Source organism: Hordeum vulgare, chromosome 3H (assembly GCF_904849725.1).
Source record: "Hordeum vulgare subsp. vulgare chromosome 3H, MorexV3_pseudomolecules_assembly, whole genome shotgun sequence".
In the NCBI taxonomy this organism is placed as follows: Eukaryota; Viridiplantae; Streptophyta; class Magnoliopsida; order Poales; family Poaceae; genus Hordeum; species Hordeum vulgare.
In genome coordinates, this window is record NC_058520.1 from 207160077 (window position 1) to 207232165 (window position 72089).

Sequence of the window (72089 nt, forward strand, 5' to 3'; positions counted from 1 at the left end):
TGAAACCTTCCAGCCGTACTTATGGCAAGACTGACATATGGTCTTGTGCACAAGATCACATACATTACAGAGCCTATGGTTGAAGCACAGGGGATGACACTCATCTTATCTCTATGCCCTGTAGTCGATAGGAATTGAGTCTTACTTAACTTCACACCTTGTAGGATATGCAAGAACCCCTTCTTGGACTGGTCCATTTTGAACATCTTCAAAACCTTATCAAGGTATGTGCTTTGTGAAAGTCCTATTAAGCGTCTCGATCTATCTATATAGATCTTGATGCCTAATATGTAAGAAGCTTCTCCAAGGTCCTTCATTGAAAAACCCTTATTCAAATATATCTTCACGCTTCCCAAAAATTCTATATTGTTTCCAGCCAACAATATGTCATCCACAAATCATATTAGAAATGCTATAGAGCTCCCACTCACTTTCTTATAAATACAAGCTTCTCCACAAACTAGTATAAACCCAAATGCTTTGATCACCTCATCAAAGCGGAGATTCCAACTCTGAGATGCTTGCCCGAGTCCATAAATGGATCGCTCGAGCTTGCATACTTCGTCAATATTTTCTGGATCAACAAAACCTTTCGGTTGCATCATATACAACTCTTCCTTAAGGAAACCGTTAAGAAATGATGTTTTGACATCCATCAGCCAGATTTCATAATTGAAAAAATGCAGCTATTGCTAACATGATCCTGACGGACATAAGCATCGCTATGAGTGAGAAAGTCTCATTGTAGAAAAATCCTGGAACTTGTGAAAATCCCTTTGGCACAAGTCTAGATTTATAGACGGTGACATTACAATTTGTTTCTTAAAGATCCATTTGTTCTGAATAGCCTTTGGACCTTCTGGTAATACTTCCAAAGTCCACACTTTGTTTTCATACATGGATCCCATCTCGGGATTCATGGCCTCTAACCATTTGTCGGAATCCTGACCAACCATCGCTTCTCTATAGCTCTTAGGTTCATCATTGTCCAACAATATGACCTCTAAGACAAGATTACCATACTACTCAGGAACAGTACGTGTTCTTGTCAACCTACGAGGTTCGATAGTAACTTGATCCTAAGTTTCATGGTCACCATCATTAGCTTCCTCTTCAACTGATGTAGGCTCCACAGAAACATCTTCCTATGTCGTACTACTTTTGGTTGAAATGACGGTTCAATAACCTCATCAAGTTCTATTTTCCTCGCACTCAATTATTTTGAGAGAAACCCTTTCTCGAGAAATGATCCGTTCTTAGCAACAAACACTTTGCCCTCATATATGAGATAGAAGGTGAACCCAACTGTTTCCTTTGGGTATCCTATGAAGACACGTATGTCCGCTTTGGGTTCGAGCTTATCAGGCTAAAGCCTTTTGACATAAGCGTCGCAACCCTAAACATTAAGAAACGACAACTTAGGTTTCTTGCCAAACCATAATTCAAATGGTGTTGTCTCAATGGATTTAGATGGCGAACTATTTGAACTAAATGCAACTGTCTCTAATGCACAACCCTAAAATGATAGTGGCAAATCGATAAGAGACATCATAGAACACACTGATACGTCTCCATTGTATCTATCTTCCCTAACGCTTTTTCTCTTATTTTGGACTCCAAATTGCATCATTTGAATGAAACTAACCCGGACTAATGATGTTTTCATCAGAACTACCATGGTGTTGTTTTTGTGCAGAAATAAAATTTCTCGAAATTGGACCAAACTTTCTGGGGATTTATTGAATAAAAGAAAAATAGTGGAACCAAGACTCATTGGAGGGGGCCCAAGCGCCCACTAGGCACCATGGCGCGCCAGCCCCCATGGCATGCCTTGGTGGGTAGTGGGGCTCTTGGGGCTCCGCTCACCCTAACTCCAGCACTACAAGTACCTATTTTGAAGAAAAAAATAGGAGAGGAAGTTTAATCGCGTATCACGATATGGAGCTGCCGCTGCCTCCTGTTCTTCATCAGGAGGCCAGATCTAGAGTGTGGAACCTTCGGTCTTCCTCATCACTAACCCACCTTCATCGCCAATTCCCAGATGCTCTCCGCCGGGAGTGAGTAACTCCTTCATAGGCTTGCTGGTTGGTGAGGATTTTGATGAGATTCATCATGTAATCGAGTTAGTTTTGTTAGGGCTTGATCCCTAGTATCCACTATGTTTAGAGATTGATGTTGTCATGACTTTGCCATGTTTAATTCATGTCACTAGGTCTAGAGTGCCATGATTGCCAGGATGAACCGTTAATGTTTTCACCATTTTATATATGTTCTTGGTCCTATGTTGCAAGTTCTATGCACCTACAACGTGTTAGGATCTGCATCCCCAAAGTGACATTAATTGGGATTCTTTCAGGTGATTACCGTAGTATGAGGAGTTCATGTATTCACTATGTGTTAATGCTTTGATCCGGTTCTCTATTAAAAGAAGGCCTTAATTTCCCTTAGTTTCCTTATGGACACCGCTGCCACGGGAGGGTAGGACAAAAGATGTCATGCAAGTTCTTTTCCATAAGCAATATGACTATTTACGAAATGCATGCCTACAGTATATCGATGAACATGAGCTAGTTCTGTGCCGTCCTAGGTTATGACTGATACATGATGAATATAATCCAACAATATCACTGATCCAATGCCTACAAATTTTCCACATATTGTTTTTGCTAAGTTACTACTATTGCTACCACTGTTACAACTGCTAAAAAATTGTTATCGCTATAACCGTTACTATTGCTACTGTTACTAGTGCTATCGACACAATCTTATTACTATGCTACTAATCAGTGTGCTGCAGATACTAAATATCGAAGTGTGGTTTAATTGACAACTAAGCTGCTAATTCCCGTAAATATTCTTTGGCTCCCCTTGTGTCGAATCTATAAATTTGGGTTGAATACTCTACCCTCGAAAACTATTGTGATCCCATATACTTGTGGGTTATCAAGAACGTTTTCTAGCGTCGTTGCCAGGGAGCATAGCCATATTTGTTGATTCACTTCGGATATCTTTTTATTTATCACTATGAAGAATATCAAACATACAAAAACCAAGATTATTCCCTTTAACATGAGGGGAGGAAAGGAAGTGCCATCTAGTTCTGCACTTGATACACCTTTTGTTTTGAATTGACTTGCAACACCACCACCACATGCTATTAATCCTGATATGTCGCAAGTTATTGATGATTCTACCTCTGGTATGAATGATACTAATGATGATTCTAGTACCTTTCTTGATGATACAGTGCCACTAGGTGAATTTCTTTATGAGCAACTTGCTAGAGCTAAACAAATTGAGCATGCTGAAACTGATGATATTATCGACACTAATGAAGTATTTGAAATTGAAAATATTGAAACACCTTTTAGACATGACTATCCTAAAATTGAAATGCCTAAAGTACCTACATGTTATATTATGGATGAAAAAATAACTAGAGACTTTCTTGCTTGTGAGGATAGAGAAGTTCTTAATAAACTACTATGCAAGTTGAAACAAAAATCCTTGAATGATAGAATGAAATATGACCCTCACTTTGCTACTTCACCTATCATTATTACTAGTAAGGATTATGAATTCTTTGTCGACCTAGAGTTAATTACTTTGGTTGAATATATAACTTTTCATGGCTATGAAAATGAAACTCTTGTGGTACGTATCACTAAGTTAAATGATATAACCATCCTATTTGCTCAGGATGAGAAAATTCGCTACTACTATATTCTCAAATTATTTCCATTCTCATTAAAGGGTCATGCTAAGATTCGGTACAATATTGTTTCTCCTGGTTGTGTGCGTAGTCCCTAGTATATGATTTAGTACTTCTTTGAACATATTTTCCTACTCATAAGAAACAAGTTGCCTTGCAGGAAGTATTTAACTTTCTGCGAATTATCAAAGAGAGTCTCCCACAATCTTGGGGGAGGCTTCTCCAATTACTTAATGCTTTTCCTAATCATCCTCTTAAGAAGAATGAAATACTTGATATATTTTATAATGGACTAATCAGTGCTTCTAGGGACCACCTAGATAGTTGTGCTCGTTGTGTTTTTAGGGAACGAAGTGTCAAACAAGCTGAGGAATTATTGACTAATATATTGAATAATCATGATGAATGAACACTTCCCAAATCACCGCCTAAACCTACTCCAAAGAAGAGGGGTATCTTATTACTTAGTCTTGAAACTATGCAAGAGGCACAGAAAGGTATGAAGGAAAAAGGCATTAAAGCTGAAGATATTAAGAGTTTACCACCTATTGAAGAAATACATGGTCTCAACACACCACTACAGGTGGTGGACGTAAATTCTCTTTTAATGTTTGATGAAGGTGACATCCCTTAAAATAAACATCCTAGTCAATTCTTATATGAGTGTGGTAATTATATTAGAAAGCAATATCATTTCAACTCCTATGTTATGAAACAATCGAAACCAAACTATGATATGATTGCTCGCTTAAAGGACTTGTTTTTTAGAATCACAAATGATGTAAGAGGTGTAGGAAAATATGCTTCTATGGTTCAAACCCAACTAGAACAAGTTACTAAATTCCTAAATCTCAAAGTGAGCTACTTCATGAAATGAATAATAATTTGAATGATCATGTTGTTAGAGTAATGACTAGAGGAGGAACAATGACTCAAGATCCACAATATCGAGAAGGTCATCCTAAAAGGACTGAATAAGATTCACAAAGAATTAATATTGATACACCTAGTCCTTCTAGGAAGAAAAAGAAAAAGAAAAATGACAGGACCTTGCATACTTCTAGTGAACCTGAACTAGAAAAACCTTATGATAATGCTAATGTTATCTCTATCTCTCATGCTAAAACTCAATGTGGTAGTGATCATTCACGAAGTGATAATGAAAATGATAATGATGATGCTCATGTAGATGCTCAATCTGACAATGATAAAAAACTAGATAATGGTGTTGAGATAGAACGTGTTGTTGATCTTGATAACCCAAAACCTAAGAATAAACGCTATGATAAAAGAGATTTTGTTGCTAGAAAGCATGTCAAAGAAATAGAACCATGGGTTCAAAAAACCATGCCTTATCCACCCAAACCAACTAAGAAAAAAGATGATGAAGAATTTGAACGCTTTGCTGAAATGCTTAGGTCGGTATTTTTTGCGTACTCTTTTATCTCATATTTTAGAGATGGCTCCGTATGCTAAGAATATGAAAGATATCATCACTAATAAAATAAAATTAGCCAAAGCGGAAATATCCACCAAGCTTGTTAATTACTATGTTAGGATGGAGTACCGAAAAAACTAGGACATGCAGGAATACCAACTATACCATGTTCCATCTAAAGAAACTATGTGAAAACTGCTTTATGTGATCTAGGAGATGATGGTAGTGTTATGCGTTTCTATTTATACAAAAGACTTGACTTGAATAAACTCACACCTACTGAAATTTCATTGCAAATGGCTAACAAATCAACTGCCATACCTATCGGTATTTGTGAGGATGTACCCGCTGTTGTTGCAAATGTTACTATCTTGACAGACCTTGTTATACTTGATATCCCTAAGGACGACAACATGTCGATTATCCTGGGTAAGCCTTTATTAAATGCTGCAGGGGCTGTTATAGATTGTAATATAAGCAAAGTTACTTTTCATATCAATGGTAAAGAACGTACGGTGCATTTTCCGAGGAATCTATTCCAAGTGAATGGTGTAAATGTTATTGACAAATCTCCTAATATCACTAATGGAAGTTTTCAACTACCTCTACCTACTAACAAAAATTAATATGAAATACTTATTGTTAGGGATATGCACATCGCTCTTGAGGTAACTTAGTGTTTTACGAAAATTCTTTGGGTTCATGCTAATTGTAAGTGGTTGTTAATAAGACTTGATCAACCTTGTTAATGGATCATTTTCGAGAGGCACGAGGTCGATGAATTTAGTAGGCACAAACTTATGTACCCACTTTATTTTTCATGTTACTTTCAGTTAAATACAATAAATGCCATGATGATTCTGTTTTCTCAATTTTTCGTGCAATAAGAAGTGCCCAAAAATAAAAGTTCTCCAAATGACCTAAAACTTTCACAGGATTTGTTTTTGGATATTTGAGAATATATGGCACTGAAAACATCACAGGTGGGGTGTCCCGGGTGTCCACTAGACACTAGGGTGCACCCCCCCCCCCACCAGGTGCACTCTGGTGGGTAGTGGGCCCCTCGGGGGACCCCTCACTTATCCCTTCAGCTCACTTCTTCTCCCACCTCTAGGAAAAATCAATGTATCTCTCTCTCTCTCGTGTTCTTGCTCTCAAACCTGTGGATTTCGATCGCTTTGCTCTAAACCCCGTGTCTAAAACTATTTTGGGGGATTGCTCCTTTGTATGTAACCCCCCACTCCTCAAATTTGTTTTTTGCTTTATTGGTTTATCTTAGAAGTAATTAACTACTCTAAGTGCTGATGTGTATGAGCTTGCATGTTCAATTCTTGAAGTTCCAAATAGTTTGAATGCTTGTTTTGGGGTCTAGGTATCCTTATGAGTAGTTGCTATCACTCTTGTGAAGTTTTGTTAACTCTATGTTGTGACCCCAAAAAATGAGAAATTAGTTCTTGGAAAAATGAATATCTTCAGGAGGAGTTCATCCAAGAAGAATGCCAAGGGGGTTGTTGCTGAATCATCTGCTACTAGAGTCACCACCCCGTGATGGACGAAGGTGTGGCCATGCAAATGGCCACACATTCCCTTCATGGAACAAGCCAGATTTCACCATGAATTCGCACAATACATTGCAAATGCAGGGTTAACAGACTTCATCATAGATCAATGTGACCAATACCATATCCTCGCTAATCCTTTGTGCAAAATTTCTATTTTCTGAATAAGGATGATCCACCTTTACTGCAGTTTAATTTATATGTGGAAACCCGCCAAATGTCGCTTACTAAATTCCCTAAGATATGCTTAATTCCCTGTGACTGGGAGTTAAGAGAGCCCAAGCCCGCCGAGTTTGAGGATTTCCTTCTCACTTTAACGGTGGGTGAGGGAAGAGGCGTGTCGAAAGCCACTGCCACTAGCATGTAGGTTCCTTCGGTGCATTATCTTGCTTTATTTGCCATGAAGTGTTCAACTGCTAGGGAGAAGGGTAGTATACGTATCACTCCTGACCTTGCCACTAGACACCAAGCACTCCATAACGAACACACCTTTAATTTGGTAGCTATTGTTGCTCGTCGTTTACACATTAACAGATCTAAGGGCAAAATTCACGATGTTATTTATGCCACTCGCTTAGCAAAAAGCTTTAGCATCCCTTTTCGCCGTGATGGTTTTATTTTTCCACGAGTTTGTTTAGACCATCATGCTATGGCAGATAACCACTTTATTGACCATGATGATTCCGTCGATAACATTCATTATAACTTTTTGTTTAGTGAGGATACCCGTGATGTTATTTTGTTGCCCGCACCTGCCTTGTATGTTTCTATTGCAAGGAACAGATGCAAGATCATGCATGAAAACATTGTTTCCTACAGAAACGCCCAGGCATCGGCTGAACAGGAACACGAGGAGTGGGACTCTTGGGTGCCGCCGCCCAAACACTTCTACATGATGCCAGACGGCCACTACACGCGAAGATTATCAAGCTAGGCAAAATGCCTAAGCTTGGGGGAGTACATGTTTCCACAAATTTTACATTGATGCTGACATATTCTAGTTGTCCGTGTTAACACTCTTGCATTGTATTATCCATGTTATATTTTTTTTCTTTCCTTGTTTTTGTGTGTTCCAAAAACTTGCAGAAAACCGAAAAATATTTCTCTTTTGTTCCATTCCTTGTTGGGAGATTTCCCGTGTAAAAAGTGTTTTTCCTTTTAGTTTTCCCCTCTTTAGTTCTCTTTCTTCTAGAAAAACTAAAAACTCCAAAAATATTTTAGTGTGCTTCTCTAAATTTCCTTTCCTTTTATTGAGTTGTACCCAAGGGGAAGACCACAATGAAAATATTGAGTGGCTCTCATATGAATTGCAACTCATCTAATAAAGAGCCCATATTATTTTGTCTCCTCCACTTGAATAAAATGTTGCAGATTGCAACTTAGTCCACGACACTCTTGCACTATTATTATTTTCATATCGTTCGGTCACGCAAGTGAAAGGCAATAATGATGATGTGTGATGAAGTGACTGTGATACAGAGAAGCGGGTATGAACTCAACTTGCTTTTAGTTTTGTAAATGTGTTTAGACCAATATCCATGATTTAGCATATTATGACCAAACATGTTTGCAACGACAATTAGAGATTATAGTTGTTCATGCCATGCTTAAGTAGTTAGCAGTGGATAATGATTTACCTTGGATGTCAACATGCATTGAAATGGTTGTGATGTAGTATGATGATATGGTATCCTCCTCTGAATGTTCGAGTGGCTCGACTTGGCACATGTTCACGCATGTAGTTGAATTAAAACCAACATAGTCTCCACGATATTTATGTTCATGGTGTTCATATCCTACTCATGCTAGTATGCAAAGATAATTATTCAGAAGCATGTTCATGACCATCTTCGCTCTCTCGCTAGTCGCTTCCCAACCTATTTGCTATCCTTTGGCTGTACTAAGTGGGAATACTGATTGTGCATCCAAATCCTTGAAACAAAGTTATTCGAGACGAGTCGACTATATCTACCTATATGCGGTATTACCCTGTGGTTCCAAGTAAATTTGCATGTGCCACCTCTAATATTTCAATGAGCTTTTGTTTTGTGTTCGTGGTCCGCTCATGGAGCGATAGGGAGCAGTCTTTATGTTCCATGCTAAGCGGGTTATTCTCTTGATGAGTGTTTATTCACTCCTCCTTGCACTAGAGGAGCTGGTAAAAAGGGATTCCTAGTCCCAAAATCATAAATCTCAAATAATTAAACAAAACTCGCTCTGGATTGTTGTTGGTATGGACGGCACCCGTGAATTCAGCTAGTCGTCGAGTGTGTTTGTTGGTGGAGGGTAGTAAACCTTTACTTTTACCGCTTGGGAACCGCCACTAATTTGTTTAGCATGAAAGATATCGATAACTCTTGGTCGTAACATTGACAGGAAGGGTGTACCTCCCAAAATAATTTATCTCTAATTTTCCCTGTGATCTCTGGCATTGGTGCAAATCCCTGATTCCCTGTGCAAAAGGACTTTATATTTACTTTTATGTTATTTTATTTTTACTTTGGTGTATCACCTTCTGAAATAAGTACCAGACCTCAGAGCACTGCTACCATGCTCAAGCTTTGTGTCTATTTAAATGTTGTATGCAGCATGATTGGATCTCCTCTACCATGAATTACAATGTCTAGTCGCAACTTGAACTTTGGAGGTGCTCTGCATTTATGTTTTGCAGTCTCATAAAGGGCTAGCGAGATACCACTTTTGTCATATTATATCATGATTGGTTTTACAAGGTGTTGGCATTTGAGTTATCTTATTATTGCTCCCTAGTTGATCATGCCTTTCATATGAGCTAATATAGTTTTTAAGGGTTATTGTTGATATGATTAGTCATGATTTATGTTGAAAACATAGGTGATCTCTAAGCGTGTATATGTAAACAAGAACAAAAGAGTTCGCAAAAGTTTTTTATCACTTTCAGTTTTTCAATTGAATTGCTTGGGGACAAGCAATGGGTTAAGCTTGGGGAGTTGATACGTCTCCATCGTATCTACTTTTCTAACACTTTTGCTATTGTTTTGGACTCTAATTTGCATGATTTGAATGAAACTAACCCAGACTGACGTTGTTTTCAGGAGAACTACCATGGTGTTGTTTTTGTGTAGAAATAAAAGTTCTCTGAAATGCACGTAACTTTCTGGGGATTTTTTATAAAATAAAAGAAAAATACTAAAACCAAGACCCAGTGGAGGGGACTCCTTAGGCGCACACTAGGCACTAGGGCGCACTACCCCCTAGTGCGCCCAAGTGGGTAGTGGGGCCCTCGGGGCTACTATGACCCTAACTCCAGCACTATGAATTCCTATTTTTTGAGAAAAAATAGTACATGAAGTTTCATCGCATTTGAAGATATGGAGCCACCGCCGCCTCGTGTTCTTCCTCGGAGGCCATATCTTACTACAAGAAATATGGTCGACAATGACCCTCCTTTTTGTCATTGAATCGTCATTATTTTCAATTTATGACCTTCTTATGACCAAAATGAGGAGGTCAACAGTTGGCCGTCAAGAACGAACGAACTTGACCTTTCTAAAGTTTTGGTCACTGTTTTCATGACCAAAACAATTAGGTCATGGCCAAAATTTTGGTCATTACCCATATGCCTCATCCATGTAGGATCTGACATGGCTAAGCTCATGTGGCATCATCTACGTGGGAAAGATATGACATGACAGAAATAGTGACATGTACCACACATCAGATATGACATGGCATGGGTTGGGATGCAATAAAGTCAATATAAATTTAAACAAGCCCATAAAGTGTGGCCTATAAAAAATTGCATTTTGTTGGGCCACAAGTTATATGCAATACATTATTTCCACAATATTATTGTGATCCATATACTATATCAACATTATGTGATGTGCACAACACATTCAGCTACTGTACCAACTTTCATTCCCCAATGTAAAATTACACAAATAAATTTTCCAAACTAAAATGGCACATCCCAAACAAATGGTATTGCACAAAACATAGCATATTCAGCACTAAAAGATGAAGTACGGTGTGGCTCCATTGTCTTCCTCTTCTAGAATATTGAGACATCCTCACACTGAAAGGGTCAACACATGAGAGGCAAATTAAACATAACATGAAATATGAAAAATGCAACAAGCGGAGCAGACTCCAAACAACATATAAGCAAGTCATGGATGCAATAAGTGATCATTTTAGGGGCATTAATGTGCACGCACCAAAGTAGGTTTCTTCCATAAATCAGGATTCGAGTATTAAATACTAGTAAGTTCAAATTCATATCAGTCAAGTTCGTAGTGTAAACTCTCCACCTCCTGATGCAGACCAAAGTCAAAAGATCATACTACTCACAAGCTCAAGATTAAACTACAATAGATATAGCTTAATTAAATGCAAATATATACATCATGAACCGTCCATCAGATGCTTTGCACTACTGCTGTCACACATGCATTTAACTGAAGTATATAATTTCTATAATATTAAAGAAAGTACTCCCTCTTTAAAGAAATATAAGAGAGTTTAGTAGTGATATATAAATGCTCTTATATTTCTTCATGGAGAGCATTTAGTACTACTGTCTACGAGAGAAAGAAAATCGACCCAAGGAGGTATTAGCAATACTGATTGCAAAAAATCCAAATAGGTAGTGCACAATATCCTGATCATCAATTGCTTTTAATAGGGAAATAACAAGCTGATGTGCTATGTGTGTTGATTCCATTTGCCGCATCCAGCTAACTATTGCATCAGAAGAAAAAGAAGAACGTGTTGGCATCATGACTATAGTTCAATCCCAGTATAACAAACTAGGGCAAGAGTTGCATACAGCTAATGAAGGGCTTGTTAGATTACTTAAACTAGTCAATAACCCGTGCAGTTGCACGATCTAGCTATTTATCTTTTACAACCCGCATAAAACTTAAATGAATGACAGTATTCTTTATATTTTGTTCAAATATTGTAATGTATTATTTATCTTACATCGGAAGCTTGAGCGTTTACTTTTGAAATATAAGTAAAAAGAATTGAAAAGTCTTTCGAACTTTTAGCCTTTGTAAGAATAAAAAAGTCTGCATGAGACGTCAAAGAGCAGCATACCCATGAAGTGCTTAAGAATATGTGTGCATTCTAAGTTGGTAGTTCCATCATCCAAAGAACCAATAAAATCATTGGCAAAACAAATAGCAAGTTAATCATACACCATGAGATGCGATAGATATATTATGTCTGAATATATGTTGTGTCATGAATTCGTGACCTTTAGTTTATATATGAACTCACAATGGGATAAAGCTAACCTGGTATATTTAATTCATAGTAATAAATTAGATATACTTAACATAAATTATAATGACCGCTTGCAGCAGCCCTGACCATGAACCGACTACATCACTGTCCCAGCACAGCTCTTCGTCTTGGTCAAGCGCCATGGAAATCTGGAACAATAGGAAGGACCGAAGGAGAGAGTGTTGGGCCTTCAGAACTTGCTTGTTTGCCAAGTTATAAAACATGACTTTGTTAGCACTTCAGCCCCATCAGATTTAGTTGTAAATACTGGTATTGTTATCGAAAAACTACCGGATGAATACGGATTTCATAGTTAGAATTGCAAAAAAATCTTATATGAATGTGCCATATATTAAAAAGATTGCTAGCCCAGAACCTTTTACCACAGAACAAAGGAACCACGTACATACAAATCTGTACAATACTCGTACTACAGGCCGCTAGTTTAATTTATGTATGTACAACAGTTTCAAAGTATGGCTACAGATCTTCAAGAAAGGATTATAAATGCTAGGCATGATATTTAGAAATCTGGAAAGGTTGTATAACTTGAATGTCAATTATACTATATAGGACATATAGTTGAAGTCTAGGCACCATACCTCTTCTTTACGCTGGAAGGCGGAAAGATTAAAATAACCCTGCAGATAATCAGATATTTAGTGTGCATTCGGTAGAAACAGTAGAAAATATCCAAATCCTATATCCATACAAAATATCGACTAATTCTGTTGGCTAACACGGGGTATGTACCATAGAAAAACATATGAAAACCTCTTGTAACCTCCAAACCAAGTTGGCCAAGTGTATCGCTTGCTTTGAAGGTACCGTGTTTCATTGTGTTCATGTAGCAACCCTGAAATACATGGTGTCGTTCTAGGATGCATAGTAAACGTTCTTGCCCTCTTCCGCTCACTATAGTGCACACCCATATATGCATCTATAAATATCAACTTCTATTTTGTTCATAAGTTAGTGAGCAGTCTAAGTTGTTGAGGATTACATGATAAATTCAAGGAGCAGCTTAACAGAGCATGGATTCAATCCAGACATGGTTTACTTCCCTCCATCATGATTTTGTAACACTGTTTCATAGTTTGCACAAACAACCACAAGTCAACAAAGGTGCACCCCATGGAAGCATATGAGCAGACCTTACAGAACGACTTTATATCTAATAGAAACACGATGAGTTTATTTCAACCAGGTTTTAAGAAAAGATACTAATCCAATAGAAACACGACGAGCTTATTTATCACTAAAGTGAACACAGACCTTACACAACGACTTTATATCTTGTTTAACCTTGAATCATGGAGTATATGATCAATGTACAAGCCAAATTCATTATCAAGAGTCACCATATATTTGTGATTAAAGTCATCAGAATAGAATTTAGCTAATTTCAGCAACTTCTCCTTATTAAAACGACGGAATAAAACACTAGGGATCAAAGCAGATATGCATGGACGCTACTCGAAATTTACCTCATTAGCATCATAATCATACCAAACTTGGAGTTTTTTCTTCAGGTTAGTCTATGCCTTATCCTCTCATCTGCTCCACACCTCTCAATTCTATCTCCTGCAGCCGACACCACCCTGTCGGTCATCAATCACCAACAGCCTGACCACTACACGGCATCTATAGTCAGCTCAAACAACAAATATTCTCGCCACTCTATTTGCACAAGAATTCAGTCAAAAATTCAGTATGCATGCATATAATGACAAAAAAAAGAATGAGAATGCATGAGCATACTGCAAAAAAATCGAAATGCACCATCGCATAAGCATACTGTTGAAAAATTCAGAATGCATAACCATGCTGACAAAAATTCAGAAACAAACATCATCCATACTAAGCTGGTATCAATTTGAAATACACTCAAGAGGAGTTTCATTTTTATTCAGAAACATGTCAGTAACACCATCCAACAGCACTCCAATACAAAAAAGAATCAGAATGCATGAGCATACTGTAAACAAATATCAGAATGCACCATCGCTTAAGCATACTTTCGAAAAATTCAGAATGCGTAACCATCACGTCAGTCCTACATCGGACAAATCTAGGAGCATGACACATATCCCTTGCAAATACATGAACCTAAACTACGCAGTAAGGATTGGTGGGGTTACCTCCTAATGGGTACATGAACTCCATCCCATCAAGCACCGACCTGTCTTTCTCCCCCGCCGATCTCCTCTGCTCAGGAAGCCGCAGTGGTCAATGGAGCTCCAAGAAACGTAGCAAGAGCTAGGAGACAACCCCCTTGTTCCTTTCCTTGTTTACTAGCCTACCACCGCCCCTACTGGAAACCCAATTTCGTGAGCTATGGATCAGGCCGAGGTCACAGTCCTGAGCCACGGCTCCGCTATTCTCCCGTTATGGCGCCATCTGCATGCCCCGTAGCAGCATGCATGACCAGATCGAGCCACTCGATGCCGTCCGGGCAGGGGAGGAAGCAACCCTGTTGTCCATCGCGTTCCGGTGCTTGGGCAACAAGATTTAAGAGGGGATGTGGTGAGGAGGAGAAGGAAGGAGGGATGTGACGAGGGAAGAGAGGGGATCTGGCTCACCAGAGCAACGCCGGAGACGCGCTGACCCAAAACCTAGTGGATGCGAGAGTCACGCATGGTCACATGAGGACACTCCCACTGGATCCGGTCGAAGGAGATGGAGGAGCGGATTGAGGGGATCGTGTTGGGGTGCTCGGTGCTGCCTCCGACCACAGAAATCGATCGGGATCGACCGCAGCAGGTGGCGGCGGCGGTGGGTGGGGTGGATAGGTGGATAGGTGGGGTGCGGTGGTGGTGAGGAGGGTCTTTAGAATAGGTGGATGGATGGATGGATGTGTGATGGTTGAGCATGGATGGTAGGATGTTTGCCATGTCATCTATCCGTGTCCCAAATGAATAATCAATGAGAATTAAGTTTATATAATTCTATTGGAAATAGGTATTTCTGTAAAGAACGTACCAAGTATTTTTTGCAAAATTAAGCTTCATGTCATTGATGTAGTTGCACTTATCATGTCATCGAAAGTTTTCATTTTTTTTGAACAAAAATTTCGTTTTCCATTTTTCGAGTGGTCAAAATGAGTTTTTGTGTGAAGGACCTACCATATATTTGTTGTAAAATTGGACAAAATAAATTTTGTAATATATTAGGACATATTTAATGTACAATTGAAGTTGGGCTCACATAGTTGATTGGATTGATGTGCCATTTTGATGAGGATGATAAATTGGGCAGATGAAAGCACTATACAAATTTCATAGCCTTTGGGTAAATAAAAATGATACTTCACTCACAATGCTCTCCATTGAACTAAAAATTGGGAAAAAATTGAGGAAAATAGGATACATTAAAATTAGATACAATTTGGTGGAGGGAGATTTTATGGGCAGTGTCATGCGCTAGTAAGTTGCGAGAAATTACGAAGAATTACACAATATAGTTACTTCACAAACTGAAAATATTACGAGAAACAAAGATTGGATTATGAGCTTAGATGGATTGTTAGATGGGGACCTAATTTTGTGGTAAAAATATTACGAGAAACAAAGATGGATTGTGAGCTATGATTTGGGCATATAGAAAATGTGGTAAAAATTCAACTCATTAGGAGATACCTAGCTAGTACTTCCTTCACAAAGCTTCTAGCTGAACAAAAAACTTTGGAAATTTGCTGAGGATGATTTAATAGGTAAATAGAGCTAAAGCTTTTCAGGAGGCAATGATTTGGGTAGGAAAGAGTGCCCAAAAATATTGAGGGCAATCAAGAAAATGTAAATTCCGACCTGTCAACGTACTTATACTTTGTGGCCTTGTCGACACCTATACAAGACAAGTAAGCGAAATTGTCGAGTTGTCTGTCCAGTCAACTCTATTTAAGCCTATGACCTTCTTAATTTTGTCATGGAGGACCTACAACGCGGGCATAAATAGAGTGACCTTTTTGTGTAATGGGATTATGACTTCTTGATAGAGATGGTCAAAAAATTTAAGGTTTGAACCCTCTTAGACACCTCATGACCTTTTTGTATATTTTAGTCATGGATCTATGACCAATAAAACCGCCGTCATTATTTTTTGTCATAAACGAGCTTATTTGTTGTAGTGTCTGGAGTCCATTTGGGGCTCCGAAGAGGGGAACCTTCGGTCTTCGTCACCACCAACCCTCCTTCCTTGCCAATACCATCATGCTCCCCATGGGGAGTGTGTCATTCCTTTTAGGCTCACTGGTCGGTGAGGAGTTGGATGATATTCATAATGAAATCGGGTTAGTTTTGTTAGGGCTTGATACCTAATATCCACTATGTTCATAGATTGATGTTGCTATGACTTTGCCATGATTTCAGATCTAAAACATTTGTGTTTTCACCATTATATCTATGTTCTTGATCCGATCTTGCATGTTATATGCACCTACTACATGTTAGGATCCGCATACCCCAAATGACAATAATTGGGATTCTTTCGGGTGATTACCGTAGTATGAGGAGTGCATCTGTTCACTATGTGTTAATGCTTTGATCCGGTTCTCAATTAAAAGGAGGCCTTAATATCCGTTAGTTTCCTTATGGAACCCGCTGCCATGGGAGGGTAGGACAAAAGATGTTATGCAACTTCTTTTCCATAAGCATGTATGACTATTTACGGAATACATGCTTACGGTATATCGATGAACGGGAGCTAGATCTGTGTCGCCCTAGGTTATGACTAATACATGATGAATATCATTGAGCAATATCACCGATCCTATGCCTATGAGTTTTCCACATATTGTTCTTGCTAACTTACTACAATTTCTACAGCTCTTACAACTACTAATAATATGCTATCATTGTTACCATTACTATTGCTACTGTTACCACTGCTATCAAAACTATCATATTATTGTGCTGCAGATACTAAATGTCCAATTGTGGCTGAATTGACAACTCAGGTGCTAATACTTGCAACTATTATTTGGCTCCCGTTGTTTCAAATGTATAAATTTGGGTTGAATACTCTACCCTCGAAAACTATTGCAATCCCATATACTTGTGCGTTATCACGCACCATATCTAGTAAAGTACAATTATGATGTTCGGACCCACCATTATGCTATGGTGTTCCAGGCGTCGTCACCTGTGAAACAATTCCACAAGATATTAATTGCATGCCAAACTCAGAACTCAGATATTCTCCTCCTCGATCATATTGCAAGAATTTAATCTTCTTGTTACGATGATTCTCAACTTCACTCCAAAATTACTTGAACTTTTCAAATGTTTCAAACTTGTGCGTCATCAAGTAAATATACCCATATCTACTCAAATCACCAGTGAAGGTGAGAAAGTAGCCTCAACACTCATTGGACCGCACATATCAGTATGTATGATTTCCAACAAGTCACTTGCCCGTTCCATTGTACCAGAAAACGGTGTTTTAGTCATCTTGCCCATAAGGCATGGTTCACATGTGTCAAGTTATTCAAAATCTAGTGACTCCGAACGTCTATCAGCATGGAGCTTGTTCATGCGTTTTACACCAATATGACCTAAGCGATAGTTCCAAAGTGGTACTATCATTATTAACACTACATATTTTGGCATCAATGTTATAAATATGTGTATCATCACTATCGAGATTCAACAATAATAAACCATTCACATTGGGTGCATGACCATAAAAGATAGCACTCATATAAATAGAACAACCATTATTCTCTGATTTAAATGAGTAACTATCTTTCATTAAACAAGATCTAGATATAATGTTCCTGCTCAACGCAGGCACCAAATAACAATTGTTTAGGTTCATCACTAATCCCGATTGTAACCGAAGAGAGAGTGTGTCGACGGCGATCACATCAACCTTGGAACCATTTCCCGTATGCATCGTCACTTCGTCCTTTGCCAGCCTCCATTTATTTCGTAGTTCCTGTTTGGAGTTACAAATACGAGCAACCGAACCGGTATAAAATATCCCTGGCAGTACTACGAGAGCTAGTAAGGTACACATAAATAACATGTATATGATATAGAGCTTTGTTGACATTGCCAGCATTCTTATCGTGTAGATACTTGGGGCCATTCCGCTTCCAGTGATGAGTTCCCTTGCAACAGAAGCACTGAGTCTTAGGCTTGGGTTTCTTCACAGGAGCGACAACTGCTTTTCCCTTCTTCCTGATCTACCTTTTTTCCCTTACCCTTCTTGAAACTAGTGGTTTTATTCACCATCAGCACTTCATGCTCCTTGATTTCTACTTCCGCGACTTTCAGAATTGGGAATACCTCAGAGATGGACTTGTTCATCACGAAGCTCATGTAGCTAGGTGGTTGTGAATGAAGAGCTCTGTCAGTGACCGTTTCAAGCGGAATCACAACTCCTAGCGGAGTCAAACGATTGTAGTACCCAGACATCGTGAGTATGTGCTCACTAACAGAACTGTTCTCCTGCATATTGGAGGCAAAAAAATTATTGGAGGTCTCATACCTCCCGATCTAGGCATTTTCTTGAAAAAGAAAGTTCAACTCGTGGAACATCTCATATGCTCGATGATTTTCAAAACGCCTTTCAAGTACTCATTCTAAGCCATAAAACATGGCGCACTGAACTATCGAGTAGTCATGAGCACACGCCTATCACATGTTCAAAACGTCCACAAATGACACTAAAGGGGGTGGTGCACCAATCATCGCATCAAGTACATAAACCTTTTATGAAGCCGTGAGATAATCCTCAGATTACGGACCCAGTCCATAAAGTTACTTCCATCATCTTTCATCTATGCTTTCTCTAGGAAGGCAATAAAATTTCAAGAGAGATATTGCGCAAGACATTGATCTACAACATAATTTACAAAGACAAGTTAGACTATTGTTCATGATAATGAGTTCAATTAATGAGATTACTTAAGAAGTCCCGCTCAAATCAACATCCCTCACGTTTTTCGAGTATAACCTGATCCAAATTCACCAACCCTAGTACAATCATCACGTGAGATAAGGTGGTATCAATGTTGAACATCTTCATGTTGATCATATCTACTATATAACTCATGTTCGACCTTTCGGTCTCGTGTTCCGAGGCCATGTCTGTACATGCTAGGCTCGTGAACTTTAACCCAGGTGTTCTGCATGTGCCAAACGGGATTACACCCATTGTATTCGAACATGGAGTCTATCGCACCCAATCATCACGTGGTGCCTCGAAATGATGAACCTTCGCAATGGTGCACACTTGGGGAGAACACAATTTTATCTTGAAATTTTAGTGAGGCGTCATCCAATAATGCTACCGTCGTCCTAAGGAAAATAAGGTGCATAAAAAGGATTAACATCACATGGAAATCATACAAGTGACATGATATGCCCATAATCATCTTGTGCTTTTGATCTCCATCTCCAAAGCACCGACATGATCTCCATCATCACTGTCATGATCCCATGATCTCCCTCATCGTGTCGCCATTGGGTTGCTGCGCCAACTATGTTAAAGAAAAAAGGCACAAATTAATTAAAGATAACCCTATGGCTCGTGCCGGTTGCCATGCTCATCGACATGCAACTCATGATGAACTATATAAAACATGATCATCTCATACATCACATATATATCATCATGTCTTTCGCCATATCATATCACAACATACCTTACAAAAACAAGTTAGACGTCCCCTACTTCGTTATTGCATGTTTTACGTGGCTACTAAGGGTGACAGCAAGAACCATTCTTACCTACGCAAAGCCACAACGGTGATATTCAAGTTGTTATTTAACCTTCTACAAGGACCGCCTCTGTCTAATCCTATTCAACTAAAGTGGGAGAGATAGACACCCGCCAGCCATCTTTATGCAACCTGTTTCATGTGAGTCGATGGAACAGGTCTCTCGTACATGGACGAGTAAGGTTGGTACGGGCCACTTCATCCCACAATATCGCCGAATCAAAATAAGACTAAGGAAGTAAGTAATTGGAACATGAATGCCCACAAATCTTTTTGTTTTACTCGTGCATGTTATCATGCCACTATTGGGGAACGTAGCATGGGAAACAAAATAATTCCTACGCTCACCAAGAACAATCTATGGAGATCAACAATTTCCTACGCTCACAAAAAACTTCCTACGCTCACAAAAAATTTCCAACGCTCACCAAGAACAATCTATGTAGATAGCTAAGTGGAAGCATTGAGAAACATGATTGATGTAGTTGAACATCTTCATGTTCCAATCACGAACCATCCCGCGATCCAATCACGAACGTCCTGATCAAGTTTCGAACGGATGACAGCTCCGCATTCAGCACACGTATGGCTCGATGACGCCTTCACCACCTCGATCCAGCGAGCGATGGCGACGAAGTAGCTTGAGTTCTCTGGCAGCATGACAGTGTGGTGCTGGTGGTGGTGGAGTTGTCCCGGCACGGCTTGGCCAAGTGGTGCCGCGAGATAATGATAGAGAGGAACTATGAGAGAGAGGAGGGCAGCGCCATGGCTGTTTTCAGGTGCGGCTGCGTGATACTTCTCCAACGTATCTAAAATACTTTTAGGGTACTTATTTACCAATTTATATTATTTTTAGGAACTAACCTATTGACCTAGTTCCTAGTGCTAGCTGTTTTTTTATGTGTGTTTTTCACTTTTCAGGTTTTCCTTACCATACAAAGTCCAATTGCCGTGAAACTTTTTGGTCTTTTTTGTGGGCCAAAATAAGACCAACGGGCATCATAAGATGGCTCGAGGCCTCATGAGGGCCCCACAAGCCAACAGGGCGTGACCTAGGGGCCTGATGTCTTGTGCCTCCCTCGTGTCCTCCCAACTCTGTTCTTTTGCTTATAAATTCACATCTACCCTAAAATCACTAGAGGGAGTCCCGAAACACTTTTTACGCTACTAAAAATCTATGTTCCAATGGGAGGCCATCTCGAGCTCCGTTAGAGCACCCTGCAAGAGGGGGATCAATTACGGAGGGCCTCTTCATCAACCTTGCTGCCCTCACAATAATGTGTGAGTACTTCACCAAAAACCTATGGGTCCATAGCCAGTAACTAGATGGCAATCTCTCTCTCTTTAATCTTCAATACAATGATCATCACATCTTTGCTTTGATCCATATGATGTAATTCCTTTTGTGCGGTGCGTTTGTTGGGATCCGATGAATTGTGGATACAAGATGCGTCTTTGTGTTGCTGGTACCAAGGATAAAACGATGGGGTTTATTCATATTGCTTGATTTTACTTTATCTACATCTTGTCATTATTCTCCATGCATTACTCTATTTCACTTAATACTCTAGAAGCATGCTGGATAGCGGTCGATGAGTGGAGTAATAGTAATAGGTGCATGCATGAGTTGTCCTATTACCTTTTGGATGTGATATGTATATACACATGATCATTGTCGTGAATATCATATAACTATCCGCTTTTCTGTCAATTGCCCAACAGTAATTTGTTTACTCGCTGTATGCTATTTTTCATGAGAGATGCCATTAGTGAAAGCTATGGCCCCCGTGTCTATTCACAACATATTGATATAACCTACATTACCTTGATGTCATTTACTTGTTTTTATTTTATCTTGCTATCTACAATTACCTACACACCTCACTTGCTTGCAAATAACAAGACAAGAGGATTGACAACCCTCTTGGCTGCGTTGGGTGCAAGTTATTTGTTTGTTTGTGTACATCCACTGAAGAAGGTTGTGGTTGATATTCCTATTCGTTTTATAAACCTTGGTTTCATAACCGAGGGAAATACTTACCAAAATTGTGTTGTGATAACCCATTCCACTTCACGGAAAACCCAACGTAGATCACACGTATCAGGAAGGATTTCTCGCACCATTGCCGGGGAATATCATCACCAACTACCAAGTAACTCCACACAAAATTACATTCACTTGTTCCTCTTTTTATTTGCTGGCGTATTTAGTTTTCTCATAAAAAATAAAAGTACAAAAATATTTATCTTTGCTGTTTTTTCTTGTCACTAGATTGCGTCTTCGCTCTCTAGTTTTCTTTTCTTGCTTGTTACTTTTCTTGCTTAGTTACCATGTCTCAAGATATATTCCACACTATCTCTTACTACCAAAGGAAGTGAGAAATAGAAGGTTCCATGAAGTCCTTCATGACTTCACAGTATGAGCACAATAAATTATTTGCTTCTAAAGTAAAGGAACATTCAACTTTGTTAGATGCTATAAGTAAAAAAAATGGATGAAATTATTAAAAAAGTATCTAGCCTCCAATCACAAGTTGCTCACACTGAAGAATTATTAGTAAAAATCTCCGATAAGCAAACGACTCTAGTAAATAGGATGGTTGCTAAACCAGAATCTTTCCCCATTACAAATCCGGATGAAGATCTTCAAATGATTGGTACTTATCCTATCCTATCTTTGCTTACTTCTCTTAATGTTAATTATAAAGGAGCGTCCCATTTGCTGGGAGGGTCGGGATTTTAATGCTAAAACTAAAACAGTGGGTTTAGAGAGGTCAAAACTTTAACTAGTGATGTTCCCACTATGTTGGATTACAAGGACTTTAATTATGATAATTTGTCTTTAGTAGAATGTATTTCCTTGCTTCTATCTATTATTATCTCACCCAAGGCTTACGAACAAAACGAATCTTTTACTCCACATATAGTGGAAGCTATGGTGAAAGCTTATGATGAGAAGCTTGAGCTTCAAGTTCTTGTTCATAGAAAGTTGCATGATGAGTGGGAATCTACTCTCAAGATTGAAATAAATAAATATGAATGCAATGCTTTGTGTGACCTTGGTGTTAGTGTTTCAACTATACCTATAACTTTATGTGATGTGCTTGGTCTCACTAATATTGAAGAATGTTCCCCAAACTTGCATCTTGCGGATTCTACCATCAAGAAACACTTGGGTAGAATAAATGGTGTGCTGATAATTGCAAATAAAAATTATGTGCATGTAGATTACTTTGTGGTTTACATACCTAGAGCAAAGATGACAATAGTTGAAACTATGGAATATACTTAGCTAGGGGCGTAAAACAATAGCGCTTGTTGCGACGCAACTTAATAGTTATATTTATTTTTGATTTTTTACTTTCTGTTAGATTGCAATAACATTATTATTTCCTCTGTAATGATTGTATTTTTATGTTTTTGTTAGTGTGTGTGTGCCAAGTAAAGCCTTTGGGATGATTCGCATGATGAGTAGAATTGATACGATGAAAAAATAGTAACTTTGACGTCAAGTACATAATTTCTTTGGTTTTACTGGAACGTATTTTTAAGCTGAAAGATTTAAAAAATAATTACACATAAATTCCTCAGGTCCTCGTATCTTTTCCGAATTTTTGGAGTTACAGAAGTATAGGTTCATTACAGATTACTACAGACTGTTCTGTTTTTGCATGTGTAGTTTGCTTGTTTTGATGATGCTATGGATTGTATCGGGGGTATAAGCCATGGAGGAGTTAATATGCAGTACCCTATGCGAAAGTAAAATAATAATAATCTTTGATCAGCACAAGAAAGTACTTTATATGTTGTTTATACTAACGGATCTCATGAAGTTTTGTTGAGTTCTATGTGATTGAAGTTTTCAGGTTTTGGTTATTGTCCCGATGGACAAAGGATTGATGATCAGAAAAATCCGAAGCTTGAGGATGCCCAAGGCACGCCAAGGTGATATTCTAACAAGACTCAAGCATTTAAATTCAAGGATGCCCCGGAAGGCATCCCCTCTTTTTTGTCTGAATCCATCGGCATGTTACTTGGAACTATATTTTTGCTCATCACATGATATGAGTTTTCCTTGGAGCGTCATTTGCTTTCGTTTGCTTTTACGTTTTGTTTACCACAATCATTGTTTGCTCGACACACCTATTTGAGAGAAACACCACATCAGCAAAAAAATTAGAATAATCTATGTGCTTCACTTATATCTTTTGAGCTTAGAAGTTGCTCTAGTAGTTGACTTATATATTTTTTAGCACGATGGCGTGTAGATTATATAGAAATATTATGCTCATGTTTTCCACTTATATTTGTTTGTGAGATGGACAAATATTGACTATAATTTGCATGGGTCATAAGGCTATATCAAAGATAATGAGTATTCAATATGTGACAATGAAAACCATCATTTAGCACATATAGAGAAATTGCGGGTTAATGATATTGATGTGGTGATAAGAAAAAGGTGTGAATGCATTATTATTAATTTAGATAGGTAGATATTAAGAGATGTTATACTTCTAGTTAATATAAAAGTTAATAAGTCACGGTGATGATGGGTGAGCATTTCTATTCCTCGTATAAATGCTAGAATTGTTTTGAGTCGGAGTCACGCGGTGGTTAATTCCTACCAACCCTCTCCCTCACGGCATGCGAGTAGTACTTTGATTTGTTATAAAAATAATAAAACCTTGCAATAAGTTTATGGTTACTTGATTAATAATGTGACACCATGCCCAAACGCACTCTCACCTCCATATATTTGCTAGCTTATTCAGTATCGTGCATCACCCATTCTCACCTCGAGGATCGGTTCCACTTTCACCGGTACATCCAAACCCCGTAACATGACACGCTTTGTTGTTGCCACAGCCCTAGAATATTGCTTGTAGTTAGTTGCATTATAATCATTCATGCATGCATTTAAATTCATTTGAATTGAATTGAGGGTTTAGCAAGCCTCAAAGAATCATTTTTTTCTTCAAAACTGACCAAGATCAAAATTCTTTAAATATCTCCAAGAAAATGTTCGTGCTATTCTGTGAAAATATTGGCAAGAGGAAAAACCTAGACCACTATTTTTGGAATCATAGAAGAATTTATTTTGGGGCTTTGAAATAAAACAATAAATACTTTAGTTGTATATAGTTGTGCTACAACAGAACTACAATTCCAATAAAGATAAAAATTTGTGAGTGGCAATGAATGTATGTTATACAACCACATAAACATTATCACGAGCTATAAAAATGATTTTCTATTAAATTAAATGAAAAGAGAGTTTAAAGAAATAGAAAATAAAAAAGAGGGAAGAACCTTACCTGGCGCTCACCGGCCCAGCCCAGCCCACCATGGGCACACGTGTCTTCTACCTCTTGTCGGATGGTAGGGGCGAAGAAGAGGACGGCGCCCATGTCCTCACTCCATGCTCGCAGCATCTTGGCTGCTCCCCTGGCCAGCGTGACGATGGGGATGAGTACCCCATGCCGTCAGGGTCCGTCTCTCCTCCCCGTTCATCTTCCTCCTCTCTCCCTCTTCTTCTCTCTCTCTCACCCAATTCTCCCCAGTCAAAGCCAAGATCATCGACGAGAACCACCATGGGCATCTCCCTCCTTTTCCACCCTAAAGCAGCCCAAGAGCTCTGCCGCAACGCCTTAGTCCTCTCCGCTGAAATAATCGATCTCGAGGACCCCTCCGTCGTCTCCATTGAGCTCCCTGAAACGTCCATTTTGCATCATGCTTTCATGTTGATATTTATTGCTTTTTGGGATATTATATTACTTGTGCTACCATATTTATGCATTTTCTCTCTTATTTTGCAAGGTTTATTTGAAGAGGGAGAATTAAGGCAGCTGGAATTCTGGACTGGAAAAGGAGCAAATCCTAGTCCACTATTCTGCACATCTCCAAATGCCCTAAAAAGTTACGTGGATTTTTTTGGGATTATATAAAAAATACTGGGTGAAAGAACTACCGGAGGGGGACTGCCAGGGCGCCACCAGGCCTGACACCGCCACCCCCCTGGTGGTGGAGTGGGGGCTTGTGGGCTCCCTGACGGCCCACTAGCCCCCCTCTTTTGCTATATGAAGCGTCTTGGTCTAGAAAAAATCAGAAGGGAGCTTTTTCGTGGTTTTGCCGCCGCCACGAGGCGGAACTTGAGCAGATCCAATCTAGAGCTCCGGCAGGACGATCATGCCGGGGAAACTTCCCTCTCGGAGGGGGAGATCGTCGCCATCGTCATCACCAACACTCCTCTCGTCAGAGGGGAGGCATCTTCATCAGCACCATCTCCTCTCTAATCCCTAGTTCATCTCTTGTAACCAATCTTCGTCTTGCAACTCTGATTGGTACTTGTAAGGTTGCTAGTAGTGTTGATTACTCTTTGTAGTTGATGCTAGTTGGATTACTTGGTGGAAGATTTTATGTTCAGATCCTTGATGATATTCATTACACCTCTGATCATGATCATGATTATGTTTTGTGAGTAGTTACATTTGTTCCTGAGGACATGGGTCAAGTCATGTTAATAATAGTCATGTGAATTTGATATTCGTTCGGTATTTTGGTATGTTGTATGTTGACTTTTCCTCTAGTGGTCTTATGTGAACGTCGACTACATAACACTTCACCATATTTGGGCCTAGAGGAAGGCATTAGGGAGTAGTATGTAGATGATGGGTTGCTGGAGTGACAGAAGCTTAAACCGCAGTCTATGGGTTGCTTCGCGAGGGGCTGATTTGGATCCACTAGGTTAATGCTATGGTTAGACTTTGTCTTAATTCTTCTTTTGTAGTTGCGGATGCTTGCGGGAGAGGTTAATCATAAGTGGGATGCTTGTCCAAGTAAGGTAAGTACCCAAGCGCCGGTCCACCCACATATCAAACTATCAAAGTAACGAACGCGAATCATATGAAATTGATGAAACTAGCATGACAGAAATTCCCGTGTGTCCTCGGGAGCATTTTTCCTCCTATAAGACTTTTTTCAAGCTTGTCCCTTGCTCCAAAAGGGATTGGGCCACTTGCTGCACTGTTGCTACTACTTGTTACTTGTTACTTTTTGCTTGCTACATTTCACCTTACTACACCATCACTTGTTACCGCTACTTTCAGTGCTTGCAATTATTACCTTGCTGAAATCCGTTTATCAGAGCCTTCTGCTCCTCGTTGGGTTCGACACTCTTACTTATCGAATGGACTACGATCGATCCCCTGTTCTTGTGGGTCATCAAGACTATTTTCTGGCGCCGTTGCCGGGGAGTGAAGCGCCTTTGGTAAGTGGAAATTGGTAAGGAAACATATATATATTGTGCTGAAATCTATTGTCACTTGTCAATATGGAAACTGTTCCTTTGAGGAGTTTGTTCGGGGTATCTTCACCATGAACGGAAGCACGAGGAGTTGTTCCTCAACCTGAGGTACCTACTGAAAATATCTTTATGAAATTCCTTCAGGTATGCTTGAGAAACTGCTGGCTAATCCTTTCACAGGAGATGGATCTTCACATCCACACTTGCATCTGATCTAGGTAGATGAAGTTTGTGGTTTATTTAAGCTTGCAGGTTTGCCCGAGGATGAGTTAAATAAGAAATTATTTCCTTTATCTTTGAAGGATAAGGCGTTGACATGGTATGGGGCTACAATCGATTGAAATTGGAATTTCATCAAAAGTTCTATCCTATGCATTTAGTACATCGTGATCGGAACTTTATTTATAACATTTGGCCTCGTGATAGAGAAACCATAGCTCAAGCTTGGTGGAGGATTAAATCAATTCTATATTCATGCCCCAATCATGATCTCTTGAGAGAAATCATTACTGAAAACTTTTATGCTCGGCTTTCTCATGAAGATCGTACCATGCTTGACACTTCTTGTACCGGTTCTTTTATGAAGAAGGATATTGATCACAACTCGAATTTATTGGAGAGAATCAAACGAAACTCTGAAGATTGGGAGATGGAGGAAGGTAAGGAGTCAGGTATGAATTTCCAGTTTGATTGCGTTAAATCTTTTGTTGACTCTGAGATAGTAGCTTCTCTATGTGAATCTTTTGCTTCTCATGTTGATCTTCCCAAAGAGAAGTGGTTTAAATATCTTCCTCCTCTAGAAAGCAACATAGGCAAAACCAATCTAGTTGAGGAGAAAGTCATTGCTTTTAGTGATCCTGATGTTCCTTGTGCTTACACTAAGAAACCACCATACCCTGCTAGGATAAAGGATTATTCTAAAGCCCCAACTGTGATACGTAGGGGTTACATTAGACCACTTGCACCCCCTGAAGAGATTAGAGTTGAACCTAGTGTTGCTATTATCAAAGATCTCTTAGGCGAAGACATAGGTGTGCATGTCATGAAATTCTGCGAGGACTCCGCTAGAATTGCTAAACCTCACGCGAAAGACAAACACGGACCTGTAGTTGGCCTGCCCATTGTTTTTGTTAAGATAGGAGATCACTGTTACCATGGTTTATGTGATATGGGAGCTAGTGTTACTGCAATACCCCGTTCTCTATCTGATGAAATCAAATATGAGATTGCACCTACTGAGTTAGAACCCATTGATGTCACTATTACGCTAGCTAATAGAGACACTATCTGCCCTCTGGGAATTGTGAGAGACGTAGAAGTCCTGTGTGGTAAGACGAAGTATCCTACTGATTTCCTCGTCCTTGGTACTGCACAAGATAGCTTGGAAGACAACCCCATGAAAGAGAGTCGTCTGGTAGAGATGAAATCATTGCTCTTGCCTCTATTGCCGTACCTCCTACAGATCCTTTAGAGCAATATCTTCTTGAGCATGAAAATGATATGCATATGGAGGAGAGAGGTGAGATAGATAAAATTGACTTAGAAAAATATCCTATTCTGAAGAATAATCTGCCTGTTGAACTGCTTGGGGATCCCCCCCCACCAAAGGGTGATCATGTGTTCGAGCTTGAACAGTTGCCTGATACTCTTAAGTAAGCCTATCTTGATGAGAAGGAGATATATCCTGTCATTATTAGTGCTCTCCTCTCGAATCACGAAGAGAAGAAGTTATTAAAAACTCTGCGGAAGCACCGAGCTGCTATTGGATATACTCTTCATGATCTTAAGGGTATTAGTCCTACTCTATGTCAGCACAAGATTAAAACCGATCCTGACTTTAAACCAGTTGCTGATCATCAAAGGAGATTAAATCCTAACATGAAAGAGGTTGTTAGAAAAGAAATATTAAAGATTCTGGAAGCAGGAATCATTTATCATGTTGCTCATAGTGATTGGGTAAGTCCAGTACATTGCGTACCTAAGAAGGGAGGTATCACCGTCGTTCCTAATGATAAGGATGAACTAATCCCACAAAGGATTATTACCGGCTATAGAATGGTGATAGACTTCCGGAAATTGAACAAGGCAAGCAGGAAAGACCATTATCCTTTGTCGTTTATCGACCAAATGCTAGAAAGGCTATCAAAACACACACACTTCTGCTTTCTAGACGGTTACTCGGGTTTCTCACAAATACCTGTTGCACAATCTGATCAAGAGAAAACCACTTTCACTTGCCCTTTCGGTACCTTTGCCTATAGACGTATGCCTTTTGGCCTATGCAATGCACCTGCCGCCTTTCAAAGATGTATGATGGCTATATTCTCTAACTTTTGTGAAAATATTGTCGAGGTTTTCATGGATGACTTCTCCGTTTATGGGTCTTCCTTTGATGATTGCCTCCGCAACCTTGATCGAGTCTTACAGAGATGCGAAGAAACCAACCTCGCCTTGAATTGGGAGAAGTGCCACTTTATGGTTAATGAAGGCATTGTGTTAGGACACAAGATCTCTGAAAGAGGCATTGAAGTTGATAAGGCTAAGGTTGATGCAATTGAGAAAATGCCTTGCCCCACAGATATCAGAGGTATACGAAGTTTCCTAGGTCATTATGGTTTCTATAGAAGGTTCATTAAAGAATTCTCTAAGATTTCTAGGCCTCTTACCAACCTCTTGCAGAAGGATGTTCCTTTTGTTTTCGATGAGGATTCTGAGGAAGCCTTCGAAATACTTAAGAAGGCTTTGATAACCGCACCTATTGTTCAACCACCTAACTGGAACTCGCCCTTTGAAATCATTTGCGACACTAGTGATTACGCTGTTGGTGTTGTTCTAGGACAAAGAGTTGACAAGAAGTTGAATGTCATTCACTACGCTAGTAAAACTGTAGACAGTGCCCAAAGAAACTATGCCACTACGGAGAAGGAATTTTTAGCAGTCGTGTTTGCATGTGAAAATTTCAGATCTTACATAGTTGACTCCAAAGTCACTATTCAATCTGATCATGCTGCTATTAAGTACCTCATGGAGCATAAGGACGCTAAGCCTAGGCTGATTAGATGGATTCTCCTGCTACAGGAATTTGATTTGCACGTCGTTGACCGAAAGGGTGCTGATAACCCTGTAGCAGATAACTTGTCTAGGCTAGAGAATGTCCTTGATGACCCACTACCTATTGATGATAGCTTTCCTGATGAGCAATTAAATCTCATCCGCACTTCACATAGTGCACCGTGGTATGCTGATTATGCAAACTATATTGTAGCCAAATACATACCACCCAGTTTCACCTATCAGCAAAAGAAGAAATTCTTCTTTGATTTGAGACACTACTTTTGGGATGATCCTCACCTTTATAAGGAAGGAGTCGATGGTGTTATTAGACGTTGTGTGCCTGAACATGAACAGGGACAGACCTTGCAGAAGTGTCATTCCGAAGCCTACGGAGGACACCATGCTGGAGATAGAACTGCCCATAAGGTATTGCAATCAGGTTTCTATTGGCCCACTCTCTTCAAGGATGCCCGTAAGTTTGTCTTGTCTTGTGACGAATGCCAAAGAATAGGGAACATCAGTAAGCATCAAGAGATGCCTATGAACTATTCACTTATCATTGAACCATTTGATGTCTGGGGCTTTGATTATATGGGACCCTTCCCAAGTTCCAATGGGTACACTCACATCTTAGTTGCTGTGGATTACGTTACTAAGTGGGTAGAAGCTATCCCCATTAAAAATGTTGATCACCACACCTCTATTAAGATGCTTAAAGCAGTCATATTCCCAAGATTTGGAGTCCCTAGAAACTTGATGACTGATGGCGGTTCACACTTCATTCATGGTGTTTTCCGCAAGATGCTAGCTAAGTATGATGTCAACCATAGAGTTGCATCTCCTTATCATCCTCAGTCTAGTGGTCAAGTTGAGTTGAGTAATAGGGAGATCAAGTTGATCCTACAAAAGACCATCAATAGATCTCGAAAGAAGTGGTCTAGAAAACTTGACGATGCACTATGGGCTTATAGGACTGCCTATAAGAATCCCATGGGCATGTCAGCGTATAAAACGGTTTACGGTAAAGCCTGTCATTTACCTCTTGAGCTGGAACACAAAGCTTATTGGGAAATCAAAGAGCTCAACTTTGATTTCAAACTGGCCGGTGAGAAGCGATTGTTTGATATCAGCTCGTTAGATGAATGGAGAACCCAGGCATATGAGAATGCCAGGTTGTTCAAGGAAAAGGTTAAGAGATGGCATGACAAACGAATACAGAAACGAGAGTTCAATGAAGGTGATTATGTGTTGCTATACAATTCTCGTTTGAGATTCTTTGCAGGCAAGCTTCTCTCTAAATGGGAAGGTCCCTATGTTATGGAGGAAGTATATTGTTCCGGTGCCATCAAAATCAATAACACGAAAGGAAATTTTCCTAGAGTGGTTAATGGGAAAAGAATCAAGCATTACATCTTTGGAACTCCTATAAATGTGGAGACCAATATCATCAATGTCATAAGTCCAGCGGAGTACATACGGGATGTTTATCTGCATGTTTCGGACACTGAAAACGAAGATGTATTTGTTTCGGTAAGAAATTGGACTCCGATGCTTTTCCAATAGGAAATTTCTTCCGTTTTGGATTTTATGGAAAATTAGAAAAATAAAAAGCAGTCCGGAGAGCGAACGAGGCGGCCACAAGCCCTGCCACCGCCCCCTACCCCCCTGGTGGCGGAGGGCAAGCTTGTGGGCACCTCGTGTGCCTCCCGGACTCCGTTTTCTTGCGGAGGACTGTTTCTGGCCCAGAAAAAAACAATATATAGTCGCCCGAAGGTTTTGATCTCCGTATTGAGCAGTTTTCCTCTGTTTTCGTTTCGAGCTTGTTGTCTGCCGCAGATTCAGAGCAAAGATGTCTCAGGAATTTGTTGGGGAGAATGATCTTCGCCAAGTTCATGAGGAAGTAGATGCCAATCTGAAAAGAGTAGAAGTCACGGAAGCTAGGGACCATGCTAAGGAGAAAACCCAAGCTAGGGAGGAAGTTCAACCTATGTTCAACATTGAAGACGTTGAAGGAGTAGATTTTCTCCAACCCTTCCTCCACGTGTTGTCTCCATCCTTGATTGAACTCTTGAGGTTTTGTGAAACAACTCGTGCTCGCAATATTTCCCTTTCTCGTGAAGTTGTTTTGCTGGAAAACCATGTCACGGATCTCAAAGGTATAAATCAGAGATTGATATCTCTCTTGGAATCAAAGGCGACAACAACACCACCATCACCACCGAAGGAAGACAACTAAACATTGGTATGGGAAATCCCCTTGGCTTTTTTCAAGCTTGGGGGAGTTGCCCCCGTATCGTATCACCTTTATATCTTTTGCTTTTACCTTCGTTTTTGTTCTTTCCTTTTCAGTTTTTATTTCTTCTTTTAGAGGAATAAGTCTTTAGTTTTTAGTTTGAGTCTTTTGCTTTTGTCTCTCCCCCGATGTATTCGAGCTTACGAGCTATATAATAAAGAGTTTCTTAGTCAAGGGCTTTGCTTTGTGCCATGATCAAAAGTGTGAAAAGAACGATAGCATGAAAGATCATGAGATGATCTTATGGAAAGTGATAACTTCACTTATGACACGTATGATGATTGAAACTTGTTGAGAATAAATCAACATAGACATTAGTCATTGTTGCAATTCATAAGAAGTAATAAGGAAAGAGAGTTTCACCTATAAATATATCATCTTAGACACTTTTTACAATTGTGAGCACTCACCAAACTATTACATGCCTACGAGTAGAAGTTGGACAAGGAAGACAACATAATGAGTTGTGTTTGCTTGGTTCCAAACAATGTTATATGATTAGAGATCCCTTAGCATGTGACGATTGCTTCCACCTCATATTAGCCAAAACTCCCGCACCAAGTAGAGATACTACTTGTGCATCCATAAACCTCCAACCCAGTTTTGCCATGAGAATCCACCATACCTACCTATGGATTGAATAAGATCCTTCAAGTAAGTTGTCATCGGTGCAAGCAATAAAAATTGCTCCCTAATATGTATGATCTATTAGTGTGTGGAAAATAAGCTTTGTACGAACCTGTGATGAGGAAGACATAAAAGCGACAGACTGCATAATAAGGTTCTTTATCACAGGAGGCAATATAAAGTGACGTTCCTCCGCACTAAGAGGGCACACATTCAAACCTCAAAAGCGCATAACAACCTCTACTTCCCTCTGCGAAGGGCCTATCTTGTATCTTTACTTTTTGTCCTTGTAAGAGTCATGGTGATCTTCACCAATTCCCTATTTTTGCCTTTGTCTTGGCTACTGTCACATGCTTGGGAAAGATCTATATTCATATATAAACTTGGAGTTGAGTACTCATGCTTTATTTTTGTTGACTTTACCATTGAGGTAAATGGATGGGAGGCAAAACTATAAGCACCTGTCTTCCTTTGTGTCCAGCTCAAACTTTGACACCATGAGTACCACGTGAGTTGTAACAATTGTGGAAAACAAACAAGATGATTGAGTATGTGGGTTTGCCTTACAAGCTCTTATTTGACTCTTTCTGATGTTGTGATAAATTGCAATTGCTTCATTGACAATGGTCTATTGTTGGTTACTTGTCAGTAAGGTTTTTGGTTCATGCTTTTCTTTGTGAAGGAATTGTTACTTCCCATAAGAATCTTTATGATGTATTGCTATCCGATGTGTGATCATGATGCCCTCATGTCCGTATTATGTTTTATCGACACCTTCGTCCCTCAACATGTGGACATGTTTATGGAACTTGGTTTTCGCTTGAGGACAAGCGAGGTCTAAGCTTGGGGGAGTTGATACGTCCATTTTGCATCATGCTTTCATGTTGATATTTATTGCTTTTTGGGCTGTTATATTACTTGTGGTACCATATTTATGCCTTTTCCCTCTTATTTTGCAAGGTTTATTTGAAGAGGGAGAATTCAGGCAGCTGGAATTCTGGACTGGAAAAGGAGCAAATCCTAGTCCACTATTCGACACATCTCCAAATGCCCTCAAAAGTTATGTGGATTTTTTGGAATTATATAAAAAATATTGGGCGAAAGAACTACCGGAGGGGGCTACCAGGGCACCACAAGCCCTGACACCGCCACCCCCCTGGTAGCGGAGTGGGGGCTTGTGGGCTCCCTGACGGCCCACTAGCCCCCCTCTTTTGCTATATGAAGCATCTTGGTCCAGAAAAAAATCAGAAGGGAGCTTTTTCGTGGTTTCGCCGCCGCCACGAGGCGGAACTTGAGCAGATCCAATCTTGAGCTCCGGCAGGATGATCCTGCCGGGGAAACTTCCCTCCTAGAGGGGGAGATCGTTGCCATCGTCATCACCAACACTCCTCTCATCGGAGGGGAGGCATCTTCATCAACATCTTCATCAGCACCATCTCCTCTCCAATCCCTAGTTCATCTCTTGTAACCAATCTTCGTCTCGCAACTCTGATTGGTACCTGTAAGGTTGCTAGTAGTGTTGATTACTCTTTGTAGTTGATTCTAGTTGGATTACTTGGTGGAAGAGTTTATTTTCAGATCCTTTATGCTATTCATTAAACCTCTGATCATGATCATGATTATGTTTTGTGAGTAGTTACTTTTGTTCCTGAGAACATGGGACAAGTCATGTGAATTTGATATTCGTTCGGTATTTTGATATTTTGTATGTTGTCTTTTCTTCTAGGGGTGTTATGTGAACGTCGACTACAAAACACTTCAGCATATTTGGGCCTAGAGGAAGGCATTGGGGAGTAGTAAGTAGATGATGGGTGCTGGAGTGACAGAAGCTTAAACCCTAGTCTATGCATTGCTTCGTGAGGTGATGATTTGGATCCACTAGTTTCATGCTATGGTTAGACTTTGTCTTAATTCTTATTTTGTAGTTGCGGATGCTTGTGAGAGAGGTTAATCATAAGTGGGATGCTTGTCCAAGTAAGGGCAGTACCCAAGCGTCGGTCCACCCACATATCAAACTATCAAAATAACGAATGCGAATCATATGAACTTGATGAAACTAGCATGACAGAAATTCCCGTGTGTCCTCGGGAGCGTTTTTCCTCCTATAAGACTTTTTTGAGGCTTGTACCTTGCTACAAAAGGGATTGGGCCACTTGCTACACCGTTGCTACTAATTGTTACTTGTTACTTTTTGCTTGCGACGTTTCACCTCACTACACCATCACTTGTTACCGCTACTTTCAGTGCTTGCAGTTATTACCATGCTGAAATCCATTTATCAGAGCCTTCTGCTCCTCGTTGGGTTTGACACTCTTACTTATCGAAAGGACGATGATTGATCCCCTATACTTGTGGGTCATCACTCCCCCTCGTCGCCGATGATCGAGCATCACCTTCGTCGATCCGCCTCCGAGTGAGCTCTGCTCCTCCCCCTGTGCTTTCCGCTCCATTTCCTTGCTATAGTCGTTGCCCCACAAGCACCCGGAGCCGCCATCCATCATGGCCATCGGGAACGTAGTTGTTATGCCGTTCTACCTAAACCAACAAGACCCGTGAGCTCCTTGAGCCCTCTCACTGATACTGGGCTTATAGCTGGTAGAAACTAGGTCAACATGGGATTATCCCTGGTTGGCCTCTGTGTTATTAACGTGTGGAGCCCACATCTGAGGTTTGACCTAGTCCGCCCCTGTTGACCTGCTAACTCCAGCGTGATGCACTAATGACGCAGTAATCCATTTCTGGATTTGTTTAGTTCTAGAAAATAACCTATACTTCTAAAATTCATAGAAAATAATCTATAACTCCGACGAAAATAATTTATATATGAAAAATCATCAAAAAAATGCAGGGAATATGTTTATCCCATCTTGATGCATGTTTGAATAAGTTAACACCACTTTTTAGTACAAATTATGGTTAGGAAAATTTACAAAATAACATTTGGAGTTGTAATTTAGTATGTATTTGAATTCCACTTCACTTAATATGGCTATCTGTTGCATTAGGTCAATTAAATGTTTTAACATATCATATCATACATAATGTTGTTGTATCACATTGATTGTCTTCCTTATTCTTATTTCTCGATGTTGTTCCTTCTCGGTAGACGATGGTTTTGACGTAATGATTGTTGACACTGATGAAGGAAAATGCTATCTTCAGACGTGCCACACAAACAATCTGTCGTGGGTATAAGTCTGGCAGTAGATGTGTAGGGTACGAAAGGATGGGCAGAGCCTTAGCTACGGCGAGGTTGTATGAGTTCAGGCCCCTCTACGGTGGAGGTAATAGCCCTACGTCTCAGTGCTCTGGGAGCTTGTTGTCTAGTGGAATATGGATTACACTGAATTGCTCACCCTTGCACCAGTGGGGAAGGGCGGCTTATATAGAGTGCGCTGCCCTCCACAACGGTTCGGTGCATAGGGGTGGAGTAGTGGCGAATAAATGGCTACGTTACAGGTAACGTATGTCTTAAATGCTAATAAAGGCACATGGAAACATACGACCGTTTCCCTCCAGGGGGGTTACGATGCACAGAGTGGAATCGAGTCGGTTAGTTCGATACATTCCGAATGCTCATCTCCGACTGGATGGTGGAGGATTCGTTACCGACTGGATGATGGGAAGTCCTTAATTCAGTCGGAACTGACAAAGGGCCTTATCCCTTATGAAGGGTAGTCCTTGGGTAGGACTTATAGGGCAGACCTATGACCCTACCCTAGGACTATAACCCCATCATTTGTCCCCGAATGAATTGGGGTTGGAACGACGAAGCGATGCTTGGAGTACGGATCCGACTGGTACGGATGCGACTTTGGCGTTGCTTGCCTTGATCCATTTTATCTTCTTTGACCAACGATCCGAGTGGAAGTATTTGTGAAACGAACTGTCGGGACCGAGTGCTTCGGTGGTATCTTCTGACGTGACCAGTCAACTGACAGCGGCCGATTTTCCGGGATCCTCAAATTTCGGTTGCCGCGCGCTCAGCGGGGATGACGACATCGCGCTCGAGTAGTACCTGACGCCTCGATTCTTGCGCCTTCATCTTCTCCACTGATATCTCCGCGACCGGTCGGGGGATAAGATTTCGGGGCCACTTGCCAGTGACCCAGTCGGAACCTTATTTAACCCTCTGCGACGAGGGTTTTTGCGTTACACTCACCGGATAACTTGCATTTGCTCCGCTCCTCTCGCCATCCCCTGCGCATCCTAAGCTCCTTCCCTCTCCTTCTCCCACGCGAATCCGCAGCCTCCGCCATGACAAAGGGGCAGACTAGCAAGCTAGAAGCGAAGAAGAAGAAGGGGAAGGCGGCGGCTCCTGCTCAGCAGCGGCAGCGAGCGCTACCTGCGGGTTGGATCCAGGGGGATTTCCTCCCCTCCACGGTGACGTAGGAGAACCTGCTGGAGTTGGTGGAGCATGGGATGATTGCCCACAAGTCATGGAGGTTGCCGGCGGAAGGCGAGACCGAGCCGACGCCCCGGGAGGGGGAGCGCGTCTTGCTGCTGAGCCACGTGCACCGAGGTTTCTCTCTGCCTCTTCACCCCTTCTTCAAAGTTATCATGAACCACTTTGGGGCGCAGCTCCACCATTTTCCTCCCAATGCCATAGCTCATCTCTCTGCCTTCGTCGTGCTGTGCGAGTGTTTCATCGGCTGTCCTCCCCATTGGGCGCTTTTCAAACACATCTTCTCTGCTAGATCCCAGACCATCAAACGACTTAGCTAGTCGGATGACAAAACCCACCTTCTCTAGATCTGCGGAGGCTTAGGCTTCCAAAAGAAAAGTAAAAGTAGCTATCCTGCTCTTCAGCTGAGTGAATCTATTAGGAACTAGCAGTCGACATGGTTCTACTGCCAGGACATTGCCTGCCCGAATGCCAAAACAGGATTGCCTCCTTTTAGCTTAGACCGACCGGCTCCGCCTAAGCAGCCCGCGCTCACGAAGGCGGAGAAGATCCATATCCAGCGTCTGGTCGGTGCACTTGTAGATGTCGTCCGAAGGGGAGTCACCGGCATAGATTTGCTGGAGGTTTTCCTGGGCCGGCGCATCCAGCCTCTGCAAGCTCGACACCACGCCATGTGGCACTACACGGGGCCTGAGGACTCCACTCGGACCAACGTCGAGTGCGTGACCGGGGAGAAGGTGGCGTCGTGGGTCCTCAACATCACAGGCACCTGCGAAAACCCCAGAGGGGCGCGGCGAGTGAAGGCCTTCCGCGCGGACAACTCTCCTCCGAATGAGGTGAGTACAACTTGTCGAGTGCACACGACTGTCTTAGATTTATCGCTTTCTTGAACCACTGTCTGACGTCTGATGTTGTCGACTGTGTCTTGTGCAGCCGTGGACTAACTGGTTTTCTCCTGTCTCGAACGGGAATCCGGCCGAGGAGGAGGAAGGCAGCCAGGAGGGTAGCATGGAGAGCGTCGAGTACGTCTCCGACAGTGGGGAGACGGATGAGGAGGAGTCCGCAGAAGAAGAAGAAGCAGACGAGGAGCAGATCTCGCCACCTGCACCGCGAGAGCTTCGGACTAAGCGCCGTCACGAACCTGCGGCTCCTTCGGCCCCTCCAGCATCCTCGAGTGCGCCGCCAACTGCTCCTGTGGTACCGAGTGCCTCGCCAGCCGTTCCCGTGGCTCCGAGTGCTCGGAGCACAAAGAGGACTAGGGACTCTGCTGTTGAGCCTGCGGGTCAGCCCTCTAAGGTGGCCAAACCGAGTGGATCTAAGCCTCGGAAGGCTTTACCGCGGATGAGGGTTGCAGTTCCCATCACCTCCACGTAAGTGCATTGTTCTTCTATCTTCTTTCAGTATTTGATTGAACTCCTGCTTATCGGTCAAATGAATTTTACTCGACAGAGTTGCCACCTCTGCTACCTCTCCGATACGCCAGGGGGACGATCCCATGGACATGGACAATGTTGCCACATCTCAGCCAGGTGTGTCGTAGCGATTCCGAGAGTCTACGTTATTGCGTCACGAATTCTATCTCTGGTCTTGCCTTTTTCCTGTGGTCTCATGCCGTTCGGTCGGGTTTCCCTCAGGGGTGATTTATGTGGAGGAGGACGACCAGGGGAGGTCTGAGCAAGCTGTGGTGCCTGTACTTGAGGCTGTTCCGCCGGTTACTACTCTCGCCATGGACGCGCCGCCGACTGAGGCGATGCCGATGACTGAAACGACGCTGATCGCTGCTGAACCGACTGGAGCAGGCCTTGGGATGCCCACGGAGCCTCCTACGATGCGAGGCCCGTCGACTGTCGAGTACAACGTCCAGCGCCTCCCGGAAGATCAGGTGGGAGCTGCCAAGGTGGCCATGGTGCAGGCGCAGCTGATGGCGGGAGAAGCCAAGAAAGCGTACGACTCCATCGCGTCCGTGTACAAGCGAAGCTTGGAACTGCGGGACGATATCCGAGTAAGTGGGCCAGCGCCTCCCGGAAGATCAGGTGGGAGCTGCCAAGGGGGCCATGGTGCAGGCGGAGCTGATGGCGGGAGAAGCCAAGAAAGCGTATGACTCCATCACGTCCGTGAACAAGCGAAGCTTGGAACTGCGGGACGATATCCGAGTAAGTGGGCTAGTAAGTATTTACTTTCCTCTTGTAACCCACTGGGTGTTTGAGAAATGCACTCAGATATTGTATGATTATTTTGCAGTGGGTTCACTCTTAGTGAACCCAGTGGGTGTAGTCCCCGAGACTTCTGTCGAGTGCTTGCATCGGCAGTGGTCTTTATACACATTGCCTTTAACTTGATCAGATCAAAAACAATCTGCTCGAATATTAGCAGTGGGGGCACTCCGAGTGCACCTACTGGATGAGTCCCCGAGAGTAATTTTGCTCAGGTCGGGTAGTAGTAACCTCATAGGCTTGTTTTTGTCATGTACCTCAATAAGGCGGACCTGTTTGAGGTTCATGCCAGTGGGGTTACTCTTAGTGAACCCACTGGGTGTAGTCCCCGAGACCGCTGTCGACTGCTTGCGTCGGCAGGGGTCTGAAGAACTTAGGATTTTTATTGTTGTCCTTGTTGAATCTGTCTGATCGTCTCTTGCCACTGACTTGTAGAAAACTTGCGAGATGGGAGCAGCGTACGAGACTCTGAGGGCTGAAAAGGTTCAGTTCGCTAGGGAACTGGATGCAGTGATGGTTGCAATGGCTGGTATGAAGGATGTTCTGGCGGAACGAGAAAAGTCCTTGGAGCAGGCCCGTGAGGCAAACAAGGCATTGACAGCTGAAGTGGAGAAAATGGGGAAACAAAGGACCGAGCTGATGGGACAAATGAAAGTGTTGAACAGGCAGTGTATAGCACAGGAAAATTACGTGAGTGACTCGGCCCAGAAGATGATAGCGCTTCTCGGTGGTAAGTTCTGTTTTTCCGAGTGCTTGTGGACTGTGCATTTCGTTTGGCGCTTATTGTTTGCTCGTCCTGTCTTTGCAGATTTTTGCATGGACACTGAGGTTGAAGCAACTGACGTTGAGAAGTCGATTCTTGAGAACATTCCACTCGCCGAGGACGCCAATCGAGATCTGCTCCAAGCGCACATTCGCCTGGGCTAAGTTGGACCTTTCATCGGTCGACTAAGAGAAGTCGTCGGCCGAATCGACAAGGAGCTTTGGCCTGAAGACGAGTCTTGGCACGAGATGGAAGGCTTGACGACTCGGCTGGAGAAGGTCCCGAACCGAGTGCAGGCGTGGAAGAAGTCTGCGGCTCGCTGTGGTGCGGACGTCGCTCTGTCTCTGGTCCGGGTGCACTGCAAGGAGGCTCGCGAAGAGAAGCTGAAGGCGTTGCAGGTCGCCAACACGAAAAAGCTTCGATTCGAAGACTTCATGGAGACCTTCCTTGAGAGCGCCACCCGCATCGCCGATGGGATCGACCTCGACACATTCGTAGAGCCTGCCAGTCCCAGCGCCGGTCCTGACGACGTTTGAGAAAACTTTTACCTTGGTATGCCGAGTGTTGGTTGTAAGAAACTTTGGCCACTGCTGTTGGCCGTCACGTTCTTGGTTCGGTGTGGATAAGCTTGATCTACACCAGCCAACTATCCTTAGGTGAAATTTGAATTTGAATCGAATCTTTTGCTCTTCTTTTGCCAAAGAGTTGTTGATACGATTTTGGCTCATGGTTTTTGTTTGGCGTTTCTTGCTGAAGCCAATGGCAAACATGCGGAGCATCTAATTGTCAGTTGTCTTGACATCTGCATGAGCCGCATTGAGGGTCTGCTGAGTCTCCGAGTGGATCAGTAGGATACACTCGAAGGCAATAGAGTACTTAGGCGATTCGTGATCGCGGCTAAGTCTTCGAGTGCGTCTGTCAGGTCGTACTCGAAGCAAGTTGTTACTCATGTAATTGACAATGGTCTTGACATCTACATGAGCCTCAATGAGGTTCTGCTACTCATGTAATTTTCAGTGGTCTTGACATCTACATGAGCCTCACTGAGGGTCTGTTAAGTCCCCGAGTGTATCTGAAGGATACAGTCGAAGGCATTTGAGTACTTAGGCGATTCGTGATCGCGGCTAAGTCTTCGAGTGCGACTGTAAGGTCGTACTCGGAGCGAGTTGTTACTCATGTAATTGTCAGTGGTCTTGACATCTACATGAGCCTCAATGAGGTTCTGCTACTCATGTAATTGTCAGTGGTCTTGACATCTACATGAGCCTCAATGAGGGTCTGCTACTCATGTAATTGTCAGTGGTCTTGACATCCACATGAGCCTCAATGAGGGTCTGCAGAGTCCCCCAATGTATCTGTAGGATACAATCGATGGAAGCTTTCTATTTAAGCGATTCTTGATCGCAGTTAAGTCCTCGAGTGGGACGGTTAGTGCATGCTCGGAGAAAATTTGTACTTAGGCGGTTCTTGATCGCAGCTAAGTCCCCGAGTGCGATGTTTAGTGCACACTCGGAGAAAGTTAGTACTTAGGCGATTCTTGATCGCTGCTAAGTCCCCGAGTGCGACGTTAAGTGCACACTCGGAGAAAGTTAATACTTCGGCGATTCTGGATCGTAGCTAAGTCCCCGAGTGCGACGTTAAGTGCACACTCGGAGAAAGTTAATACTTAGGCGATTCTTGATCGCAGCTAAGTCCCCGAGTGCGACGTTAAGAACACACTCGGAGAAAGTTAATACTTAGGCGATTCTGGATCGCAGCTAAGTCCCTGAGTGCGACGTTTAGTGCACACTCGGAGAAAGTTAATACTTAGGCGATTCTGGATCGCAGCTAAGTCCCCGAGTGCGACGTTTAGTGCACACTCGGAGAAAGTTAATACTTAGGCGATTCTAGATCGCAGCTAAGTTTTTTTTAGACCGGAGTCTGCGACCGCGGATGAATTTTGGACTTGCAAAAACTCAATATGCTTTGTATTATTTCACCGATACTTGTTCTTTACATTGCTTCAGTCGACGATCACGTGTAGAAGCACTTCAGGAGATCTCCGTTCCATGCTCGCGGCTCGGCCGTTTCCATGTCAATGTTGTAGAGTAGGTATGCTCCGTTGTTCAGCACCTTGGAGATGATGAAGGGTCCTTCCCAGGCGGGAGCCAACTTGTGAGGTCTCTGCTGATCCACCCGGAGCACCAGGTCGCCTGCTTAGAATGTACGACTCCTGACGTTTCACACGTGAAAACGCCGCAGATCTTGTTGATAAATGGTTGAGCGAGCCAGTGCCATCTCGCGCTCCTCCTCTAGAAGATCCACTCCGTATTGCCTTGCTTGTTCTGCTTCAGATTCGGAGAACAGTTCGACTCGTGGAGCGTTGTGAAGCAAGTCACTCGGAAGGACTGCCTCTGCTCCATAAACGAGGAAGAATGGGGATCGCCCTGTAGATCTATTTGGGGTTGTGCGGAGACCCCAAAGCACCGAAGGTAGCTCGGTGACCCATGCGCCAGCAGCATGACCCACCTCTCGCAGGATTCGGGGCTTCAAACCTTGCAGAATAAGTCCATTCGCCCGCTCTGCTTGCCCGTTTGTTTGGGGATGTGCCACAGATGCAAAATCCACTCGGATACCTTGGCATGTACAGAAACCTTTGAATCTGTCGGAGTCAAAGTTTGTTCCGTTGTCAGTGATTATGCTGTGAGGTACCCCGAATCTAGAGATGATGTCCCTGACAAACTTGATGGCCGTTAGGGATCGATCTTCTTGATGGGCTTGGCTTCGATCCACTTCGTGAACTCGTCGACTGCCACCAACAGATGTGTGAATCCCCCTTGGCCTGTCCTGAATGGACCGACTGTATCTAATCCCCATACTGCAAATGGCCAAACAAGAGGGATTGTCTTCAACGCAGATGTTGGCTTGTGGGACTTGTTAGAGTAGAACTGACAGCCTTCACATCGGTCGACCATATCTTTCACCATTTCGTTCTCCTGCAACCAGAAGAAGCCAGCTCTGAATGCTTTGGCGACGATTGCTCTTGAAGAAGCGTGATGACCGCAGGTTCCCGAGTGAATTTCCTCCAGGATTAACTGTCCCTCCTCTGGGGAGATGCATCGTTGAAGGACGCCTGAAACGCTTTCCTTGTACAACTGGCCGTCGATGACAGTGAACGACTTTGACCTGCGGACGATCTATCTGGCTTGGACTTCGTCTTCTGGTAATTCTTGCCTCACGATGTATGCAATGATCGGCACAGTCCAATCAGGGATGACAGCAAGAATCTCCATGATCAAATCAACAACAGCAAGTACGTCGACTTCAGTCGGATCTGTCGAGCTCTTTGGTTCTACTGGTTCCTATGTGAAAGGATCTTCTTTAACTGAGGGAAGGTGGAGGTGCTCGAGAAAGACGTCACTCGGGACTGGTCTCCGAGTGGATCCGAGTTTTGCCAACCCATCAGCTGCTTGGTTCTTCAGTCGCGGAACATGGTGGAGTTCTAGACCTTCAAACTTTTTCTCGAGCCTCCTCACTGCGTTGTAGTATGTGGTCATGGTGGGTTTCCTGACGTCCCACTCCTTCATCACTTGATTAACCACCAAATCTGAATCGCCATAGACCATCAGGCGACGGACGCCGAGTGCGATGGCCATGCGCAGTCCATAAAGGAGAGCTTCATACTCTGCCTCATTGTTGGAGGAATCAAAGTGTATCTGCAGCACATACTTGAGTTTGTCGCCCTTTGGCGATACGATCACAACGCCAGCGCCGGAGCCATTCAACATATTGGACCCATCGAAGAACATTGTCCAATGAGCCGAGTAGATGTGGGTCGGTTGCTGTTGTTCTACCCATTCTGCTATGAAGTCAGCCAGAGCTTGAGACTTTATAGCTTTCTTGGCCTCGAACTTGATGTCGCAGTACAACATCTCCATTTCCCACGTCGCCACTCGGCCCGATGCGTCCCGATTGCGGAGGATTTCCGATAACGGAGCATCAGAAACGACAGACACCGATTGGTCTTGGAAATAATGAGCCACCTTCTTCGCAGTCATGTAAATCCCGTAGATATGTTTTTCATAGTGGGGATACCTCTGCTTGGAAGGAGTCAGGACTTCGGAGACGTAATACACTGGCCGCTGAACTTTGTATGCTTTGCCTTCTTCTTCTCGTTCGACTGTGAGAACAGTGCTGACGATTTGATTTGTAGCCGCGATGTACAGAAGAAGGGACTCTTTAATGAGCGGAGCAGTAAGAACCGGCTGGGTGGAAAGTAGGACTTTGAGGTCGTCGAATGCAACTTGGGCTTCGTCTGTCCACTCGAAAGTATCTAATTTCTTCATGAGTCGGTACAGAGGAAGTGCTTTCTCGCCGAGTCGACTGATAAACCTGCTCAAAGCCGCTAGGCAACCTGTGAGCCGTTGAACATCGTGTATTCTGACTGGCCGCTCCATTCGGACGATGGTCCCGATCTTTTCGGGGTTGACATCGATCCCTCGTTCGGAAACAAAGAAACCGGGTAACTTTCCGCTGGGAATGCCGAATGAACACTTGGCGGGGTTGAGCTTGATATCGTACCTACGAAGGTTGGCGACTGTTTCTGCCAAGTCAGTCAGCAGGTCGGAACCTTTGCGTGACTTGACTACTATATCATCCATATATGCCTCCACATTCCGACCGATCTGGTCGAGGAGGCATTTTTGGATCATGCTCATAAAGGTTGCTCCTCCATTCTTCATACCAAATGGCATAGTGATGTAGCAGAAGAACCCGAATGGGGTGATGAAGGCGGTTTTTAATTCATCGGGGCCATACAGACGGATCTGATGATAGCCCGAGTAGGCATCAAGAAATGACAAACGCTCGCAACCCACAGTCGAATCGACAATTTGATCGATGCGGGGGAGCGGAAAATGGTCTTTCGGGCAGACCTTATTGAGATGCTTGAAGTCGATGCACATTCGGAGCGACTTGTCCTTCTTGGGCACCATGACAACATTGACGAGCCACTCGGAGTGGTGTACCTCGCGAATGAAGTTGGCTGCCAAAAGCTTGGCCACTTCTTCTCCGATTGCCTTCCTCTTGTGCGCGGCGGACCGACGCAGGCGTTCTCGGACAGGCCGAGCGGTGGGATCCACATGCAGTCGGTGCTCAGCCAAATCCTTGGGTACACCTGGCATGTCAGAGGGCTTCCATGTGAAGATGTCCCAGTTCTCACGGAGGAATTGGGTGAGCTCGTCTTCTTATTTAGGATCGAGGGTGGTGGAGATGTTCGTTGGGGCAGCGGTGTCGTCCGTCGGATGGATGCTGACCTTCTTCGTCTCTCCCGCCGACTGGAATGCAGACTCCGAAGCTGGCTTCTTCGCAAGCATCAAGTCAGCGGGGTCGACTGTTTTCTTGTACTCGTCAAGCTTGAGGACAGCCATCTGGTGATCGGCGATCCTTGATCCCTGCTGTAGACACTCTTCGGCCCGTTGTCGATTGCCTTTGATAGTGATGACACCTTTCGGGCCTGGCATCTTTAGCTTGAGGTACACATAATATGGACGGGCCATGAAACGCGCATACTGCGGGCGCCCCAGAATTGCGTGGTACGCGCTCTGGAAGTCCACCACCTCGAATGTCAGCTTTTCCTTGCGGAAGTTCTTGTCGGAGCCGAAAACGACGTCCAACGCGATCTAGCCGAGTGACTTGGCCTTTCGTCTAGAGAACACTCCATGGAACTGCATGCTGCTCTCGCTGAGTTTGGACATCGGAATGCCTATCCCCTTGAGAGTGTCGGCGTCCATGATGTTCAAGCCACTGCCGCCGTCCATGAGGATTTTGCGCAGTCGGACTCCTTCCACCACCGGGTCGACGACCAGAGCCTGTCTCCCTGGGGTGGGTACGTGTGCTGGATGATCCGACTGGTCAAAGGTGATCGCAGTCTCAGACCATTTGAGGAACTTGGGGTTGGTAGGCATGGCCATGTTCACCTCCCTGTTCAAAAGCTTCAGTCGACTCTTGCTCTCAACGTCAGCAAAAATCGTCAGTGTTGCATGGACTTGGGGGAACGGTCCTCCTTGTCCTCCTCATCCTGTTCATTGCCCTTTTCACTCGGTTGCCCTTCGCCTCCCCCCTGGGTTAGGAGGCGACATTGCCGAGTGGTATGCTTCAGATATATGGCGTTGCCCTCTTCATCCATATTCGTGTGAATCGGACATGGCTGGTCCAGGATGGGGTTGTTGAACTGCTTCTTCTTGGGGGTGAACTGAGCCTTTCCCTTGCCCTTGAACTTGGCATCGGTAACAGCTGCGGCTTCTACCTGCGGAGTGGACGGAGCTTTCTGCTTCTGCTTCCGAGTGTTATTCCCATCTCCATCGGCGACTGTTTTGTGCTTGCCGCTATGGATGCGGTCCTCTTCTTCACCATTTGCATAGCGTGCCGCTATCTCCATCATCTTGCTCATGGAGATGTCCCCTATTCAACCGAACTTCAGGTACAGATCTCTGTACCGCACGCCTGCCTTGAAGGCGCAGACTGCTTGGTGCTCTGTGACGTTCTCCACCGTGTGGTAGAGGGTCGTCAAACGCTGAATGAAATCGCGCAGGGGCTCATTCTACTTTTGGACACAGTGCTAGAGCTCCACGAGGCCAGCAGGGCGCTTGCACGTCCCTTCGAAGGTCCTGATGAACACTCGGGCCAGAACTGCCCAGCTGTAGATGCTTGAGGGGGCCAATTGGTTCAGAGGGAGGTGCTTCATGGCGACGTGGTTGTCCCCTCCTCCGATCTGGACTGCCACTCGGTAGTCATCCAACCATGTTTCTGGCTTGGACTCTCCTGTAAACTTGTTGATCCCCGTCACCAATCGGAAGTTGGGAGGGATGTCAGCCGAACGGATGGCTCGACTGAAACACTCGGGACCAGAAACGATGGTCCTGCTTCCACTCGGACTGTCAATATCGTGACCATCGCGGTGGGCTCGGCCCCTGTCGACCCTCCGCTGAGCGATATACCCTCTCGCGTCGGGCCTTGGATCGTAAGTGTCGCCGACTGAACGCCGATCATCATGATCTCGGGGCCCGTAGGGCCCACCCCACGGAGGGGTGCGTGAACGGCGACGATCTTCGGGATTTATGGAACGGCTGCCTCCCCTGTGTCGCTGATGAGAACCAGGGCTATGAACTGACCGATGCGTGTTCACATGAACAGAACTATTGTGGATCGTGTTGTGCGACTGGGAGACTGCCGAATTTTGCTGCTGCGCCGTGTGCAGCAGGGCGCGGATTTTCTCGATCCCCCTGCCAGCCTCTGAATCAGTCGGCTGAAGGGAATCGGCTATCTTGGCAGCGGCAGCCAAGTTGAGGATGGGTGTGCGGAACAACTCCATGTTGCTCCGCCGAGTGTGCCGACTGGCAGAACGGCAAGGTGGACGGCGAGCGCCGGATGTTTCGCCGATCTCGTGCTCGTTCCGGCCAGTTTGTCGGGGACTTTCATGGGAGTTGTCCATGTGTACTTCTGCTGCAGGCCCGCGACCCAAGTACTCGGAAGGAAACTCAGTTGGAACCGAGTCCGAGCGCTGGGACGGCGGGGCAACCACAACCGACTCTAGGACCGCCACTTGTGAAGACGCGTTCTGGCGCGCCCGGGCCTGTTGCACCCAACGCTAGAGCCGCGGATGGCGGGACCACTTGTTGCGGCGCGTGACGGCAGTGTAGGTCGACACCGGAGCCGACTACTGGAGGAGAAGAATGCCGCGGGCGCCGGCACGGAAGTGCGTAGATCCGCGACGGGGGAGCGCCTCGACACCGAGAGGGGCGTCCCGAAGCCATGCCGAATCATCGACGATGAAGGAGAGAGCGCCGAAGAGGATCTCGTGACCCATGCTCGAATCTCCACCGGATGACATGACGAAAAGATGTAGTCGCAAACTCGCCGGAAGTCGCTTAGATGCCTGCCCCACGGTGGGCGCCAACTGTCGTGGGTATAAGTCTGATAGTAGATGTGTAGGGTACGAAAGGATGGGCAGAGCCTTAGCTACAGCGAGGTTGTATGAGTTCAGGCCCCTCTACGGTGGAGGTAATAGCCTTACGTCTCAGTGCTCTGGGAGCTTGTTGTCGAGTGGAATATGGATTACAGTGAATTGCTCACCCTTGCACCAGTGGGGAAGGGCGGCTTATATAGAGTGCGCTGCCCTCCACAACGGTTCGGTGCATAGGGGTGGAGTAGTGGCGAATAAATGGCTACGTTACAGGTAACGTATGTCTTAAATGCTCTCTTTTACTGCATTAGGACAAAAACGATTCAATTGCTACATGTTTTCGTAGTTGAACCCATTCCTCTGCCTGACCTGTTTTTGCCACAGTAAATAATTGAAACCACTTAGCATGAGTGGCAACCGCTTGAGCCTTGATGTGCCTACTCATCCATGCTTGCTTACTACGCTTGCTATGCTTATAGTCATGTCAGGTCCAATCCATCTAGATGATGAATCGTAATGGTGTTGTTCATTTCCTACAGTGTGAGAGTTAAGTGTGTGAGTTCGATTTGGTAAAGGTACCAATGATAGGCCGTGTAGGAGTACATGTCGGGTTGTCTCATTGGGACCATCCTTAAGAACTGGGTTCTATGTATGTTATCCAAGACAGCTACTACCACACACTGGGCCCTGAAATATGACCCCGCTCAACATATTAATCGCCTAGATCTTTGTCCAGGTGTTGCAACTAGTTTCTGGTGTTTATAGGAAAATTGTTGGCGGTCGTGTTTAGATCTGCCCGATGGGGTAGGCTTCAGTGTGGTAGATACACAGTGGAATGGTGTACCAAGTGGCACCCGGATGGTGGGCTTGTGGAACCCTACGCACATCATTTGAGGCCACTGAGGAAACTTCGGCCAGACTTCCTTTCGGGTTCAATCTCAAATAGGAGATAAATCTGGACTACGGTCTTGTGTGGTTAACGATCATGGTCGACGCCCATGCTACTGCTTCCGGTTGAAGGTTGCCGAGATGCATGATGTGCATATGGTTATAAGTGGTGAGAGTGTGTGTCAACAAGTTTGCCCCTGCAGGGTGAATTAATCTGTTCGAATAGCCACGTCCTCGGATATGGACTACTTGGAAACGTTATGTGGTACATAGACAACTTGAAATGGATACTCTAAAATATGCAAGATAAGTGTGAGTGCTATGGATGGCCTTCTCGTAGGGATATGGGAGTGGATCCATAGTGGTGTATTGGTATGGTGAATATGTGGACTCGTGTGTGCTACCCCACCTCAAAGAAAGTGTTCATGGTCGTAGTACAGGTTAGCCAAGAGTGAAAGATGGATTGGTGCAACTAGACTCCACAACCTCTTTGTTGACAATGATGCATTTGTAGATAGTTATTATATAAGTCTTGCTCAGTACCTTTGTACTCATGGTTGCTTAATTTATGTTTTTTCATGGGATACATTAGTCTCACTATTAGTTCTATGTGATGTTAGATGTTGACTGGAATAGCTTGGGAATCCCAGAGAGAGGTCAGTCTCCTTTGGTAGGGTTTTTGTAGATTTTTAGTCTCCTCGAGCCACTTTTAGTAGATATGTGTACCCAGACATGTTATGCTTCCGCTTGATGCGTGTATGACTTGAGTGTTGGTTCATGTGACCCATGTTTGTAATATCATACTATGTTGTCTATTATGAGTCTTTAATAAATGCTTGAGTCATAGAGTTATGTTGTGATGCCATGTTGTATCTACACATATTGTGCATATTGTGTGTATGTTTTGAAATGCATTGTATGTGTGGGAATCGACAACTAGTTGTATGCCTTTGGTAGCCTTCTTTACGGGGAAATGCCTCTTTGTGCTTCCACCGATCTTTGGTAGCTTGCTATTGCTATGGACACATTGATTGACCAGCATGTATCCTTCTTTGTTGTTGTGTCTGTCCCCCATAGGGAATTGTCATTCGGTGTAATGGAGTCCATGTAGCTTGCTACGACTCGTCTACACACGCTGATGACCTACACCTGCATTGTTGGGTTACATATCCCTGTTCGTGTATGGTTGAGCCACTTGGGGTCTATAACTAGTTCTGTTGATCCGGGTTCTCTGACATATGATTGCTAGCGACACATTCATATACGTGAGCCAAAAAACGCAAACGGTCCCGTCCAAGGTAAGGTGGCAGCCGTGGAGTTTACCGTGCATGAGGCCGCAAAGTGATGTGATGTGTTACATGATGGATTCATAAGGCTTAGGATCGGAGTCCCAAGAGTTGCACATAAACCTTTTATATCCTCCCCAAAACAGCCACCATACCTAACTATCATGGCATTTCCATAGCCATTCCGAGATATATTTCCTTGCAAATACTATCGTCACTTCACATGACTAGTTCATCCATCATTATAATGATTTGCACGATCATATATAGTTGACATAGTATTTGCGGCAAAGCCACCGTTCATCATATTTTTTATATATGTCATGCTATATCTTTGCACATCCTTGTACACTGCAAGAGGCATTCATTCAGAGTCATATCATCCTATCAGTTTTCATATTGAGTTGTAAGTAAAAAAAGTGTGATGATCATCATTATTAGAGAATTGTATGAGTGAGGAAATAAAATGGGGGAGGCCAAATAGGCCCACCATAAAAAATATAGGAATGAGAGAAAAAGAGAGAAGGTACTTTGCTACTATCCTTTACCACACTTGTGCCTCAGAGTGGCACCTTGTTCTTCATATAGAGAGTCTCATGTTATATCATTCATATGCTAGTGGAAATCATTTTTTCATAAACTTGGCTTGTATATTCCGATGACGGGCTTCCTTCATTGCCCGAGGTCTTCATGAGCAGGCAAGTTGGATGCACACCCCACTTAGCTTCAATGGAGCTTTCATACACTTATAGCTCTTGTGCATCATTTGTATGGCAGTCCCTACTTCTCGCCTCGATATATATCAACGGGCATCCACATAGCTCGTTGGCACGCCTAGTTGATGTGTGACTATCTTCTCCACTTTTATCCCTTTTGAAACATAAGACCATATTCTGTTCCACGTTTATGCTATGTCCAATGGATCACGCTCATGTATTGCACGATGAATAAATGGTAGATGCATAATGAAAAAGTACGATCAGATTGCGTGACTTGGATACCGTGGTGCTCTACATTTGTATTAATGTGGTGAAGATGGAGCCAGGCCTTCCTAATAAAATAAAGATGGTTGGGGGTGGCGGTAAAGCAATCCTTAAGGATTATATACTTCCAAAAATTAATGATTTGCTGCTTATAACTATAAGTATTGTTGTGCTAATTTATCTCAAATTGTTTCTCAATGAGCATACATGCATAATCTTACATCATGGATAGCATGTCACATCAAAAATTCTGTTTTTATCATTTACCTACTCAAGGGCGAGCAGGAATTCAGCTTTGGGATGCTTGATACATGTCCAACATATGTATAATTTTTCATTGTTCCATGCTGATATATTATCATTCTAGAATACTTTTGGAGTATGTATTTACCAATTTATATTATTTTTGAGAACTAACCTATTGACCTACTACCCAGTGCGAATTGATGTTTTCTGCGTGTTTTCACCTTTCAGGTTTTCCATACCAAATGAAATCCAATTGCCCTGAAACATTTTTCTGATATTTTCTACACCAAAACAAGACCAACGAGCATCGAAAGAAGGCTAGAGGCCTCACGAGGGGCCCACAAGCCAAAAAGGCTTGACCTGGAGGCGCCCTCATAGCTTGTGCCTCCCTCGTGGCCCTCCCTACATTGTTATTTGTCTTATAAATTATCATCTACCCTAAAAACACCAGAGGGAGTCCTGAAACAGTTTTTATGTTGCTGCAAGTCTCTGTTCTGACAGGAGGCCACTTGGAGCTCCGTTCTGGCACCCTTCCAAAGGGGGATTGATGTCTACTATGCAACCTTCTCCTTGTAGACGTTGTTGGGCCTCCAAGTGCAGAGGTTTGTAGGACAGTAGCAATTTTCCCTCAAGTGGGTGACCTAAGGTTTATCAATCCGCGGGAGGTGTAGGATGAAGATGGTGTCTCTCAAGCAACCCTACAACCAAATAACAAAGAGTCTCTTGTGTCCCCAACACACCCAATACAATGGTAAGTTGTATAGGTGCACTAGTTCGGCGAAGAGATGGTGAAACAAGTGCAATATGGGTGGTAGATATAGGTTTTTGTAATCTGAAATTACAAAAACAACAAGGTAACAAATGGTAAAAGTGAGCATGAACGGTATTGCAATGCGTGGAAACAAGGCGTAGGGTTCATACTTTCACTAGTGAAATTCTCCCAACAATGATAACATAATTGGATCATATAACTAGCCCTCAACATGCAACAAAGAGTCACTCCAAAGTATCCAATAGCTGGGAACAAACGAAGAGATTATTGTCGGGTACGAAACCACCACAAAGTTATTCTTTCTGATCGATCTATTCAAGAATCCGTAGTAAAATAACACGAAGCTATTCTTTCCGTTCGATCCATCATAGAGTTCGTACTAGAATAACACCTTAAGATACATATCAACCAAGACCCTAATGTCACCTAGATACTCCATTGTCATCTCAAGTATCCGTGGGCATGATTATACGATATGCATCACATAATCTCAGAATCATCTATTCAACCAACACATAGAACTTCAAAGAGTGCCCCAAAGTTTCTACCAGAGAGTCAAAACGTGTGCCAACCCATGTGCTTAGATTCCCAATGTCACGAACCCGCAAGTTGATCACCAAAACATATATCAAGTACTCACATGAATCCACGTCTGCCAACCCATATGCATAGGTTCCCAATTGTCACAAACCCGCAAGTTGATCAGAGCAGATAGACACGTGCAAGACATACATCAAGTGTTCTCAAAGACTCAATCCGATAAGATAGCTCCAAAGGGGAAACTCAATTCATTGCAAGAAGGGAGAGGGGGAAGAACATCATAAGATCCAACTATAGTAGCAAAGCCCACGGTACATCAAGATCAAGACATCTCAAGAACACGAGAGAGAGAGAGAGAGAGAGAGATCAAACACATAGCTACTGGTACATACCCTCCGCCCCGAGGGATAACTACTCCCTCCTTGTCATGGAGATCGCTGGCATGATGAAGATGGCCACCGGAGATGGATTCCCCCTCCGGCAAGGTACCAGAATGGGCTCCATATTGGTTTTTGGTGGCTACAGAGGCTTGCGGCGGCGGAACTCCCGATCTAGGTTTCTTTTTGGGGGTTTCTGAATTTATAGGAATTTATGGTAGTGGAATTGCGTCAGTTTGGCTCACGAGGAGGTCACAAGCCTGGTCGCCACCACCGGGGGGGGGGGGTGGCGGCGGCCTCAGGGCTTGTGACTCCCTCATGGCTCTTCTGGCCTTCTTCCAGAGCTTTGGGGGTCTCTTTTGGTGCCAAAAAAATCATCGTAAAGTTTCATTCCATTTGGACTCCGTCTGAAAATGGGCCAAAAACACGGAAAAAACAGAAACTGGCACTTGACACTGAGTTAATAGGTTAGTCCCAAAAAAGATATAAAATAGTGTATTCATGCATATAAAACATCCAAGGTTGACAAGATAATAGCATGGAACCATAAAAATAATAGATACGTTGGAGACGTATCAAGCATCCCCAAGCTTAACTCCTGCTCGTCCTCGAGTAGGGAAGTGATAAAGAATGAATTTTTGATGTTGCATGCTACCTAACATAGTTGTCCTTTGTAACTTCTCTCACGTGACATGAATGTTCAGATCCGTTAGATTCAAAACAATAGTTTTCTATTGACGTGGAAACAATAATAATTCAAGCAAACTAGCAAGGTAATCATGAACTTTCAAAATAACAAGGCCAAAAGGAAGTTATCCCTACAAAAGCATATAGTCTGGCTATGCTCTATCATCATTGCACAACGAATTTAAATCATGCACAACCCCGATATTGGTCAAGTAATTGTTTCACACCTTTACTTTCTTAGACATTTTCAACTCTCACGCAATACATGAGCGTGAGCCATGGTTTTAGCACTATATATGGTGTGGAGTGTGTTGGAGGCTGCAAGACAAAAAAGGAGAAGACAATCACATTAACGAGGGATATCAATGAGCTGTGGAGATGCTCATCAATAGATATCAATGTGAATGAGTAGGGATTGCCATACAAATGATGCACTAGAGATAAGAGTATGTGAAAGCTCTTAAAAAAAACAAGTGGGTGTGCATCCAACTTGCTTGCTCACGAAGACCTAAGGCAATTTTGAGGAAGCCTATCATTGGAATATACAAGCCACGTTATATAATGAAAATTTCCCACGAGCTATATGGTCGTGACAAAACGGGAGACTCTCAATCATGAAGATCATGGTGCTTAATATGCACAAGTCTGGAAAGGTGGTAGCATTGTCCCTTCTCTCCTTTTCTCTCATTTATTTTTTTGGTGGGCTCTTTGGCCTCTTTTTTTTGGTGGGCATCTTTGTCCTCTTTTATTTCCTCACATGGGACAATTCTCCATCAATGATGATCATCACACTTTCAACTCAAAATTTAGAGCAACGGTGACTCTATATGGACTGCCTTCGATAGTGTACCGCGACAATGATCTAGCATGGCATAGACATTAATGGAAACATCATGCTAGCTATATTACGATCATGCAATGGCAATGTAGACGTGGTGGCATATGTCATGGTAGTAGTTGCACGGCAATATATCTCGGAATGACTTTGAAGAAGCCATAGTAGGTAGGTATGGTGGCTTTTGAGGGAGGCTAATGGTTGGTTTTGTGCACCGGCGAAAATTGCACGACACTAAGAAGATAGTGATGGTGGAAGGTGAAAGTGCATCTAAACCATGGACTCAACATTAGTCATGAAGAACTCATATACTTGTTGCAAAAGTTTATTTAGTAATCGAAACAAAGCATTCAACGCATACTCCTAGGGGAAGGGTTGGCAGGTATAAACCATCGCGCGATCCCGACCGCCACGCAAAGGATGACAATCAAAAGACTAATCATGCTCAGACTTCATCACATAGCTGTTCACCATACATGCATGCTGCGGGAATCACTAACTTCAACACAAATATTTCTAGATCCACAACACCTTACTAGCATAACTTCAATATTACCACAACCATATCTCAAAACTAATTGAGAGGAATCAAACTTCTCTAACTATTCAATGCACATGAAGGTGGAAGTTTTCGTATCCCTTTGGATAACTACCCCTTTTGAGACTACTTTCAAAGCATAGATCAAATACCAAGCCACGCACCGCTGTGCTCTAAAAGATATAAGTGAAGCACATAGAGCAAAAGTATCTAGCTCAAAAGATATAAGTGAAGCACATGTGAGCTGAATTGTCTACCAAAGGATATAAGTGAAGCTCGACAAAATCACGGTGAGTGCATGTGTCTCTCTCTAGGTGTGCAGCAAGGATGATTGTGACACAACAAAAATAAAAGACTCGTACGATACAAGACGCTCCAAGCAAAAACACATAACATGTGGTGAATAAAAATATAGCCCCAAGTAACGTTACCGATGGATTGAAGACGAAAGAGGGGATGCCTTCCCGGGGCATCCACAAGCTTAGGCTTTTACGGCATCCTTGAATATCTTGGGGTGACTTGGGAATCCCCAATCTTGAGCTCTTTCCACTCTTTATCTCTCTGTCCATAAGAACTTCACCCAAAACATGAAAACTTCACAACACGAAACATAAACAGAAACTCGTGATAACATTAGTACAAGAAAGCAAATCACCACTTCCTTAGGTACTGTAGCAAACTTAAATTCTACTTATGTTGGTGTTGGGTTGCTGTATTTTGACTTTTCCATGGCTAGTACCCTCCGATACTATCCATAGTTTCATCAAAATAAGCAACCAACTCAACAAAAACAGAATCTGTTAACAGTAGACCAGTGTGTAGAAATCTGTATACTTCATATACTTCTGGTACTTCAAAAAATCTGAAAAATTACCAAATTATGAATAAATTGCATAGAAATCAGAAGAAAACGAATAAACTCAAAAGCTCTTACAGAATAAAAATGAAAATTATTTTCGTGAGCAGAAAGTTTCTGTCTTTTTCCAGCATGATCAAACAATCATAACCAAGACTAATCATAACGGTTTTGCTTGGCAAAAACACAAAAAGAAACACAAAAGACACAATTATAACAGAATGATGATGGTGTGGAGAAAAAAAACAGGAAGCAAAAAGCAAAGAAAAATTTATTCATTGGGTTGGCTCCCAACAAGCGGTATCGTTTAATGCCCTTAGCTAGGCATTGATTTCAATGATGCTCAAATAGAAGGTAGGGATTGAAACACAACGAGAGCATCATGGAGCAAATGGCTAGCACATTTAAGTATAACCCACTTCCCACGCATAGGGATTTTGTGATCAAACAATTTATTGGAGCAATAATCAACTAGCATAGGAAGGCAAAACAAGCATAGCTTCAAAAATTTCAACATATGGAGAGGAAGCTTGATACTATTGCAATAAGTAGAAGCATATGATCCTCTCTCATATTAATTTTTAATAGCATCATGAATGAATTCAACAATATAACCAGCACCTAAAGCATTCTTTTCATGATCTACAAGCATAGAAATTTTACTACTCTCCACGTAAGGAAATCTATTCTCAAGAATAGTAGTGGGAGTCTCGTAAAAGACTTGAGCACTACAAATTGTGTCCACAATGAAAAAGCAAGGTTTAGCAAAGGGGACTTCGAAAGTATGAAGAGCTTTATCATCCCTCTTCTTCAAAGCATAAGTATCCTCACAATAATCATCATAGATAGGGGGCATGCTTTCATCAAAATAATTTTGATCATTCAAAGTGGAAGAACTAAAAAGATCATCTTCATCAAATATAGCATCCCCGAGATTGTGGCTTTGCATATCATTAGCATCATGGGTATTCACAGAATTCATCCTAACAACATTGCAATCATGCTCATCATTCACATATTCTATGCCAAGCATTCTATGTAATTCTTCTTTCAGCACTTGAGCACAATTTTCCTTCCCATCATGCTCACGAAAGACATTGAAAAGGTAGAGCATATGAGGCATCCTCAATTCGAAATTTTTTGTAGTTTTCTAGCGAAAGAACAAGAAAAAAAAAGATTCGATTGCAAGATCTAAAGATATACCTTCAAGCACTAACCTACCCGGCAACGGCGCTAGAAAAGAGCTTGATGTCTACTACGCAACCTTCTCCTTGTAGACGTTGTTGGGCCTCCAAGTGCAGAGGTTTGTAGGACAGTAGCAATTTTCCCTCAAGTGGGTGACCTAATTTTTATCAATCCTCGGGAGGCGTAGGATGAAGATGGTCTCTCTCAAGCAACCCTGCAACCAAATAAAAAAGAGTCTCTTGTGTCCCCACACACCCAATTCAATGGTAAGTTGTATAGGTGCACTAGTTCGGTGAAGAGAAGGTGAAACAAGTGCAATATGGATGATAGATATAGGTTTTTGTAATCTGAAATTACAAAAACAGCAAGGTAACAAATGGTAAAAGTGAGCACGAACAGTATTGCAATGCGTGGAAACAAGGCCTAGGGTTCATACTTTCACTAGTAAAGTTCTCTCAACAATGATAACATAATTGGATCATATAACTAGCCCTCAACATGCAACAAAGAGTCACTCCAAAATCACGAATTGCGGGGAACAAGCAAAGAGATTATTGTTGGGTACGAAACCACCACAAAGTTATTCTTTCTGATCGATCTATTCAAGAATCCGTAGTAAAATAACACGAAGCTATTCTTTCCATTCGATCCATCATAGAGTTCGTACTACAATAACACCGTAAGATACATATAAACCAAGACCCTAATGTCACCTAGATACTCCATTCTCACCTCAAGTATCCGTGGACATGATTGTACGATATGCATCACATAATCTCAGAATCATCTATTCAACCAACACATAGAACTTGAAAGAGTGCCCCAAAGTTTCTACCAGAGAGTCAAAACGTGTGCCAACCCCTGTGCATAGGTTCCCAATGTCACGAACCCGCAAGTTGATCACCAAAAGATACATCAAGTACTCACATGAATCCACATGTGCCAACCCATATGCATAGGTTCCCAATTTTCACAAACCCGCAAGTTGATCACAACAGATAGACACGTGCAAGACATACATCAAGTGTTCTCAAAGACTCAATCCGATAAGATAACTCCAAAGGGGAAAGTCAATTCATTACAAGAAGGGAGAGGGGGAAGAACATCATAAGATCCAACTATAGTAGCAAAGCCCATGGTACATTGAGATCAAGACATCTCAAGAACGCGAGAGAGAGAGATCAAACACATAGCTACTGGTACATACCCTCAGTCCCGAGGGAGAACTACTCCCTCCTTGTCATGGAGATCGTCGGGATGATAAAGATGGCCATCGGAGATGGATTCCCCCTCCGGCAGGGTGCCAAAACGGGCTCCAGATTGGTTTTTGGTGGCTACAGAGGCTTGCGGGGGCAGAACTCCCGATCTAGGTTTCTTTTTGGCGGCAGAACTCCCGATCTAGGTTTATTTTTGCGTCAATTGGGCCCACAAGGAGGGCACAAGCCTGGTCGCCACCACCGGGGGGGGGGGGTGGCGGCGGCGTCAGGGCTTGTGACTCCCTCGTGGCTCTTCTGGCCTTCTTCCAGAGCTTCGGGGGTCTCTTTTGGTCCAAAAAAATCATCGTAAAGTTTCATTCCATTTGGACTCCGTCTGAAAATGGGCCAAAAACACGGAAAAAACAGAAACTGGCACTTGGCACTGAGTTAATAGGTTAGTCCCAAAAAAGATATAAAATAGCATATTCATGCATATAAAACATCCAAAGTTGACAAGATAATAGCATGGAACCATCAAAAATTATAATTACATTGGAGACGTATCAGGGTTCAGTTAGAGAGGGCCTCTTCATCAACCTTGTTGCCCTCACGATGATGTGTGACTATTTCACCATAGACCTACAGGTCGATAGCCAGTACCTAGATGGCAATCTCTCTCTCTCTCTTTAATATTCAATACAGTGATCATCTCATCTTCGCTTTGATCCATATGATGTCATTCCTTTTGTGCGATGCGTTTGTTGTTATCCGATGAATTGTGGGTTTATGTTTAGATTATTCATTATAAACATTTGAGTATCCTCCGAATAAATTTTGATGATAAATATTTGAGTCGCCTCCAAATAATTAAATGACCTTATGTGCATGATTATGACAGCTTCGTAATTCTATGTGATCTATTGAAATAGTTTGGCCAACTAGATCAATATTTCTTTGGTGAGAGAGGTGCATTGTGGTAGGTTCAACCTGGCGAATTTCTATATCCCAATGACAGAAGAAGACAATATGCGTCTTTTATTTCTGCTACCAAGGATAAAACAACGGGGTTCATTCATATTGCTTGAGTTTACTTTGTCTACATCATGTCATTGTTCTCCATGCAATACTCTGTTTTACTTAATACTCTAGATGCATGTTGGATAGCGGTCGATGTGTGGATTAATACTAGTTACATGCAAGAGTTGTCCTATTTGTTTATGGACGTGATGCCTATATACACATGATCATTGTCGTGAATATTGCATAACTATCCGCTTTTCTGTCTATTGCCAAACATGAATTTGTTTACCCATCGTATGCTATTTTTCATGAGAGATGACATAGGAGAAACCTATTACCCTTGGGTCTATTCACAACATACTGATATAACCTTCATTATCTTGCTGCCATTTACTTGTTTTGATTTTATCTTAGTATCTACAATTATCTACACCTCACATGCTTGCAAATAACAAGACAAGAGGATTGACAACCCTCTTGCCCGCGTTGGGTGCAAGTTGTTTGTTCTTTTGTGCACATTCGTTGAACACAGTTGTGGTTTATATTCCTATTGGTTCGATAAACCTTGGTTTCATAACTGAGGGAAATACTTATCCACATTGTGCTGCGATAATCCATTCCTCTTCACGGAAACTCAACGCAGATCACTTGTATCACTGCCCTCCCTCTCCTCTAGTATATATAGGAGGGAGGGACGAGGGGTGGCTGATAACCCACAAGTATATGGGATCACAATAGTTTTTGAGGGTAGAGTATTCAACCCAAATTTATAGATTCGACACAAGGGGAGGCAAATAATATTTGCAGGTATTAGCAGCTAAGTTGTCAATTCAACCACACTTGGAGATTTGGTATGTGCAACAAAGTGATCACTAGCATAATAATATGGTAGGTTTGATAAAAGTGGTAACAGTAGAAATAGTAACGGTAACAGTGATAGCAATTTTGTAGCAATTGAAATAGCAGTAGCAACAGTAAAAACTAAGCATGAACAATATGTGGAAAGCTCGTAGGTACTGGATGGGGTATATTGCTTGATAATATTCATCATGTATCAGTCATAACATAGGGCGACATAGAACTAGCTCCCGTTCATCGATGTAATGTAGGCATGTATTCCGTAAATAGTGAGACGTGCTTATGGAAAAGAACTTGCATGACATCTTTTGTCCTACCCCCCCCCCCTCCCCGGTGACAGCGGGGTCCATAAGAAAACTAAGGGATATTAAGGACTCCTTTTAATAGAGAACCAGAACAAAACATTAACACATGGTGAATACACGAACTCCTCATATGACGACAATCACTAGAAAGAAGCCCAATTATTGTTACTTTGGGGTATGCGGATCCTAACATGTAGTAGGTGCATATAACTTGCATGATCGGATCAAGAACATAGATATAATGGTGAAAACATAAATGGTTCAGATCTGAAATCATGGCACTCGGGCCCTAGTGACAAGCATTCAGCATGGTAAAGTCATAGCAGCATTAATCTCCGAACCTAGTGGATACTAGGGATCAAGACCTAACAAAACTAACTCGATTACATGATGAATCTGATCCAGCTCTTCACAGATCAGCAAGCCTACGAAGGGATTACTCACGCTCGGTAGAGAGCATCATGGAATTGGCAATAAACCTGGGTTGGTGATGATGAAGATCAAAGATTACCCTCTCCGGAGCCCAAAACGGACTCCAGATTCGGCCTCCCAATGAAGAACGGGAGGTGGCGGCGGCTCCAGATCATGAAAGGCGATGAAACTTTCTCCCTGATTTTATTCTCCAAAAATAGGATTTTATAGCGCTGGAATTAGGGTTAGTGGAGCCCCATGGGACCCACTAGCCACCAGGCCGCACCAGGGGGCTGATGCTCCCTGGTGCCTAGTGGGCGCCTCGAGCCTCCCCTCCGGTGGGTCTTGGATTCGGTATTTTTCTTTATTACATAAATAATCTCCACAAAGTTTTGTTCCACTTCGAGAACTTTTATTTCTCTACAAAAACAACACCATGGTAGTTCCACACAAAACAGCGTCAGTCCAAGTTAGTTTTATTCAAATCATGCAAATTAGAGTCCAAAACAAGAGCAAAAGCATTAGGAAATGTAGATATGATGAAGACGTATAGCCTCCCCCAAGCTTAACCCATTACTTGTCCTCAAGCAACTCAGTTGACAAACTGAAGGTGATAAAGAAAAAAATTTACGAACTCTTTTGTTCTTGTTTACATATACATGGTTAGAGAGCACCTAGGTTTTCAGCATAAATCATGACTAATCATATCGGTAATAACCCTTAGAAACTATATTAGCTCATATCAATGGCATAATCAACTACCGAGCAATAATAAGATAAATCAAATGACAACACTTTGTTAAAAGAATCATGATATAATATGATAGTCGTGGTATCTTGCTAGCCCTTTCTGATACTGCAAGACATAAATGCAGAGCACCTCCAAAGTTCAAGCAACGACTAGAGATTATAATTAATGGTAGAAGAGATCCAGTCACGCTGCAAACAACGTCTAAATAGACACATAGCATGAGGATGACAACGGTACTCTCAGGTCTAGTACTTATTTGAGAAGGTGATGACTCGAAGTAAAAAATAAAATATAATGAAAGTAAATAGAAAGTCCCTTCGCGGACGGAAGCATGAATTTGCAGTGGTGCCAGAGGTCATAGCGAAAATTAGCGATAAACTATTTTGGGAGATACACACTTCCTGTTAATGTTACGACCAAGAGTTATCGATATCTTCCATGCTAAACAAATTAGGGGCCCAAGCGGTATAGGTAAAGGTTTACTCCCCCTCCACCAGCAAACACACGCCAATCTAGCCGAATCCATGGGTGTCGTCCATACCAACAAAAATCTAGGGGGGGGGGTTGTTTAATTATTAGTGATTTATGATTTAGAGATTGGGAGTCCCTTTTTACCAGCCCCTCTCATGCAAGGACGAGTGAATAAACACTCATCATGAGAATAACCCGCTTAGCATGGAAGATACTGACTGCCCCTATGTCTCCTTGAGCAGTCGAGGCACACAAAATAGAAGTTCATTTGAAGTATTAAAGGGGGCACATGAAAATTTACTTGGAACAGCAGGGTAATACCGCATGAAGGTAGATATAGTGCACTCATCTAGAATAACTTTGTTTCAAAGATTTTGGTGCACAAGCAGTATTCCCGCTTATTACAGGTTAATGCTGGCAAGTTGGGAAGCAACCAACTAGGGAGTGAAGACGGTCATGAACATGCTTATGAATAATTATTGTTGCATACTAGCATGAGTCGGATATAAACACCATGAACATAAATATCGTGGAGGCTATGTTGGTTTTGATTCAGCTGCATGCGTGAACATGCGCCAAGTCAAGCCAGTCCAACATTCAGAGGAGGATACCATATCATCATACTACATCACAACTATTTTATTGCATGTTGACATCCAAGATAAACAATTATCCACTCCTAGCTACTTAAGCATGGCATGAACAACTATAATATCTAATTAGCATTCCAAAAATGTTTGGTCATAATACGCTAAATCATGGATACTGGTCTAAACATATTTACAAAAACAAAAACAAGTTGAGTTCATACCCGCTTCTCTCTACCAAAGTCACTACATCAAGTATCGTCATTATTGACTTTCACTTGCATGGCCAATCGGTATGAAAATAATAATAGTTCAAGAGTGCCATGGACTAAGCTAGAACCTGCAACATTTCATTCAAAATGAAAAGACAAGCTAGTATGTCATCTTTATTAGATCAATAACAATTCATATGATAGCCACTCAACATTTCATTGTGGTCTTCCCCTTGGGTACACTTCAATAAAGGGAAAAGAAATTCAGAGAAACACACTAAAATATTTTTGTAGTTTTTAGTTTTTGTAGAACAAAGCAAATTAAAGAAGTGAAAACTAAAATGAGAAAAACTATTTACACAGGAAAGCTCCCAACACGTAAAAGATGAAAAGAGAATTTTTTTGTGTTTTCTTTTAATACTACAATTAACTTATGCTATAAAGAGAACCCGAAAAGAAGACTGAAGTATTTTTAGATTTTCTGCAAGTATTTCAAACACACAAGAAGAAGGCAAGAAAATAAATCTAACATGGATAATACAATGCAAGAGTGTGAACACTGACAACTAGTATATGTAAGCATGAATGTAAAGTCGGTGGAAACACGTACTCCCCCAAGATTAGGCTTTTGGCCTAGCTTGGTAATCACCACCTGTAGTAGCCTAGGTAAGAGTTAGCATGGTAACTCATGGAATCCCTTGGTGCAGCATCTGCGGCCTGACGCGCAGCCTCCACTACGACGTTGTACTCATGCGCCTCCCTCTCATAGACATAATATCTTCCTTTTCCCTGATAATCAAAGAGGGAAGGTGCAAGCAAAATAATAGGCACAATGGATTTCTTATTAAACATTAGTTTGTGGTTATAATCAGTATTGGTGGACTTTATGAACTTGTGGCGCTTCACGGCCTCAAAATCAAAGTATTGAGTAGGAAGAATAGGGTCACTAGACCGCGATGACACACTACACTTCTTACCTAAACAAGAGGCATAAATCCCGCCATAAAAATGGATACTTTGAGAGTTATGTTGCAACCTGTGAGCTACGATTGCTCCAAGATTGTAGAATTTAATTCAAGTTAATGAAGTGCGCAGGAGACTCAAGTCTGGGGCACAGAAGGTACTACAATCTTGCTTGCCCACTACGCATTTCCATTAAAGAGTGCTAAGTAACGAATAGAAGGAAAGTGTATGCTATTTATTCTACCTGAGTTACTGCCCTATCTCCACCAAAGCAAATACTAGTTAAAAATGCCTCATATTCAGATTTTGGTGGTTCGTCTAGGAAACCGCAATTTGTGATTTTACATGCACGAGAGGAATCATGTAGATACATGGTGAAGGCATTATCATAGAGTTCAAAGGAAACTCTAAATTCTTGAGGATAAAATTTAAATCCCTCAATGAAAGTTTCGGTAAGATGATAATGTCGTGTGCACTTATCTGGGATGAAGGGTGCGTGCTTGGTATTATGAATGCAATGCACAAACTCTTCCTTAATGCCTCCACCCAACATGAAGTCATGAATTGGCCAAAGGAATGATTTGGTGTGTGATTCTGACATCGAGCTTTCACTTGGCCCGGCATAAGACCATCGTATCGGAGTATCACTCGATGATGCCTCTGAGGACTTCCTCTCAAGAGTAATCCTGTTGAACCAGCTCACTATTCCAATGTACAAATTTCTGAAAAAAAATCGGTCACATAATAAAGTTAACAAGACTTCACAAGAATGATAGAAACTACTCATAAGGATGCCTAGATCCTAAAACGAGCATTCAAACTACTTGGAAATTTAAGAACTCAACATGCAAGCTCATGTACAACAGCATCTAGAGTAACTTATTACTTCTAAGATAAACCACTAAAGCACAAACTAATTGGAGGAGTCGGGGAGTTATATACAAAGGAGAAATCCCCAAAATAGTTTCAGAAATGGAGTTTCGAGCAAAGAGATCTAATTTTGCGGGTTTGAGAGCAAGAACACGACAAAGAGAGCTACATGGATATAATTTTTCTGGAGGTAAGTGACAAACTAAACTGAAGGAATAAATGAGGGGACCCAAGAGGGGCCCACTACCCACCACGGTGTGCCTGGTGGGGGTAGTGTGCCTGGTGCCTAGTGGGCACCTAAGGCACCCGCTTGATGTTTTAAGTGCGAGATATTTCAAAGCACAATTGGTCCCTAGGGTGGTTTCGATAATTGATCAGAACATATGCATCATTGGACTAATATGTTTATCAAAGTATATTTCCGAAATGTTTAAAAGATGCAATGGCTAAAGGCTTATGTAGATATGCCCATTGATGCAAGAATGGAACAAGATTGGCCCAAGCTTTAAGCTGGAAGACTCTTAATTTTGTATTTGTTCGAAATCACTTTTGAGTCCATAGGAAAGCGAATACTATTAAAAGGGGGTGAGGTATTAAAATGAACTGGTTGCTCAAGTGCTCCAAGATAACCACCAAAAATACTCAGTCATTTTTCCCACATAACCATTCTGTCCATACCCTCATACTCAAAATCGGAACCATTCTGTCCAAAGCCTCATAACTTTCTGTTGCCTTGGTACACAAAATCGGAGTTTCCGAGTTTAAGTATCGATGTCACCAAATTGTTTCATCTGACTGTTAGCCACCTTTTCGGTGTCACCGACTTGTGTATATCGGTTCCACTGAGATTTAAAAGTTTCTTCCTTTAGTGCAAGTCGGTACCACAGAGTTCATGACTTCGGTGTCACCGAGTTGGTCACTTTAGGTGTAACGGTTGGATTTTGGGGACTCCCTATATATACCCCTCACCCACCTCTCATTCGAAGTGAGGCAGTCAGAACACACACTTCATTGCAAGATCCATTTTTGCGAGAGAGAGCCACCTACTCATGTGTTGAGACCAAGATATTCAATCAAATCATTTGAAACTTGATCTCTAGACTCCCCAAGTTGCTTTCCACCTAATCAATCTCTTATACCCATGCCTATTCTGTGAGAGAGTGATTGTGTGTTGAAGAGACTATATTTAGAAGCACAAGAGCAAGGAGTTCATCGTTCTACCACATCTATTACCTTTTGGAGGGTGGTGCCTCCTAGATTGTTTAGGTGTCGCTTGGGAGCCTCCTACTTCATGTTGTGGAGTTGAACCAAGATGTTTGTAAGGGCAAGGAGGTCGCCTACTTCGCGAAGATCTAACGTGAGTAAGGCTAGTCCTTCGTGGGCGGAAGACGTGGTGGAATTGAGAAGGCCGCTTCTTCGTGGACACCTTGTGGGTGGAGCCCACCATGGACTCTCGCACCCGTTACCCTCTATGGGCTGAAGTCTACACTAACATGGACATATGATAGCGCCACCTAGGGGAACCATGCCAAAAATCTCCGTGTCAACATCATGCATTTGATCTCCCTACCTTACTCCTTTACTTTACACTTGCATGTTTTACATTCCACTCCTATACACTTAGAACTGCATGTGTGGGGTGTACTTGACTTGCCATAATTGCTAAAACTGGCCGACAATTAAATTACAAAAGGTATGTTTTTATCTTGTCAAGTAGTCTAATAACCCCCCTCTAGACATACTTTTTATCCTACAAGTGGAATTAGAGCTTTGGTCTCCATTGCATTGGTTTCACAACCTAGGAGAGTATGGAGTCTAGGGAGGGAAGTTCTCACCATAGAGGTCCATGCTTCGATGGCACTAATTTTTCTAGTTGTAAGCATAATATGAAAATCCATATTCTTTGTTTTAATCCTTCCATATGGGCCGTTATTCATGTTGGTGTGCAAGGGGATTTCTTCGTAGAAGGGCGTGAACCGGATCATGATGCGACAGCTGACGAACTGAAGATGTTGCAACTCAATGCACAAGTTTGCGACATCATCTTCAACTGTCTATGCCCCGAAGAATTCAACAAAATCAGACGTCTTGAGAAAGCAATAGAATTTTAGGATACTTTGATCGACATGCATGAAGGTACGGATTCTACCAGAGAATCGAAGTTGGATGGGCTCCAAAGTCAGCTAGACAAGTTCAAGATGAAGGATGGTGAAGGTGTCTGTGAAATGTACTCTAGGCTAGCTCTCATAAAAAATGAGATTTCCGGCTTCGGAAGTGAAGAGATGACCGACAAATTCATCATCAAGAAGATACTTAGAGCTCTTGATGGAAAGGATGATGCTGCCTCTTGAGCTTGCGTTGGTTTTCCCTTGAAGAGGAAAGGGTGATGCAGCATAGGAGCAGTAAGCATTTTCCTCAGTTTGAGAACCAAGGTATCAATCCAGTAGGAGAATCAAGCCAAGTGTCCAGAGTACCTGCGCAAACACAAACGAGCTTGCACCCAACGCTATAAAGGGGTTGTTAATCCCTTCAAGATTGATTGCAAAGTGAGATCTGAGGGCAGAAAGTGCAACAAAGTGAAAGTGTAAGGCTGAAAATATGATGTGAAGTAGACCCGGGGGCCATAGTTTTCACTAGAGGCTTAGCTCAAAATAGCAAATATTACGGTGGGTGAACAAATTACTGTCGAGCAATTGATAGAACCGCGCAAAGTCATGACGATATCTAAGGCAATGATCATACATATAGGCATCACGTCCGAGACAAGTAGACCGATACTTTCTGCATCTACTACTATTACTCCACACATCGACCGATATCCAGCATGCATCTAGTGTATTGAGTTCATGACGAACAGAGTAACGCCTTAAGCAAGATGACATGATGTAGAGGGATAAACTCAAACCAATCATGTAAACCCCATCTTTTTACCCTTGATGGCAACAACATGATGCATGCCTCGCTACCCGTTCTGTCACTGGGTGAGGTCACCGCACGGTATGAACCCAAAACCAAGCACTTCTCCCATTGCAAGAATCATAGATCAAGTTGGCCAAACAAAACCCACAACTCGAAGAGAATTACAAGGATATGAAATCATGCATATAAGAGATCAAAAGACACTCAAATAAGATTCTTGACAGTAGAATCCGCAAGATGCAAATTAAGAGAACACTCCTCAATCTCATTAAAGCCCAGAACATCACATAAAGACTTTGGAATCACGGAAATACTAGCACCCAAATCACACAAAGCATTGCATTCATAGTTTTTTATTTCGATTTTGATAGTAGGTTCCCACTCATCATGAAGCTTTCTAGGAATAGAAACTTCCAACTCAAGTTTCTCTTCAAGATATTTTATCATAGCATCGACGATATGATCGGTAAAGGGCTCGTTTCGGCTATAAGCGTGTGGAGAGTTTATCATGGATTGCATCAAGGAAATGCATTCAATCAAGGAGCAACTATCATAATTGAATTCCTTTAAATCCAAGGTAGTAGTTTCATTACTACTCAAAGTTTTGATATATTGTACTCCACTTTCAATGCTTTTAGCATCAATATAGGTGGACTCCTAATCATTGGGGCGTTTTTCAACCAAAGTGGATTCATATCCAGCCCCATCATCATTAGGTTTGACACTAGAAAACAAGGATTCAATGGGAGTCACACCAAGCACTTTAAGATCTTCTTGATTCTTATCACGAGAACACGCCTTTTTAAGCCATTCATGTCTAGCACGAATTTGGGAGGTTCTTTCTTTGCTCTCATTCATGGAAAGCCGCATAGATTTCAAAGTTTCATCCATATTGATCTTGGGAGGAGCACATCTAACTTTCAAAGCATCAATATCACTAGACATTCTATCAACGCTCCTAGCCAAATCATCAATTTTGAGTAGTTTTTCCTCTATGGACGCATTGAAAATCTTTTCCGAGTTGATGAACTCTTTGATATTACTCTCTAGATCAGAGCGTAATTTATTGTAATTTCCAAGAGTATTATTGTAGGAGTCGCCAAAGTTATTAGAGGGGTTACAAGGAAAAGGCCTAGGAACATAGTTTCCTCTAAAACCATTTTTGTTGCCAAAATTATTCCTACCAACAAAATTAACGTCCAAGCTCGCGTTGCTACTGTCAATAAAGGAAGACAAGGGCATATCATTAGGATCTAAAGGAGCAATTCTACTACCAACCAAATTCATTAACTCATCCATCTTAGCACTTAACGAGTTAATTTCTTCTATAGCGTGTACCTTCTTAGTAGTAGGTGAACTCTCAGTGTGCCACTAAGAGTAGTTTGTCATGATATTGTCTAGGAGTTTTGTGGATTCTCCTAATGTGATTTCCATCAACGTTCCACCCGAGGAGGAGTCCAAGATATTTCTAGAAGCGAAATTCAAACCAGCGTAGAAGATTTGTATAATCATCCAAAGACTCAAGCCATGAGCGGGACAATTTCTAATCATCAATTTCATTCTCTCCCAAGATTGTGCAACATGTTCACGATCAAGTTGCTTAAAATTCATGATATCATTACGAAGAGAGATAATCTTAGCCGGCGGGAAATACTTGGATATATAAGCATCTTTGCACTTGTTCCAAGAATCAATACTATTTTTGGGAAAAGATGAAAACCAAGTTTTTGCTCGATCTCGTAACGAGAACGGAAAAAGCTTCAATTTAATCGCATCATTATCCACATCTTTCTTCTTTTGCATATCGTAAAACTCAATGAGGTTATTAAGATGGGATGCGACATCTTCACTAGGAAGGCCGGAGAATTGCTCTTTCATAACAAGATTCAGGAAAGCAGCATTGATTTCGTATGATTTCGCACTAGTGGCGGGAGCAATCGGAGTACTAATAAAATCATTATTATTAGTATTTGAGAAGTCACAAAGTTTGGTGTTTTCATTCATGGCGACTTCAGCAAGCAAACATGCACACAAGCGAACAGAAAGCAAGCGAGAGAAAAGGGCGAACGAAAAAGGCAAATATTTTTGTAATTTTTTTTTCAGAAGTGGGGGAGAGGAAAACGAGAGGCAAAAAATTAAATGCAAGAGATGAGTTTGCGACACTTACTTGGATGAGCTTCACCTAAAACTTGCTCCTCCCCGGCAACGTCGCCAGAAATCCTTCTGCTACCTCTTGAGCTTGCGTTGGTTTTCCCTTGAAGAGGAAAGGGTGATGCATCATAGGAGCAGTAAGTATTTCCCTCAGTTTGAGAACCAAGGTATCAATCCAGTAGGAGAATCAAGCCAAGTGTCCAGAGTACGTGCGCAAACACAAATGAGCTTGCACCCAACGCTCTAAAGGGGTTGTCAATCCCTTCAAGATTGATTGCAAAGTTAGATCTGAAGGAGGAAAGTGCAACGAAGTGAAAGTGTAAGGCTGATAATATGATGTGAAGTAGACCCGGGGGCCTTAGTGTTCACTAGAGGCTTCTCTCAAAATAGAAAATACTACGGTGGGTGAACAAATTTTTGTCGAGCAATTGATAGAACCGCGAAAAGTAAGGACGGTATCTAAGGCAATGATCATACATATAGGCATCACGTCCGAGACAAGTAGACCGATACTTTGTGCATCTATTACTCTTACTCCACACATCGACCGCTATCCAGCATGCATCTAGTGTATTGAGTTCATGACGAAGAGAGTAACGCCTTAAGCAAGATAACATGACGTAGAGGGATAAACTCAAACCAATGATGTAAACCCCATCTTTTAACCCTTGATGGTAACAACATGATGCGTGCCTCGCTACCCCTTCTGTCACTGGGTGAGGTCACCGCACGGTATGAACCCAAAACCAAGCACTTCTCCCATTGCAAGAATCATAGATCAAGTTGGCCAAACAAAACCCACAACTCGAAGAGAATTACAAGGATACGAAATCATGCATATAAGAGATCACAAGAAACTCAAATAAGCTTCATAGATAATCTGATCATAAATCCACAATTCATCGGATCTCGACAAACACACCGCAAAAGGAGATTACATCGGATAGATCTCCATGAAGATCATGGAGAACTTTGTATTGAAGATCCAAGAGAGAGAAGAAGCCATCTAGCTACTAGCTATGGACCCGAAGGTCTATGGTGAACTACTCACGCATCATCGGAGAGGTTATGGTGGTGATGAAGAAGCTCTCCGTATCCGAATCCCCCTCCCGCAGGGCACCAGAACGTGCCCCAGATGGGATCTTGCGGAGACAGAAGCTTGCCGCGGCAGAAAAGTATTTTCGTGGATCTCCTGCGCAGTTTTGGAGTTTTTGGGAATTTATAGGCGAAAGAGGTAGGGCAGACGAGCTACAGGGGGCCTACAAGCCTGCAAGACGCGGGCCCCCTGGCGGCGCCTAGGGGGCTTGTGGAGTCCCATAGTGGCCTCTGCCTTGGTTCTCATGTCCCCTGCGTATCTTCTGTTCCGGAAAAAATCTTTTCAGAAGTTTTATTCCGTTTGGAGACCGTTTAAAATTCTCCTCTGAAAAGGGTCAAAACCACGGAAAAAACAGGAACTAGCACTTGGCACTGAGTTAATAAGTTAGTCCCAAAAAAGATATAAAAGGCATACAAAACATCCAAAGTTTGACAAAATAATAGCATGGAACCATCAAAAATTATAGATACGTTGGAGACGTATCATATGACACCGTGTGCACATTGATCCAAATGATGCGAAACTACAAAGATCTCTAGCCAACTAAAGTCATTGGTAGGATAGGATTGTTGCTCATGAGATGTCACTCAAGGACAAAGATGAGTTGCACGACAAGTCAAGTAGTGCTTAGAAAGCTTCAAGTGATGCTCCCAATACATGAAAGGAGAAGCTTGTCACCGATGAAGAGATAAGCCTCATGGTCAGAAAATTCAACAAGTTCCACGAGAGTAGAAGCAAAGTGAGAAGGTCAAGCTCAAAACATGATGAGAAGTGTCCGTC